Source organism: Lampetra fluviatilis, chromosome 57, assembly GCF_964198595.1.
Source record: "Lampetra fluviatilis chromosome 57, kcLamFluv1.1, whole genome shotgun sequence".
NCBI lineage: Eukaryota > Metazoa > Chordata > Hyperoartia > Petromyzontiformes > Petromyzontidae > Lampetra > Lampetra fluviatilis.
The window spans coordinates 2,059,771-2,131,859 of NC_136331.1; the positions used below are offsets into that span (position 1 = coordinate 2,059,771).

The 72,089-nt window shown below is 49.0% G+C and overlaps 1 protein-coding gene across 1 annotated transcript; it reads right to left on the minus strand.

The window, feature by feature from the left end:
- Positions 1-19,840: 19,840 nt before the first annotated feature.
- SCMH1 (Scm polycomb group protein homolog 1) lies at positions 19,841-46,402 on the minus strand. The gene is made up of 16 exons (XM_078880315.1): positions 46,300-46,402; positions 40,924-40,978; positions 40,504-40,581; positions 38,953-39,023; positions 38,272-38,506; positions 37,659-37,747; positions 35,134-35,377; positions 32,137-32,708; positions 30,899-31,076; positions 29,072-29,272; positions 28,104-28,259; positions 26,727-26,837; positions 24,851-25,204; positions 23,467-23,580; positions 22,804-22,940; positions 19,841-22,082 (listed from the first exon to the last, which is right to left on the minus strand). Exons 2-16 carry the CDS (start codon positions 40,943-40,945, stop codon positions 21,957-21,959), a joined length of 2,688 nt encoding a protein of 895 aa, XP_078736441.1. The 5' UTR covers positions 40,946-40,978; positions 46,300-46,402; the 3' UTR covers positions 19,841-21,956.
- Between the last annotated feature and the right edge of the window lie 25,687 nt (positions 46,403-72,089).

Genomic DNA, 72,089 nt, shown 5'->3' on the forward strand with positions numbered 1-72,089 from the left:
TTTCCGCAAGCTTAACAATGTGTCTGTTGCGGATGCATACCCCTTGCCTCGTATGGACGATTCATTGGAAGCTCTGGCGGGTGCGCAGTTCTTTTCCACCCTTGACCTTTTGTCAGGCTTTTGGCAGTTGCCGCTTGACGAGGCCTCAAGGCCCAAGACAGCTTTTCGAACACCACAGGGGTTGTTCAAGCTTAACTGGCTTCCGATGGGGCTCCATTCCGTGCCGGCCACCTTTCAGCGTTTGATGGAATTGGTTTTGGCGGGCCTCTAGTGGGATTTGTGCCTAATCTACTTTTAAGATGCGTTCAGCCGACCTGAAATTCAAGCCCCAAAAATGCGACCTCCTTCAAAAATCTGTTCGATACTTGGGCCATATAGTCAGCGAATCGGGAATCACGACAGACCCGGAGAAAATTGCTTGCGTTCAGACGTGGCCGACCCCTACCTCGGCCAGCGAGGTGCACAGTTATCGCCTTTGACTCTTATTATCGCTGATTTGTCACGGGGTTCGCATCTATAGCTAAACCTCTCCACACCTTGACAGCTAAGGACCTACAAATTCATTAAGGGGAGGAGGAAGCTGCATTCCACTCTATTCGTGATTGGCTGGTTAACGCCCCTCCCCTGCGTTATCCCGACTTTTCGTTGCCGTTCATTTTGGACACGGACGCCAGTAATATCGGCATTGGTGTGGTGTTATCCCAAGTCGTAAATGGCGTGGAGCACGTGGTCACGTATGGCAGCAGGGTGCTGTCTCTGGCCGAGCAGCAGGACTGCATAACGCGCCGGGAGCTATTGGCCATTGTGGTTTTTGTGCAACAATATCGGCCGTACTTGTATGGGCAACACTTCGAGGTGCGCTCCGATCATGTGGCGCTCCAGTACGCGTTGCGTGTGGATCAACCCTCCGGTCGATTGTCATGCTGGCTCGAAATCCTGCAGGATTTTTCATTCAATATCACGTATCGTAAGGGTTCTCGCCATACGAACGCCGATGCCCTATCGCGATTGCCAACGGGTGGGGAGTGTGCTTGTTTTTCGGCTTCGGGTCATTGTAGACCGGCCGGCTCGACCTCTGCCTCCCCTTTCGTTGCATCCGCCGCGGACACGATAGCAGGGACGGGTGATGTCTCTGCTGCGCGGGATGCGATTTTGGGGTTGGACTACGAGGTGTGGGGACGCCGGCAGGTGGAGGACGCGTCCCTCCTTAAGTTGCGCCGGCGTGTCAGGGAGACCGCCGATGGCACGGCTCCGCGGGGTGTCGTCTCGTTCGTCCTGCGGGGCGGCTTACTGATGTATTGGGACCGAGGATCACGACGTTATGATATTCTTGTCCCTACCACCCTGCGTGGCGAGGTTGTTTGGGCTGTGCATAAACGGTTGTTGCACCTCGGAGTGCAAAAGACGCTGGCCGCTCTTACATTGGATTTTTATTGGCCGGCCATGGCCTCTGACGTCGAGGATCTGCTTAAGGGGTGCGTACAATGTGCCCGGCGGAAGCCGCCAGCGAGATCTTGTTGCCCTCCGCTTCAATCCATCCAGGTGTCGCGTGTAAATTAAATTGTTGCCATCGATATTCTCGGGCCGTTTCCTGTTTCCGTGCGTGGAAATAGGTACTTGCTTGTGGGCGTTGAGTATTTATCACGCTGGCCTATGGCCTGGCCGCTCCCGAATCAATCGGCGGTGACTATTCCCGAGGCGTTCCTCAATGGCTATGTTCTGGATAAGGGTGCCCCCGAGCACCTCTTGACGGATCAAGGCAAAAAATGTTCGTCCAAGCTGCTGCGTGAGGTGTGCGGTTTTCTGGGGACGAAAAAGGTACGCACGTTGCCGTACAACCTGCAAACGGATGGCATGGTCGAACACCTACACCAGACTCTGACCTCCATGTTGAGTCGCTTGGTCAGCGAGTCACAGGTCGATTTGAATTAGCCTATTCCTGCGGTTCTCGCTGCTTATAGGATGACCCCTCAAGCGTCCACCGGCTACTCTCCCTTCTTTTTGATGTATGGGAGTATGATCCTCCCATCGATGTGCAGTTACAAGCCGTGCCCACCCCGAAGGTGTCCAAAATTTCTGATTCAATTCGGTTCACGTTCGCCAAACTTTCCGAGGGACAGGGAGCTGCCAATGTTAACTCTCGGGCCAAACAGTTGGCCAACGAGAGGCTCAAAGGCACCCGTGTTTCCCTGTGCGATTTGTCGCCGGGGGACAGGGCCTGGTTGCATTGTCCGCAGGTGTCAGTGGGCACATATCCCAAATTTCTGCAACCATGGAGGAGGCCGGTTGATGTGGTTCGAGTAATGTGCCACAGTGTCCAGATTCGGTTTGGTAAGCGGAGCTGGTTTGTACACGCCTCTCGTCTTAAGCCCTTTATCGCGCCGTGTGAGTTTGTTTCATCTCCAAATGGCAGGGGCAGTGTGTCGAGTGTGCCCGACGAGCTGGGACCCGCGTCTGCTGACGCGGGTCCTCAGGAGTGTTTCTGTTCCGCCCCCACAAACCGCACGATTGATGCCTTGCACGAGGCCGCTCGTGTCGGACCCGACGACCCGGCCTACTGCTCTTCGTGAGGAGCTGGCTTCGTCGGGTCGATTGCAGGTTCCTCCCGGCCCTTCCACGGCGGTCGAGCCCAACCCGCCTAGAGGACCGGCATCATGGACTCGTTCAAAGACTCGATTCGCGTGATCTCCGCGCATTGCACACTCCCACACCGTCATGCGTTGTCGCACTCGCATGAGTCGTAGCGAGTATTTGGCTGATCCTGCTCGCCATCGAGCTCACGGACGTTGTTACACGTTGTGCGTGGGAGATGTTGTGGGGATCTTGTGCGATGCGATTGTTGGGTTGTTCATTTTTTTTCTCTCTGTGTATATATTGTACAGTTGGGTTTGGGTAATTTATTGCGTGCTTCTGTTATTGTTGGAACACACGTGTTGTTGTTCTGTATAATTGTATGTCGGTTACTTATACTCTTAGGTTTTTTCGATGAAGTCACGTAGGTAAAAAATAAATTAATAAAAGTAATAATAGAAATAAAATAAAATAATAAATCACGATGTTTCGGAGGCAACACAAGTCTCCGTCATCAGGTGGGACCGTCACAGCTAGATTTACTGTATCAAGTGAGGCAAAACATTTCAAGATACAAGTTCATAAATACAAGTTAAGGGGGGGAGGAGGGGGGGAGGGGCTTATCTGAGTGTGGTAGCCAATGAATGGAACGTATTAAGGGGGGGCGGGGCTAAAAGTGAACAACAGGTCACATGTTAAAGGTGCACATGATTCTAGAAGAGAACGACAATGCACGGCAATGCACAGTCGGTTACTTACTTGTGGGGGAGTTGGCAGCCGGGACAGCTGGAAGCTACGGAGGGGGGGGGGGGGTGATGTAGTGACTGTGATTGTCATTGTGATGCCGGGCTTACTAAGCCACAGCGGATAATGTGTTGGCATTAAGTTTAGCCCGCTTACTGGGCATTGTACCAGCCCTAGCAGGGCTTGGGTGAGCGCTGGTCAGCACGCAGGCACCACGTACAGTGTGCGGTGCGGGCTTCCGGTGAGAGAGCGAGAGGGAGTGTCAGCCAGCCAGGGTTACGTTGGGGCATGATACGCTGGTTGACCTGCCGACACGTGACCGGATGATATTGGAGGGGGGCCACCGGTAGACGGGGGCCGCTGGGCGGTCACGTGGTCTAAAAGAGCTCTCGGGGAACCTTCGGGAAAGAGCTCGAGAGATCTAGAAGGTGGGCGGGGCGAGGGGCGGAGCCAGCCCCAGCCCAGGCCGATATCAGGGGGGCTTCGTGAGGGGCTTGGGGCTCTTCGTGTTGCTGGTGATTAAGATCTACGTCGGGTAAAAGAAGCCTCTAGCCACGGGGTCCGGGACCCAGCTTGTGGTCCAGGCCGGGATAGCGAACCGTGTCTAGTTCTGCCGTAGCGTGGTTAGATGGGCGTTCAACACCCAAGTGTAGGTTGTGTTGTGTTGATTTATTGAATAAATAATGTTGCTCCCAAGACAACGTCTGCGACTCAGTTGGACTCACTACAATTGTAAATGCAGTGGGTTTACTCTCCAACATAACACCGGTTAGTGCTGTACTAGTATACTACACTATACACTACACTATACTTGTAAATGTAGTGGGTTTACTCTCCAACACAAAACCGGTTAGTGCTGAACTATTAACGGATTGGCACGTTTTATTTCTGTGACACATCCTACTAATTGGCAGTGTCACGTGATGGGTTTAACGACATTTATACTTACGCGATAACAGGACCCTGCGGGGGTGGGCTGGTAGGAACGAATAACCAAAGAATATAAACATAATGTATTATTACACTTGTTTAGCCAGGAAAGCCCCACTGAGTCTAAATGTTTTTGTAGGGTCCTGCCAAGTGTTTGCAGTAGGGGGCGATGTTGCTACACCGAATCGGACGATACGTAGGAAGAGTGTGAGGCCTAGTTCTAGGCTTTAGGCCTAGCTGTAGGCGTTAGGCCGCTGTGAGTTAATTTGTAATTTAAATGTTTTAATTGTTTATGTAAAAGCTCTAAATGTAAATGTTTCTATTTAAAAACATCAGGGAATGTAACATTGTAAAACATTAACTCCCTTTCACACACGCGGGGGTACGATACGAAGGGAGAAGTTGAGGCCTAGTTCTAGGCTTTAGGCCTAGCTGTAGGCTTTAGGCCGCCGTGAGTTAATTTTAAAATTAAATGTTTTTATTATTTATGTAAAAGCTTTAAATTTAAATGTTTATATTTAAAAGCATCAGGGAATGTAACATTGTTAAACATTAACTCCCATGCACACACGCGGGGGTACGATACGAAGGGCGAGTGATAGGCGTAGTTCGAGGCTTTAGGCCTAGCTGTAGGATTTAGGGCGCTGTGAGTAAAATTTGAATTAAAAAGTTTTAATCATAAAATTTTTATTTTAAAGTTTTAATTAAAAGCTATCTCAGGCAATTATAAGGGAATGTTACACTTGTTTAGCCAGGAAAGCCTCATTAATTTAAATGTTTTAATTAAAAGCTATCTGAGGGAATTATAAGGGAATGTTACACTTGTTTAGCCAGGAAAGCGTCACTGAGGCTAACGGTTTTTGTAGGGTCATGCCAAGTGTTTGCAGTAGGGGGCGATATTGCTACACGGTCGGACGGACGGTCGGACGGACGATATAATCTATTGTAGGCTGGTCCACTTCGTTCCTACCAGTATAACCCAAAAACCTCTTATGTCTGTGTATGTCAGTCATAAGTGCTTGCTAACAGCACTTGTCCCAACATGTTAAGGCTCTTGCCCCAAGAGTCTGTCAAGGCTATTGGGGGGATCTTTGCATCAAACAGAGCGGTAGTGCAGTGGTTAATCGCGCCGCGCTCCGAACCTGGTGATGCGAGTTAAATTCCCTGTCACGACCAACACCAGTGACAATTTTCTGAACCGGTCATTGGCCTCCCCTAGGTCGGCTCAGACTAAAATGAGTACATGGTGTGGTGTAAACATCGCCACTGGGGAGAAAGATGGTCGGGCGTGGTGCCATCCACCAACCCCCTCGTGTACCGAGCCGGCCTTCATAGGTGCTCGCGAAAAGCACTTGCTCCAACAGTCTGTTGAGGCTATACCAGGGGGCTCATTGTACTTATGTAGAGACAGTGCGCCGACGAGCAGCCAGAAGTGGTAATTGCAGGTGTGAGAACAGTGTGGGCAGAAAGAAAGACAAATACACGGGAGTGACCACACGGGGGCAATATCTAGGGCAAGGGTCAGAAAGGGGATCCATCTGGGAGTTCCCAGAACCCACTAGAGAGTTTGAGAAAGGGGGCGTGGCCAGGGCAGAGCTATGGCCACGCTGGGAGGATATAAAGGAGTGAGGAACAGGGTTCTGGGCTGTCGTGGGGGGTCAGAGTCCTGGTCGTCATCGATTTGTTATCGTCGCTACATAGTCAGCCACCTATCTAGTCTAGTCGGTGCCATCGTAGTTAAACTGTCAGCGTTATATTCCATGCTACCGGGTCGTAGTCATGTGTGAGGAAATAAAGAAGCCTCTACAGTTTATGTCTCCAGAGTCGTTACACTACATTTGGTGTCAGAAGTGATTGGGAAAACTAAGTCTAAAAGTCAGAAAAAAAAGAACCTACCTGTCGCGACCTCCGACGATAGGGAGGATGATGAGGAGACTCTCGAGGCAGCCCCGGGATCCAGAATCCCATTTAAGGATCCCGTGGGCGAGAGAGAAACAGCAGCGTAGTCGGCGAGTAGGGCAGCTGGTTCCCCGCAGCCACACGCCGAGGAGGGATGGCGGGAGGTGGTGAACCATCTCGACCTCCTCTTGGCATCCGCCGCGCAGCTCGTCGTTGGAGGAGACGGGGTGGTTGCCAGCTGCCGATGTTTCCGCTGGGGAGACCACGCGGTCGTTGGCCGCCATTTCGTCCGCTGAGGAGGCGGCGGCGTGCCCGATGGCTGCCATTTCGCGTAAAGCGTTGGAAACAGCGAAAGGTGCGGCTGCTCCGGTAGCGCACGAGGGAGCGGCGGGCCGATCCAGATGGTTATCTCCCATCAGGGAATTCGAGGCGGCGGGAAGTGATTGGACCGCCTTTACCTGCCGGTTCGAGGTAGCATACAAGTCTGTAGGATGGACGGAGGATGAAGCTCTGCGGGCCTTGCCGACGGCCCTCGACGATGACGCTCTGGCAGCGTTCCACCATCCACAAAGCCTACACTGAAATGGTGGCCATCTTCGATCCACCATCCAACATGCAGAGGGAATTCCTGCAGAGGAGATGCCCCTCGCTTTCCACAGCGCACTGATGGCACTTGGGCAGGCGGCGTACTCGTGCATGGATCGGGTGGCACTCAACTCCATGACTATGGAAAGGTTGTTGGTGTTGGCGCTGTAGATGAGGGTCGTGCTGCCCATCGTGGAGGAGGCACAGACGTCACTATGGGTGGCCAGGTGCTTACAAGCACATGAAAATATGAGTCGGTGGTCTCAGGTGGTGCATGGTCGGGGGTGCCTGGGTGGGCGAAGGCCCACCCGTCCGATTGACGGGAGGCGTCATGGGGCTGGCTGAGGAGGGTCCGGAGCCTGAGAGGGCAGCGGCGGTGCGAGGCTGGGGTCGGCACAGGGAGGAGACATCACGACGGCCCCGAGATTGGAGGCAAAGAGAAGGGGCGACCCCGCCGCCGCAAGAACCCAGCATCGCCTGATTCCGATGTGGGCAGCTGGGCCACATTGTGCGAGGGTGCCGGAGCGACGGTCGGACGACAATGCCGCCAACATCCTCCGTCTCGCTGACAACCGCTTCCCAAGCCCAAAAGGCAAGTCGCGACAACGGTGAGTTCAGTCCAGCACGCAGTGGAAGAGATTAGCATGCTGAGTAATAGCAGCCACGGCAGGTTCGTCGGCAGTAGCTGGTTCCATCCAGGGGGTAGAGGTACGGGTCTTGGTTGACACGGGTGCTTCGGCTACTCTGATCTCAGACGTGATTTACAATGTTACCATTGAGGAACCGTTGTTAGGGCGGTTGTGAATGTGTGTTGCGGCTAATGGAGGGAAGCATGGGAATTGTGGGGCAGATAGAGGCATGTATCAGAATCGGTGTAATCGAAATGTCGGGGGCTGTTTTGATTTCAAAAACGCTTGCGGTGCCTTGCTTCTTATGTGCGGATTTCTTGAGCAGGATGCCCCTAAAAATTTTAACCGACCAAGGATGTGTCAAGATGCCATCAGGGCAGCGGTTGTCCGTTTTTGGATTCTTCGTGCAGGAAGACGGTCGTGAACGTTACTGTTCAGGCCTCGGCGAAATAATCGATAGAGATTCTGCCTGGTATGCAAATGCTGGTCCCGTTGCAATACCGCAAGCAGGAGTCCTCTTAGCGACCCATGGGCTTACACTGGTGGGTGCGCAAACAATCCTCCAGAATGGATCAAGAGCCATTTTTACAAGTCTGAAACGTAGGATTGGAAGCAGCTGTTGTCCAGGCAGGTACAGTTATGGCTCATGCGACGGCTGGGTGTTGCGAGGCTATCGACTTCGATGAAGGGGAGGTCGTAGGCGCGGTGGAGCAGGGAGGTGAATCGGATGGGACATGGGCGGAATAATTGTGCGCAGAAAATTAAAATTTGTCCTGAGAGCAACGGATCGAGTTGCGGGCGTTGCTGCGGGAATTTGCTGACATCTGTAGCCAACGTAAATTTGATATTGGCCGTACCTCATTGCTGCAACACTGCATTCACACGGGAGATGCAGCTCCTATTAGGCAGAACTCATATCGCATGAGCCCAAGGGAAAAAAAACCATGTACAGCAGGCGGTGGAGGAGATGTTGGCCGCTGACGTTATTTCTCCCTCAAAAGCCCCTGGGGTGCCCCCATAATGCGAGTTAAAAAACAAGATGGAAGCCTGCGGTTTTGTGTCGATTTTCAGAAGTTGAATAATGTTTCAGTGGCAGACGCATATCCACTTCCACGAATGGATGATTCGCTGGACGCGTTAATAGGTGCACGTTTTTTTTCATCACTCGATTTGTTATCGGGGATTTGGCAGTTACCCCTGGACAAGGCTTCCAAACCAAAGACTGCATTTCGAACACCATTTTAACTGTCTTCCCATGGGATTGCACTCGGCGCCAGCCACGTTCTCGAGACTGATGGAATTGGTCCTGGCGGGCCTGCAATGGAACTCGTGTCTCGATTACCTAGACGACATCATTCTGTTTGGCCGCACTTTTGAGCATTTGCAGCGGTTGCGTTCGGTCTTCTTCAGGGTCGGGTCAGCTAATCTCAAATTGAAACCTGCTAAGTACCATTTTCTACAAACCTCGGAACGATATTTAGGTCACATCGTGAGCGCTTTCGGAATAGTCACAGACCTGGACAAAACGGCGTGCATACGCAATTGGCCAACCCCGAAGTCTGTGGGTGAAGTGCCCAGTTTTGTCGGGTTTGCGTCCTATTATCAACAGTTCGTTGCACAGTTCGCGACGATTGTAAAAACCGCTCCATGCTTTGACTGCTAAGAACCAAAAGTTTAGATGGGGGGAGGAAGAAGTTGTGTTTGTTGCGCTGCGCGATTGCCTTCCCAACGCACCTCCCCTTGACTATCCGGATTTCTCCCTGCCATTCATATTGGACACAGATGCCAGTGACACAGGCATAGAGGCTGTCCTATCCCAGGTAAAGAATGGGGTGGAAAGAGTGGTTGCGTACGGGAGTCAGATCCTGTCCACTGTGGAGCAGCGATACGGTGTAACCCGCAGGGAACTTTTGGCCATGGTGTATTTTATACAATATAGGCCTTATCTTTATGGCAGGGACTTCGTAGTCCAGTACTCTCTGAAAGTTGACCAGCCTTCTGGCCAACTTTCACGCTGGCTGGAGATACCCCAAAATTACTCGTTCCGTGTAATTTACAGCAAGGGTCTGCGGCACTGAAATGCAGGCGCATTGTCCCATTTGCCGCTGAGTAAACCTTGTGCGTGTTCATTGGGTGCGGGCCGATGAAGACCACCATTGTGGCTGCGTCACCAAGGGTTGTGGCGGCGTTAATTGACGCAGAACCGGCCAAGGTGGCCACACCTGGGAACACCACGTTGGGCCTCACGCAGGCCGAGTGGGGGCGGCGGCATGTAGAGGATGTGTCATTGCTGAGCTTGCGGCGCCGCGCCGAGTTAAATCGAAAAAACCCTGCTCCTACGGGTGTTTCGCAAGTAGTCCTTCAAGAAGGACTTTTGAGGTGGGATGAGGGGATGCAGGGTCACTGCATGGTGGTTCCCACTACCCTGCGGGGTAGGTTGACGCAGGTGGTACATGAAAATAAATTGTTACACCTCGGGGTTCGAAAAACGTTAACTCTGCAGCGAGATTTCTATTGGCCAGGAATGTCGAATTATGTATACCTCTTCTGGGGAAGGGCTGCACTGATTGTGTGCCTAAAACCACTGTTAAGAAAAGCCCAGCCTCCATTGAAGTCCATCAGTGTCCCGAATTAACGAATTGGTTGCGCTTGACATTCTGGAAACTTTTCCGGCTACGCAAAAGGGAAATAAATTTCTCCTGGACGGGGTGTAATATTTTTCCCAGTGGCCAAAGACTTGGCCATTGCCCGAACAATCTGTGGCATCCATTGCCGATGCATTTTTGCACGGCTCGGTAATGGACAAGGGAGTCCCCGAGCAGCTTCTCACAGATCAGGGTCGAAATTTTTGTCAAAATTGCTGCGCGAAGTGTGCGATGCACTAGGCACTAAAAAAAATAAAACATCACTATACCACCCTCAAACAGATGTTCTGGTGGAACGCCTGCACAGGACTTTTACATCGATGCTGTCAGGTGGTGAATGAGGCACAAACTGATTGGGATTTGCACGTGTCCCCGTTTTTTCCATATGTACGGGCGGGAAAAAGTGCATCTGCAGGTTACGCAGGGACGCATATCGGAAGCATGCGAAGCAGCTAAGGAACACACTGCCAAGGTGCAAGCTGCTAACGAAAAGAACGCGGGCGGTGTTAGCACGTGCTTCCATGGGAAATCGGGGACAGGGCATGGCTACACTGCCCACAGGTACCACTGGGGATGTCCCCCAAGTTGCATCGGCCAAGGCGAGGTCCTGTTGAGGTGGTAGAAATCAAACGGCCACAGTGTATATGGATACAGGCAGGGCGTCGCTGTTGGTTTGTTTACCCCTCGCGTCTGAAGCCAAATGTTCATCCCCAGAGTGACAACTTATCCCCAAGTCCTGTAGGGCCGGTGTCTGGTGTGTCCGACGAGCCAGGGCAGTCGGCCACAAAAGTTGTGCCTCAGAGAAAATGTGTTGTGCCACCCACAGGATTCAAGCCCCTGAAGTTCGGGGAATCAGCAGAATCCGCCATGTGCGAAAGACCGCAGGCTGGAGCCGGGTCAAATGCTTTCAAAGAGTCCAGGGATGAGCCTACCCTTTCAAGGCTTTTGTGCAAGCCCCCAGTGTCTGAAGAGGTGCAAGATGCCGCCCAAGGCGATGGACCGGCGTCAAGAACCCGGTCCAAATGCGCAAAATTCTGATAACGGAGTCCCCATGTTGTGCAATTAATGTCAGGGTCATGTGTGGGAGAAATGTGCGTCGGGCTAAGCCTTCCGCATTGTATTGTAAATTGTTTGTCGGGTCGGGCCACTTATATTGAATTGTTGTGCTATTATCGGGTGGGAAGATCTGTCCCGCTCATCCATCTTGGAAGCGCGTCGAGATCATGATCGTCAGACGTCGGGTTATTTTAGTTTTTTTCCCTCTCCTCTCATTTGCCCTAACCACATTGTTGTCCTCGTCTCGCAGGTTGTTGTTCTGCCCTAATCACATAGTTGATTTCGATTTAAAGCTTTCGTGACTGCAGGGATTCATCTCCTTGGTTCTTTCGGTAAAGTCACGTAGAAGGGAAGTAATAAAATAATACAAATAAAACATAATAAAATAAAATAATTCTCACGTTTCGGCTACAACGCAAGCAGCCGTCTTCAGGTGAAGAATGAGACACTGCCAAGCTAGGAGCTTATATATAAGCTGAGTTGGAGGTGGCAGAAGAAGAGAGCCTTAACAAAAGAATGTGCATATCAAGAGGAATTTAGCATATTCATGGGAAATGCGTAGGAGGTGGGCGGGGGGGTTTCAAAGTCATATTATGCCCATGCATTATGCAGGATCAGCAGCACCAAGGGAGGGTGCAGGGAGTAGCATTAACAAAGGAAAGGAATGTTAATAGTATGTAGCTGCAGTTACTAAACAACCACGTAGAAAACTAAAGTATAAACTACATAAAAAACTAAAGTATAAACTACATAGCACCATCAGTATATTTACTATACTCTACAATAAGCTGAGTTACTAACAGCAAGTAATACATTACAATTCTACGTCGTAAAAATTATATAATATGCTTCCATCTAAACTTTATTCTCTTACATCACACGAGCATACACCGTACTGCCATAGATAAACCCAACATTAAATTATATACTGTCTTGATATAAACCACCCGATACCTTATACATTTTAATATAACACTATGTATTATTCTACCCACCCTAATGTGTATCACACTGCTATATGTTTACTATACAATTACGATAATATATATTACTTTGTACATTGTATTAAGCATATAAATGTTATACTATTTGTTATTATACACTATACCATTGACCGTCGTGTCAATGGGTGAGTCGTGGGGGGAAAAAACTTGCAGCGGAGAAAAGAATCCATTCCCTGCGGAGAATACAATGCCAGTGAGTGGAACGCGGTCTGAAAGTCACCGTAAACGTGAACACAATCAGTTAAGATCCGAAATGGTTTATTACATCCTTCCAATGATTGCTAAGCCAGAATCCATCTTCTCGGTTGAAATTGTCTCTGTGTTTGTATATGTGGATCGCCTCATGAACGAATCTCTCATGATAGCCAGATGGCTTGCAGAGAACCTCTGTCTTGGAGAAGTCAATATCATGTGAGCCCACTGAGTTGTAACAGTGATCTGCCACTGCAGAGGTGTTTGTCCTACCGTGTTTCAGGTCTGCTTTATGTTCACTGATGCGGTCCGAGACATGTCGTTTGGTTTCCCCAATGTAACTGCTACCACAGAGGCAACTTAGTTTGTAGACGCCAGGGTACTGTATGTCTGGAACCACATCTTTTACAGACGGGACCAGATCACAGATTTTATGTACTGTGTTGAATCGGACCTGGATCTTGTGTTTAATCAGGATTTTGGAGATCCTTTTTTGTGACCCCAGCAATGTAGGGTAAGGTGATGGTCTTGAAAGGCTCAACAGGATCCTTCTTGATGGTTGGAGTGATGGCTTTGCGGATTGTGTAGTCGGAGTAACCATTAGCCTTAAGAACTTGGCGTACGTGCTTGAGTTCACTGGCAATGTGTTCCTGGTCGGAGATGCATTGGGCTCTATGGTATAGAGTCTTGATGAGGGAATTCTTCTGGGATGGATGGTGGTGGGAATCCGGTTTTAGGTAAGCATCCGTATGGGTGGCTTTCCTGTAGACAGAGTGGCTCATTGAACCATCAGGTCTCCTTTTAATTAGGACATCCAAAAAGGGTAGCTTGCCATCTTTTTCGACTTCCATGGTGAATCTGATGGCTGGGTGTATGGAATTGATGTGGTCGAGAAATTGGTCTAGAGCAGGCCGGCCATGTGGCCAGATGACAAAAGTGTCGTCTACGTACCTCTTCCATAAGGTCGGGCGTAGAGTGGCAGTCTGGATGGCGTCAGTCTCAAATTTCTCCATTAAGATGTTGGCTACAACCGGAGATAGGGGGGAGCCCATTGGGGTGCCCTCAGTTTGCTTGTATAAAGTTCCATTCCAGGTGAAGTATGTATTGGTTAAGCAGTGTCTCACCAGGGGGGGTACCCCAGCATTCAGTCCTTGATGAACCAAGTCTTCAATGATTGCGATGGTGTCAGGTACAGGAACCTTGGTGAATAAGGAAACCACATCAAAACTGACAAGCAGGTCGTCTGGGGACAGGGCAATCCCCTTGATTGTCGATACCAGGTCAGTAGAGTTTAGTACCGCAGAGGTGGTTTCTCCAGTGAAAGGCCGTAGGATTTCAGAAAAAAAACGAGCCAATTTATAGGTGGGGGAGTTGATAGTAGAGACAATGGGACGAAGAAGTGTATCTTCTTTATGTATCTTTGGCAAGCCGTATAATCTTGGTGGCCTGGCTGCAGAAGGTTTCAACGAGAACTGTTTGGTCTTATCAATTAATGCGGTTGAATCAGAAATGATTTGCTTGGTTTTTGAGACGAGGCTGTTGGTGGGGTCTCTTTTTATTTTTGCATAGCTGCCATCGTTGAGTAGTTCTTGGATTTTGTTGTTGTATTCTGTTTTGTCCATGATGACAGTGGCATTGCCTTTGTCGGCTGAGAGGATGACAATGTCATCCCTCTTTTTTAATTGAGCTAATTCAAAACGCTCATCTTTGCTGATGTTGTTAGCTGGCATCTTAGCGTTTTTGAGGGTTGCAGAGATTTCAGATCTTGCTACGTCTGCAGCGATGTGACTCAGGCCCTTGAGAGCTACATCTACTCGAGCAATTATATCATTAACTGGTATGTGTCTAGGTGTGACTGCAAAGTTTAGTCCTTTAGCTAAAACGGATTTCAGACCTTCAGAAATAGACTGTTACTGCGATTAATTACGACTTTGTTAACATCTAGCTTTTCAATGTGTGGGTCCGGTTTCTTGTTTGAGAGGCGGTTGAATTTGGAAATCAAGTTGTCCTTACATTTAGTCGACATAGCGTCAGCTGAAGAGGCAGTGGTTCATAGCAAGACAGTATATAATTTAATGTTGGGTTTATCTATGGCAGTACGGTGTATGCTCGTGTGATGTAAGAGAATAAAGTTTAGATGGAAGCATATATAATTTTTACGACGTAGAATTGTAATGTATTACTTGCTGTTAGTAACTCAGCTTATTGTAGAGTATAGTAAATATACTGATGGTGCTATGCAGTTTATACTTTAGTTTTTTATGTAGTTTATACTTTAGTTTTCTACGTGGTTGTTTAGTAACTGCAGCTACATACTATTAACATTCCTTTCCTTTGTTAATGCTACTCCCTGCACCCTCCCTTGGTGCTGCTGATCCTGCATAATGCATGGGCATAATATGACTTTGAAACCCCCCCGCCCACCTCCTACGCATTTCCCATGAATATGCTAAATTCCTCTTGATATGCACATTCTTTTGTTAAGGCTCTCTTCTTCTTCCACCTCCAACTCGGCTTATATATAAGCTCCTAGCTTGGCAGTGTCTCATTCTTCACCTGAAGACGGCTGCTTGCGTTGTAGCCGAAACGTCGTGAGAATTATTTTATTATGTTTAATTTTTATTATTTTATTACTTCCCTTCTACGTGACTTTACCGAAAGAACCAAGAACACATAGTTGATTTTTAGTATTAGCTGGGATGGTTATCTTTTTAAGAAAGGGGGGGGGGGGGGGGTATGTGATGTAGAGACAGTGCGCCGACTAGCGGGCAGAAGTGGTAATTGCGGGTGTGACAACAATATGGGTTGAAAGAAAGACAGATACAGGGGAGCGACCACGAGGGGGCATATCTAGATCAACGGTCAGGGAGGGGATCCATCTGGGAGTTCTCAGAACCAGCGAGAGAGTTCGAGAAAGGGGGCGTGGCCAGGGCGGAAGTACGGCCACGCTGGGAGGATAAAAGGGAGCCAGGAACGGGGTTCTGGGCTGTCGTGGGGGTCGGAGTCCTGGCCGTCATCGCTGTCGTCTTTGTCATCGCTACGTCATCGTCGTCGCTAGTCAGCCAGCTATCGAGTCAAGTTGGCGTCGTCGTACCTACTGTCAGCATTATATTCCGTGCTACCGGGTCGTAGTCGTGTGTGAGGAAATAAAGAAGTGTCTACAGTTGATGTCTCCAGTCGTTTACACTACACTTATGTAAAACACGGGTTAGCGGTGGCGCAGTGGTTAACGCGCTGCACTAAACTAATTTTTTTACTATTTATTTTATCAGGTAAGGCCCCACTTGAGCTACGTAGTTCTTTTTCAGAAGCGACATGGCCACAAATGATAGCTCAACGCAGTGGCCTATCACGTGGTCATTTATAGCAGCCAAATACTATAAACGCGTGTTTTTAAAGCAAAGGACCCGGAGAAAAATCTCCACGACCAGGGGCAGATGGACACGCAAACTCCAAATTTAAAGCAGGCGTCATGGTCGGTATCGAGCCCACAACCTTCTGTATACCAGGCAAGGTATTTATCATCTCCTAGCCACCGTGATGACGATAATGAGATAGATACATGCAAACCCCCGAATATACAGCAGCAGGCGTCAGGGTCGGGATCCAATCCACAACCTCCTATATACCAGGCGAGGTAGTTAACATCTCCTAGCCACCGTGATGATGACGATGAGAGAGAGGCGTAAACTCCAAATTAACAGCAGCAGACGGGAGCCCAAACACGCGTTGGTGGTGTCAACACATTCAGCACTCTCGACATTTCGTTTTTGTATTTATTGTTTACTCATCTGCTCTGCTTAATCTAACCTCGTCCACCTAACCACCACCCCCCCAGCCCCCTCGACTCTCACAACAGTGGAGGGGGGGGGGGGCCCTCTCTCCCCCGCCATCACCACGGCGGTGACACTAGAATAATACTGAAAAACGAAACGGAACTTCTTTTTAAATATAAAAAAACGACACACACGCTTCGAACTTACAAAACATAACCCCCCCCCCCCGCCTCAACACAAATTATCCACATTTACAGAACATAACGGACCGAGCTTAATGCATAATTGTGTTTCGGCGACCGTCCGGTTATAGCAAAACTTAACCTAGATTAAAAAAAACCCAACAAACACAAACTTAACGCATGTGGGTCATTAAAAAAAAGAAACTAACGAAGATAAAACATCGAGAAACGCACGCAGATAGTGAAACGTTTGTGTGTGTGTCACAATCTAAGTGTGTCACAATCTAAGTGTGTCACAATCTAAGTGTGTCACGGTGTCGGTGAAGGAACAGCAGCAGCAGCAGCCCGGCAGTCCACGTGTGATTGCTGTGTACAAAGACAAAGATGTCCCCCCCCCCAGCATAGCCTGTAACAGACTGTCGGGGCAAGTGCTGTTAGCGAGCGCCTACGAAGGCCGGCACGGCACACGAGGGGGGTGGGTGGCCAACACCACCTTTATCTCCCCAGTGGCGAAGTTTACACATCGCACCGGGTGCTCGTTTGAGGCCGAGTAGACCTGTTGTGAACACAGACATGTGGTGGTGGTGGTCACGACTTTGCGTCTCCCCCCCAGCTCCGCCAGCTACGTACGGTGCGAAAGAAGTTCAACACACGGCACGTACACACACCGTCTGTCTCTCGATCTCTCTCGTGACGCAAGGGCAAATAAACAGACAATCAAATGGTATAAAACGACTACATTCGACTAAGGAACCGTCAACACGCCCTCTTGCTACTTGCCGCGTGGCACGGCGGCTTTGTTCGACCCCCGCTCCGGGTTCTGTAGTGTCCACTTCAGCCGCAACATGAACGTCGCGGGGTTTCCATTGTGTTTGTGTTGCTGCTGCTGCTACTGCAATAGCAGCAACAGCAACTTGATCGCCAGCTCCGTTGACCAAACGGAGCCAAGGCGGGTTGGTGGTGATCGTGTCGGACACGATCACGTCACGATCCTCATCTCGCTCCACTCGCCTGCCTCTCCCCCTCTCATCTCACTCCCCTACCTCTCCTCACTCCACTCTCCTACCTGTCCCCTCTCATCTCACTCCCCTCCAATCGCTTTCCGAGTTGAGCCAATCGGTGAACTCGGTAAACCTGCGTAGACACAAGACAAAGATCCCCCGTATAGCCTTCACAGCGATTTGGGGCAAGTGCTGTTGGCGCGCATCTGTTAAGGCCGGCACGACATTCGAGGGGACTGGGTGGCCAGCACCACGCCCGGCCGCCTTTGTCTCCCCGTGGTGATATTTACACACCGCACCAGGGACTCATTCTTGTCGGCTGAGTCGACCTGGGAGGGGAGGGGAATTCCGGAAACCGGTTCGGATAATCGTCAATGGCCTTGGTGGCGGCCGTGAGCGGGAATCGAACTCGGGTCTCCGGACTCCCCCACTAGTTACACACGGACACACACACACACACAGGCCACAATCAATGCGTGTGCGTTGTCCTTCGTCGCTGCACTGGAGGTGTCCCCCCCCAAAACGTCGCGCACAAAGTTGCTACGAAACCAGTCGAGTGCGAAGTTGCTACGAAACCGGTCGCGTGCGAAGTTGCTACGAAACCGGTTGCTCACAAACTTTCTACGAAACCAGTCGCGTGCGAAGTTGCTATGAAACCGGTCACGATCAAAGTTGCTGCGATAACAAGTCGCGCACGCAAGTTGCTACGAGTTGCACGCGACCACCCACGTTTTTGCGTGGCGCCCCATCGCTGAGGGTGGGGGGGGGGTCACGGAGCCCCTTGGCTTTAGGAACCTCTTCCAGCGAACGACTCTGGGCTCGCGAAGTCGTCACGCGGGACGGCGCGGCACGCACCGTGGTCGGTGATGCAGGAAACACGTTTGCCAAGACGCTTCGTGAAGTTGGGGAAGGGGGCAGTCAGCGCAGGAGCCTTTTTTTCTTTTTCGATGTCGGTAGAGAAAAGAAAAAACCCCACAAACAGCAGCAGCGTCTCGATATTTCGAGAGCCGCAATGCTGCACCGTGGGGGGGAGGGACACGGAGACGCAGGTTTTCCGCGAGCCCCCGCCGCCCCCTCTCCGGTTGGGCGTCGGCACGCGTGTCGCGATACGGCCAAAGGCGTCGTGTCGTGTTGCCCTCCGCCACCCGACACGGCCGAAACGCACGAAGCGGCGCGTGTGGCGACGGGCGGTTTCACCGGTGCGGGGCCGCCGCCACCTCCGACCGTCTCGGACTCGCACGGTGGAGCTGAAGGTCGCGGGCCTCTTGCGGCCGACATTCGGCGAAGTTGCAAACCCACCAATTGGATACAGCCCCCTTTTTCCCCGTTGCGATTTCGTACGTACACTCACGTACGTACACTCACGTACGTACACTCACGTACGTACACTCACGTACGTACACTCACGTACGATCCCATGTCGCACGTACACTCGTGTACGTACACTCACGTACGTACACAAGTGTACGACCTGCAGAGGGCAGCCCTCTGGCAACCTGCCGCAGTAACGACGTCGGCCACGACGACAACGTGGAGGTGCTCGGTACGCGCACACAGGCAGCGGCGGCGGTGGGAGAGTGGTGGCGATGGGGGTGATGATGGTGGCGGTGATGGTGGCGATGGTGGGAGAGTGGGGCGATGGGGGTGATGATGATGGTGGCGGTGATGGTGGCAATGGTGGGAGAGTGGGGCGATGGCGGTGTCGGTGATGGTAGCGATGGTGGCGGTGATGGTGGCGGTGATGGTGGTGATGGTGGCGGTGGTGGTACTAACAGCCGTAAACACGCAACAGCGACAACAACGCCGTCACGGCCGCCCACTTCAACTGTAAACAACGCAATGGGTGGGGAACGCAGCAGCAGGAACAACAGCAATGAGTGGCAAACGCGGCTCCTAACACTGCACTGCTGCATGTGGCGCCCGCAAACTAACCGCGCGGTTCACAATGGCCGTGACAACCGAACCAGCACCGCTGAGATGTTCGGTTGAAGTACCTCGGTCTCGCGGTGTCAACTGAGCGCAGCGAATCGGGAGGTGCGCGCATCATTCGAATGCATCTCAGAGGTAGTAGCTCTGTGAGATCCTCTTCCCGCGAGCCGTCGTGTCTGGACCAGAGTGCCATTTAGAAGAAGGCACATCAGATGTGGCTCTGTGATATCCGCTTCCCGCGAATCTGATCTCTAACAATTACATCGTCCGAGTGCACTACTTTTGATAACGCAAGGTTTTTGTAACTTTTAAAGCTCTTTAGAACCATCTTCTAATGTATTATACATAAAAAAAAAAATCCAACTGACCCGTTGGAAACTCCACATTACCCTGGCGGAAGCCCCCGTTTTACATGAACCTCCCCCGGGAAATAAACCGGTGCTCGTTTCAACCACCCGCTGCCAATCCCCGATGGGAGATTCGGACCCGGCACACGTCGGAGCCGCGATGAGTACGCAACAGCTCACCCACTGTCGGACTTTACACGGTCCAATGGCCGAGTCCAAGTAACGTTCTAAAATTAAGAAGACAACAGCAATAAAAAAAACACATCCACCGCTGTGATTACCATCGGTGTGCAAGGCCACGGCCCCCCCCCCCCTCCCATCCCCCGCTCCCCCCCAAACTCCACTGCTGGATGACGGCCTCCCCATGCACAGCGCCTGTGCCATGGTGCCATGTGTTGGCTGCGATGACCGGTAGATGGACACCAGCTGTACCCCCTACTGTGCCAACTTGCTGCATTTTAGCCGCCCGGCACTCTGCTCATTGTTGTGAGCGTCGCTCCTCTGCCCTCCGTTGTTGCTGGAGGGCGACTGCCTCGAATTGCCCAGTGGCGTCCTTCATGAGCCTCCTCCATAGAGGCCGATCCTGACACCGCTGGTACCAGTCTCTGGCAAGTCCACTCAGCTCCACATCCTCCTGTACTACAGCAGTCCATCGCTTCTCCAGCCCATGTCGTGCCCATTTAGCCCCCTCTATGCGGCCAAACAGAAGCTGCTTTGGCATGCGGTGGCTACATGACCCAGCCAATGCAGCCTCGCCTGCATGAGGAGCTCACTGATGGGACTGTGTCCAGATCTTTCAAGGATGTGTGCTTCTTACACAATCAAGCTTGGTTAAACCCAGGATGGATCGTAGGCAGGTTAACCTGGATGTTTTAAACTGAATCCGATGTTCCTCCATTAGAGGGGTCCACATCTCGCAAGCAGAGAGCGGCGAAGGCATTACTGTGGCGGAGAAGACCCGAAGCTTCATGTGGAGCAACAGACCTGGTAGGTTCCACATAGCGTTACGCAGCCAATGAAAAGATAATGCTGCCCGATCTCTGCTGTCAAACCGGAGCTGGTCATAAGCACACTGCCCCAGGTATGGGAGGGAATCTGTCCACAACTGCTCCATCATGCCCTCCTCCACCACCACCACCACCATGGCCACCACCTCCACCACCACCACCACGACCTCCACCACCACCATCACGGCCAAGGCCACCATCACGCTACCAAAGCTATCTCCAAACACCCTCGTCGCACCAATTGCTCTTAGACTCGCACGGACACTCGGACTTACAGACTCATAGACCTGCACGGAGACACACAGAGATCCGCAGACATACACAGAGATCAGCAGAGACCGACAGACTCTCACAGACTCATGTGGAGACGCACGAGTCTGCCCTGACGGTATCCCGCCATTGTGTGCTCTCAGGCCTTCACAAGCCCCCCTTCCCCCCTCTGGATTCTCGCCGGACTCGTGAAGTCCACTGCTGCAACGCCACTCTAGAAAGCATCGCAATGTCACTGCTGCTGCTGCTGCCGTTACAGGGGGGGGGGGGGGGGCGGGGTTCACGATGGCCAGCTTCGTCCAAGACGTGCCGTCTCCCGAGTGCCGACGGCACGGAAACGTGAGAACCGTACAAAAATAAAAACAATAAAAGGCGAGCGCGGGCGGGCGGAGAGAGCGAGAGTCTGTTTTTGTTTGCAGCTTTTTGTTTGTTGCAGGCGCCGTTGACCTTTGAACCCCTTCCGGGAAAGGGGGGGAGCAGGTGGGGGAGGTGTGGGGGCTGGGAATGGGGGCCGTGATGCGTGGATGGAGCGAGCGTCTGTGTTTGTGCCGCGTGGCTACGGTGAAGTTCCCAAACGTCACCGCAGGAGGAGCAGGAGGTGGTGGGGGGCAGCCGTTCCAACGCCGTTCCAACGCCATTCCAACGCCGTTCCAACGCCGTTCCAACGCCGTTCCAACGCCGTTCCAACGCCGTTCCAACGCCGTTCCCACGCCAGTCCAACACCGTTCCAACGCCGTTAAAACGCCGTTCCAACGCCGTTCCCACGCCGTTCCAACGCCGTTCCAACGCCGTTCCAACGCCGTTCCAACGCCGTTCCAACGCCGACTTCCGCAGCCGGTGATGCCGCCGCCCTTCAGCGACCACTTCCGCACGGACGGCACGGACGGGCGATGTCACGGACGATGTGATCCACCTCACCCTCCACCTCATCTCCACCTGCACCTCACCCCCCCACCTCACCTCAACCTCCACTTCACCCCTAACCACCACCTCCCCCCAGCCACAGATCCCAGCCACCGCACGGTAAACGTCTTTAAGTAAACGACCGCCGTGAAGTAGTAACGATAGTAGAACGGAAATAACGACGGCTAATTCGTTCGTCGAGACGAGGAGAGAGAGAGAGTGGAGAGAGGAGAGAGGAGAGACATAGCAGAGCAGGGAGAAAGGCGAGGTTGAGCGGTTGTGTGGTTCAGCGCTTGCCCTGCCGCAAGCGGTCGATGTGGTAGGCCAGCTTGAGCGCCGGGCCCAACTTGAGGCCCATGTACTTCATCATCATCTCGCTCTTGAGCAGCAGCAGAGCCCGGCCATCAATCTCCTGTCGTGGGGTCACGTGGTCAGGGGGTCGTCACAGAGGTCAGACGTTGTCCGAGGTGTTCTTGGGGGTCGGCGTGGTGGAGGAGCAATGAGATGAGACGGAAACTACGGCAGTTGTCGAGGCACGATGATGACGATGACGACAATGATGACAATGATGACAATGATGATGATCATAACGATGACGTCGATGACGATGACGACAAAGTCAACAATGACGACAATGACGACGACAATGACGACGATGACGACGATGACAACGATGATGATAACGACAATGAGGACGACGTCGACGACTACAATGGCGACGACGTCGATGACGACGACGCAGATCATGACGACAATGACCATGACGATGATGACAACAATGACGATGGTAATGACGATGATGACGACGATGACGACGTTGACGACAATGACGACAATGACGACGACGTTGACGATGATAATATCGATGATGACGACAATGATGATAATACAACGATGATAACGATGATGACGACGACAATGACGACGACAACGACAATCATGACAATGACGATGATGACATTGATGACGATAATGATGACGAGAACAATGACGACGACAAACGCATGAGTGAGCATGGTGGGATGTGAGCGAGTGCGAGCGAGTGTGAGCGAGTGTGAGCGAGCGAGTGTGAGCGAGTGCGAGCGAGTGTGAGCGAGCGAGTGTGAGCGAGTGTGAGCGAGCGAGCAACTCACGTGCTTGCGGAAGAGCTCCGCGTGGGGGGCGAGCGCCGTGGGGTCGGCAGTGCGGATGAAGCTCATGACGTCGTCCACGCTCCACCCCGACGGGTCGCGGCTCGTCCCCTCCGCGTCGGCGCCGGCCGCCACCAGCACTGAGTACGGCAAGCAGACAAAGGTCCCCCCCCGCATAGCCTCAACGGACTTTTGGGGCAAGTGCTGTTAGTAGCGACTTATGAAGGTTGTGAGCGAGTGAAAGGGCAAGCGTGAATGTGAGCGAGTGTAAGTGAGGGTGAGTGTGAGAGTCTGCCGGTGCCACAGTGTGCGTATGAGAGTGCGAGGGAGCGAGTGAGAGGGTGAGCCAGTGTGAATGAGTAAGTGCAACAGCTAGGGAGTGAGTATGAGTGACTGTGACTGAGTGAGTGAGTGCGAGTGAGTGAATGTGAATGAGTGTGAGTGACACACGTGGGTCTGCGTGTGTCGCTGTGTGTGTATGACAGTGTGAGAAGGCGAGAGTGAGCGAGTGAGCGTGAGTGAGCGAATGTGAGGGTGTGAGTAAGCGAGAGTGAGTGAGGGAGTCTGTGGGTGCCGCTGTGTGTGTATGAGAGTGTGAGATGAGCGAGAGTGTGAGTAAGTGTGAGTGAGCGAGAGTGAGTGAGCGAGCGAGAGTGAGTGACGCACGTGAGAGTCTGCGGGTGCCGCTGGTGCTCGAGGAGGAGGATGAGCGTCGCCCCGCTGCATTCTGGGAGGGCGAGCACGGGCTGCCACGGCCGCCTTCAAACTGTCCTCCCGAGCCTGCAACACGACAACACAACAACACTGGGTGACACAACGCAGGGTGACGTAACACACGGTGAAGTAACACAGGATGACACAATGTGCCCCAATATACGATGACACAAAGTGACACGGCACAGGGTGACACAAAGTGACGTAACATGACACAACACGCCACACGGTGACACATCACGGGGTGAATGAGCGTGTGGGTGAGTGAGTGACTGGGTGGGTTAGCAAGTAAGTGACTGTGTAGGTGAGTGAATGGGCGAGTGAGCGTGTGGGGGGGTTGGTGACTGTGTAGGTTAGTGAGTGGGTGAGTGGGTGGGTGAGTGAGTGGGTGAGAGAGTAGGTGAGTGGGTGAGTGAGGAGGTGAGTGAGTGGGTGAGTGAGTAGGTGAGTGAGTAGGTGAGTGAGTAGGTGAGTGGGTGAGTGAGTGGGTGGGTTGGTGACTGTGAAGGTGAGTGAATGGGCGAGTGAGCGTGTGAGTGACTGACTGGGTGGGTTGTTGGCTGTGTAGGTGAGTGAATGGGCGAGTGAGCGAGTGACTGACTGGGTGGGTTGGTGACGGTGTAGGTTAGTGAATGAGCGAGTGAGCGTGTGGGTGAGTGAGTGAGTGAGTGACTGGGTGGGTTAGCAAGTGAGTGACTGTGTAGCTGAGTGAATGGGCGAGTGAGTGACTGGGTGCGTTGGTGACTGTGTAGGTTAGTGAATGGGCAAGTGAGTGACTGAGTGGGTTGTTGACTGTGTAGGTGAGTGAATGGGTGAGTGAGTGTATGGGTGAGTGAGTGACTGGGTGGGTTGTTGACTGTGTAGGTGAGTGAATGGGTGAGTGAGCGTGTGGTTGAGTGAGTGAGTGGGTTGTTGACTGTGTAGGTTAGTGAATGGGAGAGTGAGCGTGCGGGTGAACGTGTGGGTGAGTGACTGACTGGGTGGGTTGTTGACTGTGTAGGTGAGTGAGTGAGCGTGTGGGGTCAGCGAGCGAGTGACCGGATGGTTTAGCGATTAAGCCGGACTACGGCCGCCTTCCTTCAATGACGATCGCCCTGCGCTGCAAGAACCGCCCTCAACAACAACAACCACCACCAACAAAACAATTCAGTTCTTATTTATTTTCTGTATATTTTTGTATGTTTATGTAATGTTTTTGAAAAATGTATAATTTTTATTATTTTATTATTTCCCTTCTACGTGACTTTACCGAAAGAACCAAGAAGACGAATTCCCTGCAGTCACGAAAGCTTGAAATCGAAATTTAATTCAGTTATTGCTAAATCTCATCGGTCACCTGATCCGGACGAGGCTTGCCGGTTCAGCTTGCCTCCATCCCGCAGGAGGAACCCCTCCTCTCGCCTCCGCGTCGCCAGGTGCAGCTGCTGCCGGTGCTGTTGATGGTGCTGATGACGGTGCTGCTGCTGCTGCTGCTGCTGACGGTGGAGCTGCTGCTGCAGGTGGTGGTGGTGGTGGTGCCGTGGAGGGAACTGCCTCTGCAGGAGGCGAGGGACGTCGAGGGAGGAGGGAGGGGCGGGGCGCCGCCGCGGGGCCTGCAGCACGGCGAGCGCGTTGAGGGCCGAGTCTTGCGTCTCCAGCGAGGGCCTCTGCAGGCTGTCGCCCGTGAGGCCCTCGGCCACGCGAGGCTCTCCTGGGGGTGGGGGATGGGGGGGAATAGCGACACGGGGCAAGATGTTAACTACCTCGCCTGGTATACAGGAGGTTCGTGGCAGAGGTCGCAACCGGGTACCCGATACCCGTACCCTACCCGATACCCGGCTACCCGTACCCGGCCGGGTACGGGTAGGCCGTGAGTCACTGGTGAGTAACCGTTTATCACTCATTTCCCAACGTCTTGTTTCTTCTCACAATTCAAGTTCCTAGAATCAACCCACCCGTGCCTGCAACATGGCTTCATCCCAGAGGTCGAAATCAGGTACCCGATACCCGTACCCGTACCCTACCCGTACCCTACCCGTACCCAGCTGGGTACGGGTAGGGTACGGGTACGGATGGGTACGGGTACCCGTTTGCGACCCTGGTACGGCCGGGTACGGGTAAGGAATCAAAACCCGTTCGCGACCTCTGGTTCATGGGTTCGATCCCCATCCTGACGCCTGCCGTATATTTGGAGCGTGTGTTTCTCTATCTCCCTGTGGTCACAACTAAGAATCACACTCTTTGGTTCATCATCAGCTGATGACGGACGCTTGTGTTGTGCCCGAAACGTCGCGATTTATTTTAATTAAATTTTTTTTCTACCCACGTGACTTTACCGAAAGAACTAACGAGTATGGATCCCTGCAGTCACGAAAGCTTCAAATCAAGATCTTAGAATCATTCGCTTAGAGGAGTATTTGGCTGCTATACATTTTCCACGCCTATGGTTAGGTGTGGCCACTCTTGAAGAAGAGCTACAGAGCTCAGGTGGGGCCTTAGCTAGACAAATAAACACAGTAACAAAAAATTAATTCCTGCCACTCCTTGTCCGGTGTACAGAAGGTCGTGGGTTCGATCCCGACCTTCAAGTGGGACTTCGTCTTAGGGTCTTGTAGATTTTCTCCCCAAGTTTAAAATCAACGTCACACGTTCAGAGCATTTTGCCTGCTATCAATTTTCCACAACAGCCACTTCGGTGAGCTATTGTTTGTGGCTTTCCATTATCAGAAGGAAGAGCGCTCGTTGTAGTGAGCGTCGCATGTCTGCCTACACATACACGCATGCACATTCTTACACACGCACACGACAAAAATCCCCACATAGCCTTAACACAAACACACGTGCCTACACTCACACACGCACATGACTACACGCACACACGTGCATTCCTAAACGCACACACGCATGTGACAAATGCCCACTGGCAGGAGGTCACGGGACAGACCCAGCAGGTGTCATGGGTCGGCTGACTGAGATGAATGGCTGATGCACCACCTGTGACCTCCACTGTGCCAACTGTCTGCGCTTTAGCCACCCGACGTTCCGCTCGTTGTTGTGAACGTCGCTCCTCTGCCCTCCGTTGTTGTTGGAGGGCGACTGCCTCTAGCTGCCCAGGAGCAGCGTCCTTCACGAGCCTCCTCCAACAGAGGCCGATCTTGACACCGCTGGTACCGTCATGCCTACACACACACTCGCACATGTACGAACCCACGCGCGCACACGCACGCACGCACCTTCGGAAGGCAGGTGTTGGAGTGGCCGAGGCCGCTTTGGGGAGAGCGGGGAGCTGAACGGCTCCTGTGACGGACGCTTGATCCCCCGGGCCAGGTCAACGTCGTCACGACCTACAAATACAAAGATCACCCGTATAGCGTCGACAAGCCTGCTGGGGCAAGTGCCGCTAGCGAGAACCTACGAAGGGGGGGGGTGGGGGTGTACTCATTTGAGGCCGAGTTGACTTAGGGGAAGCCCGGGACAGCTTCAGATATTCGCCATCGGTGAGTGGAAATCGAACTCGGGTCGACTGGTTCGAAGCGTAGCGTGGCGCTAACCACTGAGCTACTGCTCCCCATGACAACAGCAACAACTACAGCCGCCATTCGCCATGAAGTGGCAGTGACGTCACCACGGTGACTGTGCCAGGCCAGGTGCACTTTGAGGCCCACACAAACGCACGCTAACAACTAGCGCATCCAATAACCAAACCCTACTTCGACTCAACCATGCCAAAAACCTTTCACTCATCCTAACCCTACCCTAACCCAACCCTAACCATAAACCCACTTCCACAGAACCCTAACCCAAGCCTAACCCCATCTCAACCCTAACCCTATCCTCAGCTTATCAAAACCTTACCGTAACCTCACCGTAGAAGCATGCGTCTGGAGCATTTGGCTGCTATAAATTTCCACACGACGATGATGATAAGCCCACCTCGTTGAGCAAGCATTTGCGATAGTCAGGGTCGCTTCCGAAAAAAAGAGAACGACATAGCAGCTCAGGGGGGACCTTACCCGGTAAAATAAAAACAGTTGAGTAACTTGACTGTAACCTCACCATAACTCAACTCAAACCACGTAGAAGGGAAACAATAAAATAATAAAAAAATAAAACAATTAAATTCTCACGACGTTTCGATTGCAACACAAGCAATCATCATCAGGTGTGAAAACCACAGCAAGAAAATTAGAAAAAAGTGGCGTTTTTTTCTTAACGTTAGTACCACGGACAAGTCGCTGTCAGCAAAGCAGCTTATCATCACGTGGAAATTTGCCGGTGATGCTGACGATGCCGGTGATGCCGACGATGATGATGATGCCGGTGATGATGCCGGTGATGATGCCGGCGATGATGCCGGCGATGATGATAACGATGCCGGTGATGATGATGATGGTAATGCCGATGATGATGACGACGGTGATGATGATGCCGACGATGATGACGGTGATGCCGATGATGATGATGATGACGGTGATGCCGGTGATGATGATGATGCCGGTGATGATGCCGGTGATGCCGACAATGATGATGATGCCGGTGATGATGATTATGCCGATGCCGATGACGATGCCGACGATGCCGGTGATGCCGATGCTGCCCGCCGGCGGTACCTGGCAGTGCGTTGCTGCTGGCGAGGCATGCCGGCTGGCTGCTCAGGAGGTTGTCGCACTCCAGCGAGTGGCAGAGCTTCTCCAGGAAGCGCAGCACGAAGGAGGCGCTGCGCACCGACGGCAGCCGCAGCGAGCGCACCTCGCCGTCGTATCGGGCTGCCAGCGCACCACGCAAAGACAAAGATCCCCCGTGTAGCCTTAACGGACTGTTGGGGCAAGTGCTGTTGGCGAGCAGCGCCTATGAAGGCCGACACGGCACACGAGGGGGTGGGGGTTGGTCAGCACCACGCCCGGCCGCCTTTGTCTCCCCAATGGTGATGGTTAATACACACCGCACCGGCCAACACAAGTGACGATTACCTGAACTGGTGCTGGGCTACCCCTAGGTCGACTCAGCCTCAAATGAGTACCTGGTGCGGTGTGTAAACATCGCCACTAGGGGAGAAAGGCGGCCGGGCGTGGTATTGGCAACCCAACCCGCTCGTGTACCGTGCCGGCCTTCATAGGTGCTCGATAACAGCACTTTCCACAACAGTCTGTTAAGGCCACACAGGGGATGTTTGTCTTTGTGTGCGTACGTGTGTGTATGTGTGTGTACGCGCGTGTGTACGTGCGTGTGTGTACGTGTGTGTACGTGTGTGTACGTGCATGTGTGTACGTGTGTGTACGTGCGTGCGTGTACGTGCGTGTGTGTACGTGTGTGTACGTGCGTGTACGTGCGTGTACGTGCGTGTGTGTATGTGCGTGTACGTGCGTGCGTGTACGTGCGTGTGTGTACGTGCGTGTGCGTGCACGTGCGTGTACGTGCGTGCATGTGTGTACGTGCGTGTACGTGCGTGTGTACGTGCGTGTGTGTACGTGTACGTGCGTGTGTGTACGTGCGTGTACGTGTGTGTGTGTGCGTACGCGTGCGTGTGTGTACGTGTGTGTACGTGTGTATACGTGTGTACGTGCGTGTACGTGCGTACCGGTGACGATGGTGTCGCCGTCCCCGTTGGGTAGCCTGGCCAGCACGTGTGGCGGGTGGCGAGCGCAGTCCACGCAGGCCTGCACCGCCAGCTGCAGCACGGCCGGCGCCGCCCCCGGCCCAAAGTGCTCGGGCAGCAGCTGCACCTTGCGCCGGTCGAGGAAGGGGCCCGCGCCGGCGCGCTTGTTCACGTACACGCAGACTGCGCAGCGGCAGCGCACACGCACACACAGAGACAAAGATCCACCCGGGTAGCCTCAACAGATTGTCGGGGCGAGTGCTGTTAGCGATCGGCACCTGGGAAGGCCGGCACGGTGGCACGCGAGGGGGTGGGTGGCCAGCAACCACACACGCACGCACACACACACCGCACTCGAGCACACACGCACAAAGACAAAAATTCCCCGTGTAGCCTCAACAGACTCATCTTCTTGGTTATTTCGATAGAGTCACGTAGAAGGGAAATAATAAATAATAAAAATAAATAATAAAATACAATTCTCACGATGTTTCGGCCACAACGCAAGCAGCCGTCCCCTCAAGTGAAGAACAGGTCTGTCGGAAAGACAGCGTCTGAATGAACACCACCAGGCTTGGCAGCGTATATTTAAGCTGGGTTAGAGGAGGAAGGGCTCCTTGACAAAGAAATTTGCATATCAACAGATGAATTTAGCATATTTATGTTGTGGCCGAAACGTCGTGAGAATTGTATTTTATTATGTTCTTCTACGTGACTTTACCAAAAGAACCAAGATGAATCCCTGCAGTCACGAAAGCTTTAAATCGAAACCTCAACAGACTGTCGGGGCGAGAGTGCTGTTAGCGAGCGGCACCTGTGAAGGCCGGCACGGTGCCACACGAGGGGGTGGGTGGCCAGCAACTACACACACACACACAAAGACCCCCCGTATAGCCTCAACAGACTGTCGGGACAAGTGCTGTTAGCGAGTAGCACCTATAAAGGCTGGAACGGCACACGAGGGGGTCGGTGGGTGGCCAGCACCACACCCGGCCGCATTGGTCTCCCCAGTGACGATGTTTACACACCTCACCAGCTACTCATTTGAGGTTGAATCAACCTAGGGGAGACCCAGGACCGGCAACACTTGCCCCAATAGTCTCACAGGCAATACAGGGAATATTTGACTCTGAGTGCGAGTAACTGTGAGTGAGTGTGAGTGAGTGCAAATGAGTGTGAGGAGGAGTGAGTTTGTGTATGTGAGTCAGTGACCACGAACGAGCGAGTGATTGTGTGCGAGTGAGTGTGTGCGAGTGTGTGCGAGTGAGTGTGAGCGAGCGAGTATGTGCGAGTGTGAGCGAGCGAGCGAATGTGTGCGAGTGTGATGAGTGAGTGTGTGCGAGTGTGAGCGAGTGTGAGCGAGCGAGCGTGTGCCAGTGTGATGAGTGAGTGTGTGCGAGTGTGAGCGAGCGAGTGTGTGCAAGTGTGAGCGAGCGAGTGTGAGCGAGCATGAGCGAGCGTGAGTGTGATGAGCGAGTGTGCGCGAGTGTGCGCGAGTGTGCGCGAGTGTGAGCGAGCAAGTGTGTGCGAGTGTGAGTGAGTGTGTGCGAGTGTGAGCAGTGTGTGCGAGTGAGTGTGTGCGAGTGTGTGCGAGCAAGTGTGTGCGAGTGTGCGCGAGTGTGAGCGAGTGTGAGCGAGCAAGTGTGTGCGAGCGTGTGCGAGCGAGTGTGAGCGAGTGTGAGTGAGCGAGTGTGATGAGTGAGTGTGAGCGAGCGAGTGTGTGCGAGTGTGAGCGAGCGAGTGTGTGTGAGTGCGAGGGAGTGTGAGCGAGCGTGAGCGAGTGTGTGCGAGCGAGCGCGGAGGCCTCACCCGTGGAGAGGCCGGTCTGCATGGCGGAGGGGGCAGGCGTCCGGGCCGGGAGGCCCCTCACAAGGGAGGGGCCCAAGGGGTCGGGCACCGAGGGTCCGGGGCCCCCTCCGCCGATGGCCAGCGGCCCACACTGGGGGCCCGACAGGCTCATGGCCGGCTGAGGAGTCCCACGTCTTCTCTGCACCCACCACGGACACGCAGACACGCCGGCAGACGCCTGCTGCTGTATATATGGAGTTTGCGTCTCTCATCATCATCATCATCACGGTGGCTAGGAGACGTTAACTACCTCGCCTGGTATACAGGAGGCCGTGGGTTCGATCCTGACTCTGACGCCTGTTGTATATTTGGAGTTTGCGTCTCTCATCATCATCATCACGGTGGCTAGGAGATGTTAACTACCTCGCCTGGTGTACAGCAGGTCGTGGGTTCGATCCCGACCCTGATGCCTGCTGCTGTATATTTGGAGTTTGTGTGTCTCGGTCTCCCCCTGTGTGGTCACGTTCTTTCCCCTCCACGATTAGAATCACGCGTTTGGAGTATTTGGCTCCTGCTATACATTTCCACGTGATGATGATAAGCCACTTCTTGAAGCTAGAATTTCTGATAGCAAGGTCGCTTCTGAAAAAGAGCTGCATAGCCCAGTGGCCCTTTCTTGGTGAAATAAACATTGTTCAGTTTAGTTTTTGAAGGCCGGCACAGCACACGAGGGGGGGGGGGGGGGGCTGCCACCACCACCACGCCCGGCCACCTTTGTCTTCCCAGTGCTGACGTTTACACACCGCACCAAGTACTCATTTGAGGCCGAGTCGACCTCGGGTTAGGCTTGGTGACCGATTCGAATATTCGCCACGGTCGGTCGTTGGCCGGCAATCGAACTGGGGTCGCCGGGTTCGTAGCGTGGTGTCCTAACCGGTACGCCGCCGCTCGCCTTCGGTACATTAATGCCCCCAACTCTCCCGGCCCTCCCCATGGACCCCCCCCCCCACTCCCTTCGCCAAATCACATCTCAACCTCCACTCCCCACCGCGCCTCCCCTGCGGATCTCCCTCCCGCGCCTGCAGTCCACGGGGGGACCCATCATCAACCCCCATCATCCCCCTATGCAGGCCCCCTACACCACCACCGCCACTGCCACCACCATCGCCACGGCCACCACCATCACCACCACCGTCACTGCTGCCTCCACCATCACCGCCGCCACCATTACCATCACCACCCCCGTCACCGCGGCGTACCCGTGTCCCAGGCTTGGGCCCGCGCTTCTTGTTGTTGCTGCTGTGCAGCCCGCCACGTACGGTGGCCCACAGCATCCCAGCACCACCTACGCCACCACCACCACCGCCGCCGCCGCCGCCGTGCGACGGTCGCTCCAGCGGCTTCGCCTTGTTGCGCGAGCCGGGGGGGCGGCCTGGTTTCCGGCGCTCCTTCACCGTCTTACTCCCCGGTAGCGCTGCGCCGCCGGAGTTGCCGGTGGCCGTGGCGGTGCCGCCGCCGCCGCCCGCCGTCATCGTTGCCGCGGCGCCGCCACCGCCGACGCCGCTGTTGATGATGGCGGAGGAGTTGCTACCTCTGCCCTGGACAGCCGCCGCCGCCGCCGAGTGCGACGCCGACGATGCCGACGACGCCGCCGCCGCCATTGCCGCCGTTGCGGTCGACGCCGCCGACGCCGCTGCCACCGCCGACGCCGAGGTCGTGAGCGTGGTTGCCGGGAGAGCCGAGTCGCGGTTGTTGGCCGATGGGGGGGTGGCCGGGACGGTTTCTGTGCGTACGGAGCGGATCACCGGAGCCGGCTTCGGGGTGGGGGCCACTGTGGGGGGGGAATGGAGGGGAGGGGTGCGTCAGGTACAATGCGTGCGCGTGCGCTGCACTTCTTTCGCGCCGTACGTAGCCAACCGTGCCGATCGGAGGTGCAGGGGAAGGACGACAACACTAAACGCAACGCAGCGATATCCCGAGAAGCACCGTTTTTCCAAACCACGATTTCGAGTATCCCCGCATGGCACTGCGCACGCCAACCACAGCTTCGCGTAGCCACCGTTTATCCGCTCACCGACATTTCACATCTCCAGCCGTGCTCAAGCGTCGGCGCCACCGGGGGCGCATCAAGCGCGTCTCACGGCTCATCGGATTCCTCCAGTAGAAATAATTACTCTTTTCGATTTAAAGCTTTCGTGACTTGCAGGGATTCATCTTCTTGGTTCTTTTGGTAAAGTCACGTAGAAGGGAAATAATAAAGCAATAAAAATAAACATAATAAAAAACAATTCTCACGACGTTTCAGCCACAACGCAAGCAGCCGTCCTCAGGTGAAGAACAGGTCTGTCGGAAAGACAGCGCCTGAATGATTTATTATTTTATTATTTCCCTTCTACGTGACTTTACCGAAAGAACCAAGATAATTACTCTTGATCCTTCCGATTCCGATCGGCGTACCCACGCTTGCCTGCGCACAGCGCTCGTCCGTGTCGTTCAGTTGCCGTGCGGCGCGGCGCTGCAATTCAAATCTCGTGAAAGTGTGCCATGATTATGGTACAGCACCAAAAATTGTGTGTCCTTAATCGAGGCCCCTAAGCGCCGAGCTGGTGGTGGTGGCAGTGAGCGCACCGTGGTGAGGGCAAGGAAAGGGTTTTGTCAAGTTGAGAGAGACGAGTTGAGGCGCTCCATCGTCTTGCGGCGTCGGGGGGACGGCATCCGGGTGCGAGCGAGTCCAACCCCAACCTCCCCTAACATCACCGTGATAGTCGTCATCGTCCTCGTTGTTGTCGTCGTCTTCATGGTCATCGTAGTCATCATCATCATCATTGTAGTTGTCATTGTAGTCATCGTCATCATCGTCGTCGTCATCGTCGTCGTCATCATCATCGTCGTCATTGTAGTCGTCATCATCGACGACGACGATGATGACGACATCATCATAATCATTGTCGTCGTCTTCATCGTCGCCTCCATCATCATCAACGTCGTCATCATCATAATTGTGGTACACGAGGGGAGGGGGGGGGGCGTGTTGCTAGCACCACGCACGGCCGTCTTTATTTAATCAGTGGCGATGTTTACACACCGCACCAGGTACTCATTTGAGGCCGAGTCGACCTAGGGGAGGCCCAGGACCGGTTCAGATAATCGTCACCGGTGTTGGCCGTGAGCGGGAATCCAAACAGTGTCGTCGGGTTCATAGCACAGCGCGCTAACTGCTGCACTACACACACAACAACCGCAATTCGTCACTATAGCAGCGGTGATGTCACCACGGCGTTTTTGCCAGGCTGTGTGCACTTTAAGGCCATCTCAAGACTGGCAAAAACAACCCCCTACCTCCTCGATTGTGCCGGTGACACTGTGGTGGATGTGAGCATTGCCATGAGGGGGAAGGCCGATTCAATCGGCCGATCCCTTCATGGTGCTTGTAGCCACCATAGCGGCTAACGGGGGCTCTGGACGGGTGTAAGGGGCTGGTAACCCCTCCACCTTCAATTTAATTACCGTGAAATCACATGCAAAATATCTAACGCACACACACACACACACGTACACAAACAAAAATCCCCGTAAATCTTGACTTAAAGCTTTCGTGGCTGCACGAATTCATATTCTTTGGGTCTTTCGGTAAAGTCACAGAGATAGAACAATAAAACAGCCTGCCTCAGCAGTTTATCCCCTTATCTTTTCACCTGATGACAATTGCTTGTGTTGCGATCGAAACGTCGTGATATTTGTATTATTTTTTAATCACTTTATTTTCATTTTTATTTTTTATTATTTTGTTCTATCTACGTGACTTTACCGAAAGACCCAAAGAAAAGATCCCCTTAATAGCCTGAGCAGACTGCTGGGGCAAATTCTGTTAGCGAGCACCTATTAAGGCCGGAATGGCACACGAGGGGGTGGGTGGCCAGCACCATGCCCGGCTGACAACAACAACCGCCATTCGCCACGAAGTGGCGGTGACGTCACCACGACGCTTAGTCCGGCAAAACCACCCCCTATCTGCTCGCGGTGCCGGACGGGCAACACTGTCGTGGACAGTGCTGTGGGGGGAGGGCCAATGCCCATTGGCCTCTCCCCTCATGGCGTCTGTGACCACCACAGTGGCTAAACGGGGGCTCTGGACGGGTGCGAGGGGCTGGTAACCCCTCCACTCTCAATTTATTACCACGAAACTACGAATTAAACACACGTACACACACGAACAGACAAAGGTGCCTTAACGTAGCCACACGCGGCACGTGCACCTTTGTGCCCTGGCGGTTGCAGGTTGTCTCCGGACGCCTGGCACCACCCGGCGGGGAAGATGTCCCTGCTGTCGTGCCGGCACCAGTAGTCGAAGGCGCCCCTCCAGCCGTCGAACGTCACGAAGATCTCATCGCCGCGCACCTCGCCCACCGTCGCCGGGCAGATGAGGTGCGGGTTCTTGCGATCGACCGCCTCCAGCTTCATGCCCACGCGGAACCCGTTCTGAGTCGGGCTCGGAGGCTCCTGGGGCAGTAGACGGAGAGAGAGGAGGAGGGTTGGAGGAGAGGAGAGAGAGGAGAGGAGAAAGGGGAGAAAGGGGAGAAAGAGGAGAAAGGGGAGAAAGGGGAGCGGGGAGAGCGGAGGGAGCGGGGGGAGAGGGGGGAGAGGGGGGAGAGAGAGAGGGGAGAGAGATGAGAGGAGGATGATCTAGCACAGTGTCATCATCATCATGGGAATAAGTCATCACGGTCATAAACTAAACTATTTTTTATTTTACCAGGTAAGGCCCACTGAGCTATGTAGCTCTTTTTCAGAAGCAATGTGGCTATCACAAACAATAGCTCAAAGAAGTGGCTTATCATCATCATCGTCATGGGGAAATGTATAGCACCCAAATTCTCTAAACGCGCGACGTTGATTCTAAACGTGGAGGGAAAAACCGGAGGACCCGGAGAAAAATCCACACGACCACGGGGAGAACATGCAAACTGCAAATATACGGACATCAGGGTTGGGATCGAACCCACGATCTCCTGTATACCAGGAGAGGTAGTTAACATCTCCTAGCCACCGTGATGATGATGATGATGAGAGACGCAAACTCCAAATATACAACAGGCGTCAGAGTCGGGTTCGAACCCACGACCTCCTGTATACCAGGAGAGGTAGTTAACATCTCCTAGCCACCGTGGCGCCACTGCTAAGATGGGTGCCGTGGTGGCGAGATGTTAACTACCTCGCCTGGACACATTTCCACGTGATAAGCAAACTTGGTTGAGCTATTGTTTGTGATAGCCAGGTCGCTTCTGAAAAATAGCCATACAGCTCATTGGGCCTTACCTGGTGAAATGAAAATATGATAAAAATGATTAAAAATTGCATCTTATTTTATATTTATGGAGCCCCTTAGCTCAAGGCGCTTTACGTAGTTAAAAAGCGGTGACATTAAAAGAGTGGTTGAGCTGGCAAGGGAAGTGAAAAGGGCCGAGGAATGAGTGACCGTAACAGAGGGCACGTGGCGGTCACGGAAGGGCAGCAGGGGAGGGACGGGACGGAGTGGAGGGGATGAGGAAGGGTAGGGACGATGGAGAAGAGGTGAGGCTTTGAGAGAGGGATGGAAAGAGGTTAAGGAGGTGGATTGCAAAATTTACAGGGGCATTTCGGAGTCCATAGGTAGTGTTGAGCATATGGGCAGTGTTGAGTCTACGGGCAGTGTTGAGTCTAAGGGCAGTGTTGAGTCTATAGGTGGCAGTGTTGAGCCTACGGGCAGTGTTGAGCTTAGGGGCAGTGTTGAGTCTATGGGTAGTGTTGAGTCTACGGGCAGTGTTGAGCCTACGGACAGTGTCGAGTCTACGGGCAGTTTTGAGCCTATGGGCAGTGTTGAGTCTATGGGCAGTGTTGAGTGTATAGGTGGCAATGCTGAGTCTATAGTTGGCAGTGCTGAGTCTATAGGTGGCAATGCTGAGTCGAAAGGTGGCAGTGTTGAGCCTAGGGGCAGTGTTGAGCCTACGGGCAGTGTTGAGCCTAGGGGCAGTGTTGAGTCTATAGGTGGCAGTGTTGAGTCGATGGGCAGTGTTGAGTCTATGGGGCAGTGTTGAGACTATGGGGCAGTGTTGAGTCTACGGGCAGTCTTGAGTCTATGGGGCAGTGTTGAGTCTACGGGCAGTTGAGTCCACAGGCAGTGTTGAGTCTGTGGGGCGGTGTTGAGTCTATTGGCAGTGTTGCAAGGACTGAACACGGGGACTGAGCACGGGGAGACAGAGACAGGGTGACGGAGACGGAGAAGCTTGGGGACAAAGGGGACGTGAAAGCAGATGAAGAGAGGTGAGATGACGAGGTGGGGGCGGCAAGAAGGCCACGGATAGAATTCACGACTGGCGTCAGCAATTTGAAAGGCGAGCCGTGTATCAGAGTCGTATGAAACCTAGGGACTGAGTCGTCTTGGTGTGGGGCCTGGGACTCCGTTTGCCGTTGTTTTACTGCTTTGCCCCAAGGCCTGGAAATTCATATCCCTACGCAATCTCTCAACTTATTTACTTGGTAATTTCGTGATTTTCTTACCAAACTTTCTCCTACACTTTCCACTCTTATCAGTGTTTTGTTGCATTGTTTGTTGTCGCAACTTGTTGACCCCAGTGCCCCCTTATTGGACATCTGTGAAAATGAGAGAAAAAAAAAGACCCTAGCAGATCGTCGGATCCCTCCCGGCTACATAAAGAAGATCGTGATGATGCGAGGCTGTCATCGCGGTGGGGAGAGTTGGACTCCGGGACAGGGGGTTGGGGGGGGGTGGCGGGAGTCTCACCGGGTGGAATATCCGCCCAGGAGCCATCTCAGCGCCGTTCAGCGTCCTCAGCAGGAACATCGGCCACGAGGAGGCGTTCATGCGGAATCCTGAACGCGGAGAGAGCACGGACAAGCGTACAGCACGCGTAGAGTACAGCACGCGTCGAGTACAGCACGCGTCGAGTACAGCACGCAGAGCGTACAGCACGGAGCATATAGCACGCAGAGGGTACAGCACGCGTAGAGTACAGCAGGCAGAGCGTACAGCACGGAGCGTACAACACGGAGCGTACAGCACGGAGCGTACAGCACGGAGCGTACAACACGGAGCGTACAGCACGCAGAGCGTACAGCACGGAGCGTACAGCACGGAGCGTACAGCACGGAGCGTACAGCACGGAGCGTACAGCACGCAAAGCGTACAGCACACAGAGGGTGCAGCATGCAGAAGGTAGCAGAACGCAGAGGGTGCACAGCACGCATACAGCATGGGTACAGCACGGAGCGTACATCACGCATCCAGCACCTCTTCACTATTGCACCTCGCGGGTCAGAGAGGAGGGGAGAAGGGGGGGGGGGGGTCGCCTTAACGCCCCACCCACCATCGTCATCACCCCCCCCCCGGTACGTACCTAGGGGGGGCTGCAGCATGCCCCCCGCGCGCTCGCACGCCCCGACTGGCCGCAGCTCGGCCGAGTCGACGAGCCTCCAGAAGTCGTTGGCGTTGTCGGAGCCGTCGAGGCGCAGGCGCAGGCGCGAGCCGGTCACCGACACCACGCTCGCCACGCACACCGAGTTGGGGTTCCGAGGGTCCCGCGCCTCCAACTTCATGCCGCCCGCAAACTCGTTCCGCGGCGGGGAAGGGCGCTGCCGTGGAGGGGGGCGGTGGAGTTGCGAGCGAGGGTCACTATCGCTATAGTAACCCCCCCCGTCGTCGTAACAACCGTCATCACCGTTATCATCGTAAAAGTCATCACATTCATCGTCACTGTTGTCGTCGTCACTGTCGTCGTCACCGTGAACGTCACCACGGGCATCACCATCGTCGTCGTCACAGTCATCACCGTCGTCGTCACCGTGGGCATCACCATCGTCGTCACCGTTGTCGTCACCATCATCACCTGTGCTCCCTACTGTGCCAACGTACTATGTTTTATCCGCCCCGGCGCTCCGCTCATTGTTGTTGTGAGCGTCGCTCCTCTGTCACTCCACTTTTGTTGAAACAAGTTCAACGTACACACACACGCATGTGTGTGTGTGTGTGCGTGCGTGCGTACGTACACACGCGTGTGTGTGTGTCACGAGGGACCAACCTGCTTAAAGCAAGAAGGAGGAGCAGAAATCCCCCCGGTCTCCTTGAGGTAGTCATCCCAGCTGAACCGATCTGCAAAGACAGAGACACAGATTATATTTAAAACTATAAAACTAAACTATTTTTATTTCAAGAGGTAAGGGCCCCACTGACCTGCCAAGTAGTTCTCTTTCAGAAGCAACCGGGCAATCACAAATGATAATGAAGTGGGCTTATCAGCAGCAGTCAAATACTCTGAACGCGTGATGTTGATTCTAAATGGAGGGAAAAACCGGTGGACCAGGACAAAAATCCACGCGACCACGGGGAGAGACACAAAAATGCCAAATATACAGCAGCAGGTGTCAGAGTCGGGATCGAACCCACGACCTCCTGTATACCAGCTGAGGTAGTTAACATCTCCTAGCCACCATGGTGATGATGATGAGAGACACGCAAACTCCAAATATACAGCAGGCGTCATGGGTCGGGATCAAACCCACGATCTCCTGCATACCGGGCGAGGTAGTTAACATCTCCTAGCCACCGTGGTGATGATGATGAGAGACACGCAGACTCCAAATATAAAGCAGGCGTCATGGGTCCGGATCAAACCCACGATCTTCTGCATACCAGCCGAGGTAGTTAACATCTCCTAGCCACCGTGATGATGATGAGAGACACGCAGACTCCAAATATACAGCAGCAGGCGTCATGGGTCGGGATCAAACCCACGATCTCCTGTATACCAGGCGAGGCAGTTAACGTCTCCCAGCCACTGTGGCGCCCCTGCCAGCAACTTATTTTAGCTGCCGAGTTAACGTCCAGCTCTCCGATGCAGTCTTACAGACGGCACACGGACGTCATCTTCGTCGTAATCGTTGCCAGTCAAGATCTGTCGAGGCTGGTGACAATGATGATGATGAATGGAGTGCTCCCCGAGCCGCTCCTGCACACGAGCTGATTTCGTCGCTCCATATGAATGCAGTGTTTGAGTGTCATATTGTGTGTGGTATTGTGATTAAATGTTGCGTGCGCTGCTGTGTGTTTCGGTGACGCTGCATGTGTGTGACACTGTGCGGCGTGGGCGACGCTGTGCGGCGTGGGCGACGCTGTGCGCGTGGGTGACACTTTGGGTGTGGGTGACACTGTGCATGTGTGGGTAACTGTGGGTGACACTGTGGGTGTGTGGGTGACGTCACCGCCACTTAGTGGCGAATGGCGGTTGTTGTTGTTGAGTGTCTGTGTGTGGGTGACGGAGGGCGAAGGAGCGACGCTCACAACAACGAGCGGCGCGCCGGGTGGCAAAAGCACAGCAAGTTGGCACAGTAGGGGGCACAGGTGGTGCATCAGCCAGTCGTCTCAGTCAGTCGTCTCAGTCAGTCGACCTGTGGCATCTGGGTCTGCCCCGTGACCTTCCTGCCAGCGGGCGTTCGACACTTCACGTGGCCTCAAGGTGCACATAGCCTGGCACAAGCGTCGTGGTGACGTCACCGCCACTTAGTGGTGAATGGTGGTTGTTGTTTGTTGTTGTGTGGGTGACTGTGTGAGCGTGATTGCAGTGTGGACTCACGGCTGGGCGAGTTCTGTGATTTTGGGTGTCTTCCTCGTCGCTTGTGAGATTTCTCTCTCTTTATCTCCGGTCCCTCCCCTGGAAAGACATCACCATCACCTCATTCACCACCGCCGCCGCCAGTATCGCCACCATCACCACCAACAACATCACCACAACCATCACGACTGCTATCATTACAACCACCACGACCACCACCAGCAGCACCACTCAACTATGACAATAAACACCATCATAACCATTATCACCACCACCACTACCACCACCATCATAAACACCACCACCAACAGCACGACCGTCAGTGTTTTTGCCCTTTCCCCCCACTACCTCCGATCAGCACGGTTGGCTGTGTACGGTGCGAAAGAAGTTCAACACAAGGGCGTACACACAGAATGCGAAATCCGTAAACGAGTAACGAACCTTTACTCGGTGTTCTCTTCATGTTTTGAGCTCTCGTGGCGAACACCTCTAGCGACTGCGATGAGGAGACACACCAAGACACACACAGAGAGACAGAGACGGGCACACAGAGACGGGCACACAGAGAGAGAGAGAGAGAGTCATACAAAAAGACACACAAGCAGACAGACACAAAGACACACACATACAGTCAGAAACAGAGAGACATACAGAGATGGGCACACAGAGACGGGCACACAGAGACGGGCACACAGAGAGAGACATACAGAAAATCACACACACGCAAAGACACACAGAGACACACAGAGAGACACACAGAGAGGCACACAGAGAGACAGAGAGACATAAAGAGAGACAGAGAGACACACACACAGAGAGACAGACACAGAGAGAGAGACACACACACATGCAGAGAGACACACAGACACACAAACGGAAAGAGACACAGAGAGACACACACAGGCACAAAGACACACAAAGGCAAAGACACACACACACACACAGACAGACACACACAATCAGAATCTTTATTTAGACTGGAGGAAGAATCCGACGAGCTGTAAAGCTCTTCTTTGACAGACGTCCAGGGGTCAGCAAGCGACAACGCTACAAACTGAAGCGGTAGCCGTGTACAACAGAGAGAAGGAAAACGACGTTAGTGAGCAAAGACAAATCACGCCTTTTGGCGTCATCTGATCCAACACCAATGGAGACTAGGCTCTAAGAAAAGCTGTCTCGGGTGTGGACCAATCAACTTCAAGGACAGTGCATATCATTATCATTACACCGGTCAACAAAAAAAAACCTATTTTTCTGGCCTGGACTTTTGCAGCTGTTTTAGACTAATTTCAGGGTGCTGATTCCAAATTTGATCTCAGATTTGCTCACATCTCATTTTATGCTATCGGCATACCCCATTTTCATTGATTTTAACCGAAATTAACTCTGTCACTTATGATTGCAAGTTGTTGCGAGTCAGTGACTGCTTTAGTGTTAAAATATGGTGCTGTATTTTTAGGATAGTGTGTTTATAATATCATTTTATGTAGATATCCACATTTATTTAATATTTTTCTTCTGCAGCTGTTATTGAAAATGCAATATTTGATATCTCAAAAACCTGATGTGATAAGACAAAAACTCATACCAGATTTGGAATCAGCACCCCAAAATGACCTTAAAACTGTTGGAATACCTTATGCCAGAAAAAGTGTGTTGACCAGTGTTATCAGAGTTGTTTCTTTTTGTTTGCATTTTGACTGCTTGTGTTGTGGTTATTGCAAACATGATGCCTTGTATAAAGGTATCAGTTTTTGTACCAGTTGAAAGGGTAAAAACCTATTACTATACTACTACAAATCAAGTCGAGTAACACCGGCGCTTCACGCGTTCCCGAAAAGGTTGCGACGACGAACATTGAAACGACGTGAATCAAAGCAGTTTCACAATCAAGAGTATGAATTTATAGCGGAGAAATCCGAAGAGCTATTAAGCTCTTTTTACACAGGCGTCCATCAGTAGGGGCACAGGGTACGAACGTACAAATACAAAACACACGATCGGAGTGCAGCAAAGTATAGGAAAGGTAAACAAATCACTTTAAAATATAGAAAAACAGATACAAACTAAACAATTTTTTATCTTACCAGCTAAAGCCCAATGATTTACAGGGTAGGTGGAGGCAAGGGCCATGGTGCCTAGGATATGTGAACTACCTCGCCTGATATACAGGAGGTCTTGGGTTCGATCCTGACCCTAATGCCTACTGCTGTATATTTGGAGTTTGCGTTTCTCTCTCTCATCATCACCACGGTGGCTAGGAGATGTTAACTACCTCGCCCGGTATACAGGAGGTCGTGGGTTCGATCCCGACCCTGACGCTTGCTGCTGTATATAGTTGGAGTCTGCGTCTCTCTCTCATCATCACGGTGGCTAGGAGATGTTAACTACCTCGCCTGGTATACAGGAAGCTGTGGGTTCGATCCCAACCCTGACGCCTGCTGCTGTATATTTGGAGTGTTTTTGACAAATGCGTTTAAAGAGTCTTTACCATGTTCGTGCGTGCCACCGACTCCTCTGTCTACAAACTAAAACCCATTGAAACATTTATTACTTAATGTCACCAGGTGTAAGAGCCTCACTGAGCTACGTATATCTATTATCAGAAGCGACCTGGCCATCACAAATGATAGCTCAACGAAGTGGGTTCATCATCATCATCGCGTGGCATTCGTAGCGGCAGCCAAATACTCTCTAAACGCGTGACGACGATAATTATAAATGTGAAGGGAAAAACCGGAGAAAAAATCCACGCGGCCACGGGGAGAGAGACACGCAAACTCCAAATTGACAGCAGCAGGCGTCAGGATCGGTATCGAGCCCATGACTTCCTCCATACCAGGCGAGGTAGTTAACATTTCATAGCCACCGTGGTGATGATGATGATGAGCGAGACACGCAAAGTGGCACCATCGGTTGTGCGTTGGGAGAGTAAACCCACATTGACAATTTGATTACAGTGGCGTGTCCGCTGGCTACAACTGTTACTTAAGTTGTAAAAGGTAGTGGATTTTACTCTCAAACACACCAGAGTCCTGAAAGCAGTCACTAAAATTGGCACGCTTTTATTTACGTGACAAAAACCTCACCAATTGGTTGCTGGTCGGGTGGTGGCGGGTTACACGACGCATCCAACCCAAAAAAAACTAACTTTATTGTGAAGGTAAGAAGATACGGGCTACGGTTTTCGGGAAATTGTTTTTTCCGTTGTCGCGAAGATAACGGAGACCCACGGATTGGCGTGAAGACAAAGAGTCGCATTGAGACTCAGCAACTTACAAAGATATCATTCACAGGCGAGCAGAGACCAGGAGACCCGCGTCAAGAACCACAGACTAGAACGACGCGTAAACTTGCATAGAGACCCAGAGAGACAACTATACCCAGACAGAGACCTAACAGACTCATATGGAAGAACGTAGATGTCTATGGACTCGCACAGAGACCCATACTCTCAGGCAGACCCACATGATTGCGCAAAGACCCATAGACTCACACACAGGAGACCAATAGACTCACACATAGGACCCAAACATAGACTCACACGTAGAACCAGACTCGAACATGGACCAAAACCCTCACAGAGACTCAAACACATTGCGAAACAGACTCACACAGAGAACCCAGCCACTCACACAGAGAACCCAGAGACTCACACAGAGAACCCAGAGACTCACACAGAGAACCCAGAGACTCACACAGAGAACCCAGAGACTCACACAGAGAACCCAGAGACTCACACAGAGAACCCAGAGACTCACTCAGAGAACCCAGAGACTCACACAGATAACCCAGCCACTCACACAGAGAACCCAGAGACTCACACAGAGAACCCAGAGACTCACTCAGAGAACCCAGAGACTCACTCAGAGAACCCAGAGACTCACACAGAGAACCCAGAGACTCACACAGAGAACCCAGAGACTCACACAGATAACCCAGCCACTCACACAGAGAACCCAGAGACTCACACAGAGAACCCAGAGACTCACTCAGAGAACCCAGAGACTCACTCAGAGAACCCAGAGACTCATATAGAGAACCCAGAGACTCACACAGAGCACCCAGAGACTCACACAGAGAACCCAGAGACTCACACAGAGACCCCAGAGACTCACTCAGAGAATCCAGAGACTCACACAGAGAACCCAGAGACTCACACAGAGAACCCAGAGACTCACACAGAGAACCCAGAGACTCACACAGAGAACCCAGAGACTCACACAGAGAACCCAGAGACTCACACAGAGAACCCAGAGACTCACACAGAGAACCCAGAGACTCACACAGAGAACCCAGAGACTCACACAGAGAACCCAGAGACTCACTCAGAGAACCCAGAGACTCACTCAGAGAACTCAGAGACTCACACAGAGAACCCAGAGACTCATATAGAGAACCCAGAGACTCACACAGAGCACCCAGAGACTCACACAGAGAACCCAGAGACTCACACAGAGACCCCAGAGACTCACTCAGAGAATCCAGAGACTCCAGAAACTCACAGAGAACCCAGAGACTCACACAAAGAACCCAGAGACTCACACAGAGAACCCAGAGACTCACTCAGAGAACCCAGAGACTCACACAGAGAACCCAGAGACTCACACAGAGAACCTAGAGACTCACTCAGAGAACCTAGACTCACTCAGAGAACCTAGAGACTCACTCAGAGAACCTAGAGACTCACTCAGAGAACCTAGAGACTCACTCAGAGGACCCAGAGACTCACACAGAGGACCCAGAGACTCACACAGAGGACCCAGAGACTCACACAGAGAACACAGAGACTCACACAGAGAACCCAGAGACTCACACACAGAACCCAGAGACTCACACACAGAACCCAGAGACTCACACACAGAACCTAGAGACTCACACAGAGAACCCAGAGACTCACACAGAGAACCCAGAGACTCACACAGAGAACCCAGAGACTCACACAGAGAACCCAGAGACTCACACAGAGAACCCAGAGACTCACACAGAGAACCCAGAGACTCACACAGAGAACCCAGAGACTCACACAGAGAACCCAGAGACTCACACAGAGAGACCCACAGACTCACACAGACAACCACAGACTCACACAGACACCCACAGACTCACACAGACACCCACAGACACCCACAGACTCACACAGACACCCACAGACTCACACAGACTCACACAGCCACTCACACAGAGAACCCAGAGACTCACAGACACCCAGACTCACGCAGACACCCACATACTCACACAGACACCCACAGACTCACACAGACTCACACAGCCACTCACACAGAGAACCCAGAGACTCACAGACACCCAGACTCACGCAGACACCCACATACTCACACAGACACCCACAGACTCACAGAGACTCACACAGACACCCACAGACTCACACAGACACCCAGACTCACACAGAGAACCTAGAGACTCACTCAGACACCCACAGACTCATACAGAGAACCCAGCCACTCACACAGCGAGACCCACACAAGTCACCACCACCACGATGAAGGGAGGCGAGGGAGGCCTGTTCTAGTCGACGTCGCGCACTCGGCCCCAGCGCTCAACTCGCCCTCCGTGGGCGGCCGAGTTGGCCGCGCAAAAGCCCCGAACTGAGGCGGCGGCCGTGGCCTAGCGACCCGGGGGGGGGGGCTCCGTGCATCCGAAGCCCACGGGATGAGAGAGCCCCCCTCGGTGAGGGTGCGTGTGGTGGGTGAGCGTGGGGGGTGAGTGTGGCTTTAGGGGGGGGTTGGTGGTGCGTCGGGTGAGCGTACAACCCGGCCGCGTTCGCACATTGCCAGCGAGCGAGGCGGCCGCGCTCACCTCCTGCTGCTGCTGCTCAGCCTCCTCCTCCTCCTGCTGCTGCTCAACCTCCTGCTGCTGCTGCTGTTCCTCAGCCTCAGCCGCCTCCTCCTGCTGCTGCTGCCTCTGCTGAGGCTCAGCGAGGGGAGGGGAGCGCGGGGTGGGGGGAGGGGTAGTCTTTGTGTTCGCGTGGTGCCCCCGCCCCCCTTACCCTCCCCCCACTCCCCTTACCCCGCCCCCCTTACCCTTCCCCCCGCCCCCTCCCCCCCAGCCATACACCCGCGCGCGCGCACCCTCCGCCAACCCCCCTTAGTGCCCTCCCCCCACAACCCTCTCCCCCCTTACCACCCCCACCCAACCACCCTCGCACCCCCCCCCCGCCCTCACCCATCCACCCTCGCGACTCCTCCCCCTTTACCCCCCTACCCCTCCCCTCACCCAAACACCCCCCCCCCTCGCGCGCACCCCCCGCCCCTTACCCGTCCCCCCAGCACAATCGCGCGCGCGCGCGCCCCCGTCCGGGTAGCAACGCGAGGGAGCCCCCACCCACCCCTCCACCACCCCAACATGGGGCCTGTGTTTTGGTTCCGGAGGTCTTGTGTGTGTGTGTCCGCGTGTACACGCACGCGCTGACCGGTATTCATTGGTTCCACGAAAATTATCGTGAATTGAGATGATCGAATATTAGGCAATGCATGTTTAAAGGGGCTAAAATTTTCTCCAAGTTGATCGGAAGTTAACACTTTTCACGCTAAAAACATAGTTTATAACATTTAAACACGCGATTTTAATAAATGCACGATATAAGAACATATTAAAGCATTGATTTTAATATATAATGAATAAACATAGCATAAAAAGGTGCACAAATAGAGCATGACACAAATATTCTTACCTTAGGCTAAGAATATGGGTGGCTTAAGGGGTTAATTTTCACACTAATTGTTTTCCACACTTCCCTGTCTTTCTTCACATTCATTTTAGGGGCCATTGCCATTGACCTTATTTAATTGTTAAGTAAAACAAACCACGCACTAAGTATTCAAGAGAGCTGTTTCCATAAACTGTCGGGGACTGTTGAATCACTTCTTTATTTTTCGATTTAAAGCTTTCGTGACTGCAGGGATTCATCTTCTTGGTTCTTTCGGTAAAGTCACGTAGAAGGGAAATAATAAAATAAAAAAAATTAAACATAATAAAATACAATTCTCACGACGTGTCGGCCACAACGCAAGCAGCCGTCCTCAGGTGAAGAACAGGGCTGTCGGAAAGACAGCGTCCGACAGACCTGTTCTTCACCTGAGGACGGCTGCTTGCGTTGTGGCCGAAACGTCGTGAGAATTATTTTATTATGTTTTATTTTTATTATTTTATTATTTCCTTTCTACGTGACTTTACCGAAATAACCAAGAAGATGACTTCTTTATTGTTCAAACCACAGCCACACTTATTCCTCAAACCAACCCGAGCACCCGTTTCGCAGCCCCCTTTAAATCCTCTTTCTCCGCCCCACTTCCTTTAACCCTTGACCCCCGCCTAGTGTATTCCCGTGCGTTTAACCTTTGACTTGCGACCAACATCATAGGGACCCTTACTGAACACGTCTGCAAAGTCACACAACAAAGTCCTGAGCTCCCCCAATTCCTTTGCCGACAGATCGGTGTTATTCATGACAAATCCTCTGCGACGACCGATGGACCGTCCAAATGTACATTGTTGACGGTCTGCACCTCGGGGTCCGAATGCATGGGACTGACATTTGCAAACAAGGTCCCTTCCTGAACTGTAATGGGTGTGTCAGTCGTGTCAAGGACCTGCAGGAACAGTGGATGATTCCTGTGCACGAGCATGTCAGCTGCTGCTTGGCAATGGCTACCAACCACCGACGGCACCATGGAAATGATGAGCGGCGCATCCGACCAGGAAGTGACGAGTGGGGTGTGATATTGAAGCGGCACCAGGCGGGATCGAGACCGTAGTCCCTACCAGCACCTGACCTCGTGGAAGCTGCTTCCGATCCCCGTCTGGACGCAAGAAATACAAGCGACCCCCCGACGGGGTTTCGACGCAGTCTTCGTCCGTCAGAATGCGAAGGGGCATGTGACTCAACAGGTCTGTGCCCAGCAAGCAGGGAACCGTGAGCACATTGGAGACCAGTACTGGTGCCCGTACCTCCAGCTCCCTGATGCGGACCGGCACTACCACCTGGCCTATGATCCCCATACTTCTCCCATTTGCTGCTATGTACTTTGCCTGAACCGGCGCGAGATGACGCTGTCCCTCCTGTAACAAGTCAAAGACGCACAGGGATATGATGCTGGCTTGAACCTGACACACCCGTGTCAACCAACATGCGGACGCTAACCCCTGCCACCGAGCCTACCAACACGGACGTCCCAGCCGTGGCCTCCACCGCCTTCTGACCAAACTACGCCATTTAGTAACTGTTTCTGGCCACGTCCCCGGACGGGCAGCGGGAATCCTCAGCGCCGCCACCGAGGAATGAGATGCGTGATGGGGTGAACATAGAATGGATGGTTCTGGCCGGGTGTCTGAGGTGTCAGCACTCACCTGAGTCGGAACGGCCGCGGACCGAGGCTGACGATCCCGGCTGGTCATCCCTGGTGCACTTGTCCTGCTGCGGCATCCGCAGGCGATGTGTCCCTTGCGACCGCAGCGATGGCGGATGACTTCTCTCGTGACCAGAGGATGCTCTCCTGCCTTGCGAGGTGCCCAGCGCCGTGGTCGGCACTCCGCTTCTCGCGGGATCCTCGGATACCGCTGCAGGGCCGCCACCATCTCTCCCTTGTCCTCCTCTGCCGGCGGCGTGTGTCTGGTTGGGGGCCGTGGCAGCCCATTGACGTCGCCGAGATTCCCTGCAACGTGTGCCACACTTCACATGCACAGAGCTGATAATTGGTTTTTTACCCTTCTATCTGGCAACAAAATTGACACTTTTTTTTTTTACAAGGAGTTATGTTTGCATAGACCACAATACCTGCAGCCATAATGCAAACAAAAAACACAACTCTGATAATATATGCACTGTCCTTGAAGTTGATTGGTCCACACCCGAGACAGCTTTCCTTAGAGCCTAGTCTCACATGGGTTGGACCAGATGACGCCAAATGAGGTTCCAATGATGCACAGAGCTGTCGTGCGACCCATAGCGAAGTGCAGGCTTCCTCCTCCACCACCGGCAGCATCACTCCCGCCTTCTGTGCCATGGCAAAGAGCTGCTCCACCGCCAGCGAGTCCAGGCCCGGCTCGTTGAGCCGCGGGAATGTGGCTTCTGCCAGCATCAACAATTCTGTCCGGTAGACCAGGAGCGATTCGGACGCTTCCCGCTGGCGGTTTTTACACTTTTGGCGTGCCCAGGACGGAGAGTTGGACACCTCCGTCATCTCCTTGTAGACCCCCTGCAGGGATCCTCTTTTTGGAGGCAAAATCCAGACGAACACCGCCAGCGTGGGGTCGTCCAACACAGTGGGTAGTATTGTCAGGGCATGTTCCTCCGTCCACTTCAGTGCCCGGGTGCCGTCTCGAACCGGCAAATGAAAGCACGCCATTCTCTCAATCTGGACGCGAACCTCTGTATCGTGCCCAGCTGGCGGCTCCATCCTGGTCCTCCCTCCACGGGCTGCCTCGGCCGAGTTTCAGGCCGAGTTTCGGGCTGAATCTCGCTCCCGCCCTGTGCCATTGCCACTTGCCTGGTAAGCTGCTCTCCACTATGGTCCGGTCGTTTACGTCCGCCGGTTGCTGCTGCTGTCAGCGGATATTGGGTCCCGCGCGGGACGCATGGTCGGCGGCATCGCTGGTGCTGCTCGTTGCCCTGATAGCTGCTGCAGAGTGATGGGTCTGGAAGGCTGACCGTGGCTCCTGTCCCCTCCCTAGGGAAGCGACACGGCTGAAGTTCCCCCCGCTCGTTCGACCTCAGGACTCAGCCGGCGAAGCACCGCAGTTACTGCCTCCAGCAGCTGATCCATCCTGCGATCCCTGGAGGATGGATCTGCGGCGGCGGCGCTGGGTCTGCACCACCGGGTTGGTGGAGGAAGGTGCCCACCCGGGGCGAGCAGCTGCCTCGGTTTCCGCCGATGAGCCAGGGGACGAATCCTGACTTGGCGGTTCCGTTTCCGAGCAATTCTCATCCCGGGCGCCTAGAGAGCGTTTTCTGGCTGAGCCAAAATAAAGGTGATGTGCTTTCTTAACCATTGTGGTTATACTGCACTTTTGTGATGCAAAAGTCACTTCACCACAAACATGGCAGAAGTTATCTGCTTTGTTCACACAAACACGATGCATCTCTGTTCACTTTGGTGAAACAGAAATGTGTCCCTTTGCAAAATCAAACACTTACAAATAAGAGCACGACACTGTATGATTTCTAGAGCTGATATAGGGCAATTTGTTCAGTAGAGGGATGTAAGCCGAGTTATGGTTGCATCATCCATGACTTTTAGGAATAACATGATGCAATTCATATCATGTATGATGCAATACCAGGTTCAGATTGCATCATTCATTGTTCTGCTCAAAAAGCAAGTACTGTCCAAACCTAGTCATAGATTTATTCATAGCTCCAGTCAATTATGTATTTTAGTCATTTATGGTTTAAATAGAGATCCCTTCCCTTTATAACTGACTTATCCTCCGCCATTCCCAAGTCAAGGGTTGTATATACTGACCCAGTAGCATATCTTGAAAACTAGAGCTAATAAACAATTTAAGCAGACATGATTCCTTGTAAAATGTGTTTTTCTTTGTTGCCAGAAAAAAGTGGAAAAAACCTATTCTCATATTTCGGTACTGGCAAAGGAGGTCCCATGATGTAGATGCACTACATTAATTTTACTCCAAATATACACATACCTTTGCGACATCATACCGAAACCCTTCAACGTATTCCTCCAGGTTAATTCCCGAATCCGTGCGTACAACCAACACGAGACACTCCGGTAACCTTCACCCTCCCCACCGCCGCACCACGCAAAGAGGCAATTCTCTATCAAATACGGAGGGACCGTGCTCTGGAATTAGGGGCCGTCCATAAATGACTTCACGCGATTTTTGACGATTTTTGACCCCCCCCTCGTCACACGACGTCACAAATGTCTGACCTCCCCCCCCCCAGGTGCGTGACGTAATTTATGGACGGCCCCTTACTATCTTCACATTGCCCAAATATCATCATCATCATCCCTCAATAACTTCAAGCATACCCTACGAGTCCGCCTGATGGGTAGCAAAACTACCCAGTAGTCTCCTCCATGTAGCTTAACTCTCACAAAGACAAAGATCCCCCGTATAACCTTAACAGACTGTGCTGTTAGCGAACACCTATGAAGGCCAGAACGGCACACGAGGGGGTGGGTGGCCAGCACCACACCCGTCAGCTTTTGTTTTCCTAATGGCGATGTTTACACACTGCACCAGGTACTCATTTGAGGCTGAGTCGACCTAGGGGAGGCCCAGGACCGGTTCAGATAATCGTCACTGTTGTTGGCCGTGAGCGGGAATCTAACCCGGTGTAACAGGCCGTAGTATACCCGGGGTTAAAACGGCCTAGGCTAGATTATACCCGGGTATATATTATGGCCTAGGCCAGGGGTCGGCAACCAAAATAACAAGAAGAGCCATTTCTTTCCAATTCGGTACAAAATTCAGTATTTCAAGAGCCGCAATGCATCTGAGTACATACTGTACATACGTACATATCGTCAAGAAGCAAGCCCGTAAAGAGCCGCATGCGGCTCCGGAGTCGTAGGTTGCCGACCCCTGGCCTAGGCCAATTTATACTCTGGGGTATATTATGGCCTAGGCCAAATTATGCCCCTCTAGGCCAAATCATACCCCCATGATAGTAATAGTGTTGAGCGATATACACATGAATTACTACATTTTTCCAACATTTTATTTAAAACTGTAAACACATTGACTTTGATTGCTTCAACCAGAAAAACTTTAATAATAACCCTAACCCTAAAAATGCTTCAATTGATCAAATTGAGATTCTTACTTTCATTTATAAGCATTTTAGATATCGATTGAAGTTTGTTGTCGGCTGTTCTCTGTATGGATAATTGCCTTTGAACTTTCACATGGGGCATATTCTTGCCTGGAGGGGTATGGTCTGGCCCAGTCTAGTTTAAACCCCCGGGTATAGTTTAGCCTAGTACACTTTATCCCCCCAGGTATACTCTGGCCTGGGCCAAACTATACCCGGGTTTAATCGGGGCAGGAGTTGTTTTAGCCTGTTACACCGGGTCGCCAGGTTCGTAGCGCAGCGCGCTAACCAACTCTCTCACACACTCACACACACACGAGCACATGCGCACACAGAAACAAATGAGTTACTTTTTTTTAACACCGAGTTAAACATGTTTAAGTGTAATTAGTATGCTTCGTTTAATTGATTGAGCAATCTTTTTTTTAATATACATTGTTCTTTTTTTGGTGTCGGCTTTTATACAAGCCCTCTTGGGTTTCCAACCTCACCTGCACACCTTTTTTAATGGGTGTGTAGTGACATAGAATGGGTCACTATGGAGCACAGCGCGGGTTGATGGCAGGGAAAGGGATCTGCGATTGCAGCAGCCCTGTCTGTCAGCAGGTCACGTGATAAGCAGAGGGGGGGGTAGGGCAAAGGTGATAGAGGGGGTACGTGAGGTAAGCCCAGGAACGAACGAGTAGGTTCCAGAAGGGGGGCGTGGCCGGGGGCGGAGCGAGGCCACGCCGGGAGGATAAAAGGGGACCCCGAGCGAATGTTCGGGGCTGTTGTTTGTGGTGGGATCCCGTTGGGCTGCTGGAGTCTTCGTCACCGTCTTCACCTTCTCGGCGTCGTCAGTCAGGCATCTGTCAGCTGTCCTGACTGAAGTGTCGTTACCCCTTGTACCCTGTGAAGGCTCTTAATAAATAGAGTGCCTCCTACTCCTCGTGTCTCTGAGTGTATCACTGTAGGTGCATAGATTGATGATGTTAATGATGATGATGGGTAGAAAAATTTATGACATTGATTATTATGGTGTATAGATTGATGGTATTGATTATGGGTGTATAGATTGATGACATTGATTATGGGTGTATAAATTGATGGTATTGATTAAGGGTGTATGGATTGTTGTTGATGATGTTAATGATGATGATGGGTGTAAAGATTAATGATATTGATTAAGTATGCAATGATGATGATGTTAAAAATTATGGGTGTATAAATTGATTATATTGATTACGGGTGTATGGATTGATGATAATGTTGATGGGGGTATGAATTGTTGTTGATGGTGATGGATATTTGAATAGATGATGTTCACGAGGATGTTCACGATGATGTTCATGATAATGTTAATATAATGCGGGCGTAAACGACCTCCCGGAAGTGACGTCATGGGGGGAGGAGTTACGTCACGTGGGGGAGAGGGTAAGGGTCTATAAGGGGGGTAACCGGAAGCAGTCGGGAGTGATTGGGGACTGGGAAAAGTGAGAGGCCACGCAGGGCGAAGGGTGAGAGAGAGGGGCGAGGTCGCCACACACCCAAGCCACGAGGATCGGCACCGTCGGCCAACGGTGACCGACCCCGGGGCAGGAGGAGCAGCGAGGAGGCTGCAGAGAGCAGCGGGTCTGCAAGGGAGGAGTCGGCAGCAGGGGTCTGCACGACGTGACAGCGGCGGGGCTGCTAGGAGGGAGTTTGGTCTACGTGAGCGACAGCAGCCTGGGACTGCAGAGTAGAGAGTATATAGGGGAGTACCGTGAGGGAAAAGAGATCGAACCCAAATAAAGGACACAGGACAGAGAGAAGCGTCCGAGTCTTTTATTACATTAATAATGATATGTGTACAAATGAATGATGATGAAGATGGTTGTACGGATTCATTTTGGAGATTGAAAACGAATTTCTTTACAACTGCTTGTTGTTGTGTTTATATTCGTGGTTCTTTCGGCAAAGTCACGTAGAAGGGAAATAATAAAATAATAAAAATAAAACATAGTCAAAATTATCACGACGTTTCCGGCCACAACGCAAGCAGCCGTCCTCAGGTGAAGAACAAAGCTGTCGGAAAGACAGCGTCCGAGTGAACACTACTCGTGTTCATTAGGACGCTGTCTTTCCGGCTGCTTGCATTGTGGCCGAAACGTCGTGGTAATTTTTATGTTTTATTTTTTTCCCTTCTACGTGACTTTACCGAAAGAACCAAAAATATGAATCCCTGCTGTCACAAAAGCTTTAAATCGAAATTTGTTGTTGTTTAGTTTGTTGTCCTTCCCCCCCCCCACACCTCCGATTAGCACGGTTGGCTACGACAGTGCGAAAGAAGTTGAGCATCCCTACATAGAGATCAATGATCATCTCAAATCAAAATCCGAATAAACATAACGAGATAATTAACATGACGACCAACTCAAATCTCATCTCTCCCCGCATCTCTCTTCTCTCCGTCTCTTGTCTGCATATCTTCTATATAATCTCATCTCAAGGGTTAAGGGGCCAGCTGGCATAGACTACGACGGGCGCCACGGTGGCTAGGAGATGTTAACTACCTCGCTTAGTATGAAGAAGGTCGTGGGTTCGATACCGACTCTGACGCCTGCTGCTGTATATTTGGAGTTTGCGTGACTCTCTCATCATCATCACGGTGGCTAGGAGATGTTAACCACCTCGCCTGCTATACAGGAGGTCATAGGTTTGATCCAAAACCTGATGCCTGCTGCTGTATATTTGGAGTGTGCGTGTCTCTCTCCCCGTGGTTGCGTAGATTTGTTTTCCGGGTCCTCCGGCTTTTTCTCTCCACGTTTAGAATCAACATCACGCGTTTAGAGTATTCGGCTGCTGCTATGCATTTCCACGTGATGATGATGATACACCCACTTCGTTAAGCTATCATTTGTGAGAGCCAGGTCGCTTCTGAAAAAGATCTACATAGCTCAGTGGAGCCTTACCTGGTAAAATAAAACTTTTTCGTAAATGATGAATGTCTTAAATAATAACAGCAGGTGGCGCTATAACATCAGCCAATCTTCATGTAGAACGAGGTGGTGATAATATTATTGAAGGACATACCATTCAACACATACGTTACACCCGTATTCTTGTACAGGGAAATTTAGTTTTCAGGTGCATACGGCGTACAGCCGTTTCAATACGGGCATACCAAAATGTATAATTTGTCTCTTTGTGTTTCACCCTTGTGATGGGACTTTGTAGGATGAACGTTGAGATTTATAGGGGGGACGGGGTGACCAATGAGGTCTTAATTTGTTCTGCAATACGGCAGGGCACCGACGAGGGGTTGACAGGTATGTTAACGCATTCCCACAAATGCCGACGTAGCAGGGAGCGAATGCCATCAGCGAAGCAACCCATCGAAGGGCCCGCGGGCAGCACGGTCCACGGAATCATGGGGGTGGCCTTGTCCGCCCTCTTCATCGCACCCCGCGCGCCCGTCCGCCTCTTGTGCTTTGTTTTTGTTGTTTGCCCTCCAGCGGCGATGTGAACGCGCAACCCGATGGCCTTAATCTAAGTTGTCTTGTGGTTGTTGTTGTTTGACTTGCATCCCACTGGGATATTTGCACAGGGTGTTGGTGTACGGTGATTTTTTTCTGCAATATTTTGCTGTCTTTTCTTGGATTTTCTGTTTGCACATAGTTACTTTAAGATGTTTTCTTGTTCATGTTTTTGTTTTTTGTTTGTTGCGGTTGCACCCGATTCAAGAGCCGAATGGCTCACAGGGCTATACCTAATAAAGAAACTTTGAACTTTGAACCCCCACACCCGACCATTTTACACTTTCAGGCTGAGTGGACCTAAAGGGGGAGATGACGCGACAACAATAACAACAAAAACAACAGCAGCAGCAAGAACTCCCGAAAAAGTAAAGTCGGTTCAGATATTCGTGGTTGATGTTGGGTTCGGTGGGTCGGTCGGTCGCGAGCGAGCAGGAATGGAACTCGAGGTCGGCCGCGGTTCGTGGCGGTGGCGCGCTAAGCGCTGCGCCACCGCTCCTACACTCACAATCAATGGCCCGTCAAAAAAGACGCGTTACAAAACTCGCGTCGCAAGCGCGATAATGAACAGGCACCCCCTACTGCTGGACGAAAAAAAATAAACACCTCAATGGTTCCCCCCCCCCGTGAGTTATCGGCTGGGCCGGATGGACCCAAATGTCAATAAGGTCCTTAGGCCGCTCGCAATATAAACTATACAACTTTCTTATTTATTTGTTAGAAGGTAAGGGTCCAATGGGCTGCGACGTAGCTCTCGTTTTCAGAAGCGACCTGGCCATCGCAAATGACAGCTCAACGAAGTTGTTGCCCTTTCATCATCATCATCATTACCTCCACTTGGAAATTCGTAGCAGCAGCCAAAGACTCTAAACACGCGTGACGTCGATTTGAAATGTGGAGGGAAAAACCGGAGGACCCGGAGAAAAATCCATGGAACCACGAGGAGAGAGACACGCTAACTCCAAATATACAGTAGCAGGCGTCAGGGTCGGGATCGAACCCACGACCTCCAGCATACCAGGCGAGGTAGTTAACATCTCCTAGCCACCGTGGTGATGATGAGAGAGACACGCAAACTCCAAATATACAGCAGCAGGCGTCAGGGTCGGGATCGAACCCACGACCTCCTATAGACCAGGCGAGGTAGTTAACATCTTTCGCTGCGTGCGCTTTTCAACGTCTCACGTTGCACGATGTGGTTTGGGGGAGGGTTTGTGTGGGGGGGGGGGTTGTGTGGGTTCATGTTGGTGGGGGTTGTCGCCAAACGTGAACCGGTTTTTGTGAGTTCCCTGCCCGAGTGGTGCTCTGACGAGAAGTGCCGCATTCCTGCAACACGCCGCGTCTCTCTCTCGCTCTCTCTTGCGGGAACGCGTCTCGCGTGGCGAGTTCGTGCGGCATGGCCCTGGCGGATCGAGAGAGAGAGTCGCTTGCCCCCTGGGTGACAATGTCCACCCCCCTACCCCCCTCCGCCATCAAAACGGGCTAGCGTGTTCAGAGCGATGTTTTGCGTACGTTTCGGAGCAGGTTGTGCAAGGGATTTGAGCTCTGCCACACCCGTTCGCTCCTCCTTCATTGTTTAAACAAATTGCATGGAGCGGTTGCGCAAAAGTATTGTTGAACACGCAGCAGGAGGCTATCGCGACCAGTATCATCAATAATAGAGGGTTTTTTTTATTTGGGTTAAATTGCGTAAATATATAAATGTGTCGTTAAACCTGCCACCACCCGACACAGCCAACTAGTAAGGGTTGTCACGTAAACAGAACATGCCAATTCGTAACTAGTACAGCACACCGGTGTGTTGGAGAGCAAATCCACAACATTTACAATCCGAGTACGACGTTTCGCCAGTAATTACAACCGGCATCATCAGGCGGACAGCAAGTAACGAATTGGTATGTTCTGTTGACGTGACGCACCTTGCTAATTAGCCGTGTCGAGTGGTGGCGGGTTTAACGACACATTTATATTTACAAGATCTAACAAAAAAAAAATCATGATAATTGTTTTTTTACCCTTCTATCTGGCAACAAAACTGACACCTTTTTACAAGGAGTCATGTTTGCATAGACCGCAATACCTGCAGTCATAATACAAACAAAAGACATAACTCTGATAATGTGCACTGTCCTTGAAGTTGATGTGCGCCTTTTGGCGTCATCTGGTCCAACACCATGTGAGACTAGGCTCTAAGGAAAGCTGTCTCGGGTGTGGACCAATCAACTTCAAGGACAGTGCACATTATCAGAGTTATGTCTTTTGTTTGTATTATGACTGCAGGTATTGCGGTCTATGCAAACATGACTCCTTGTAAAAAGGTGTCAGTTTTGTTGCCAGATAGAAGGGTAAAAAACCAATTATCATATTTATACTGGCAAATGAGGTTCCCATAGTGTAAAAAAAAATCCCCACATTATGCAAAAGTATTGTTTTATAATCTTTGCAGACAGAGCCGTGTAGGTGACTCTTGCACAATAGATGAACCACAGCAACACACCTCGCTGCCGATCTCGTCAAGGAGCATCGCAAACCACCATCACGTGACACTCCAGTCGTCATCCTTGCAGCAGCGGCAGCTTTTGGCTACACTATACACTACACACTGAATGCTACACTATACACTGAATGCTACGCTCTACACGAAATGCAACGCTCTACACCAGGGGTCTCAAACTCAAATTACCTGGGGGCCGCTGGAGGCAGTATTTGGGTGAGGCTGGGCCGCATCAGGTATTTCACAAAAAAAAACTTTGCTAAAAAAATCCAAACTTCTCAAATGTCATTACTAACAGTTATTTAACTTCAATGGGTTATTTTGAACATGAATAGAATATTGAAGAACATGAACGGTTCTTCTGAACATGGCTTTTCTTGCCTACTTCTTGCTGCCAGAGACCTGGCAGCGCTTCCTCTCACATAGCTGAGCCACATTTGGCTTGAGGGAGGAAGCAGTTGAGACCCTCAGTATGGCTTGAAGATGATCATCAGTAAGTCTGGACCTGTACTTGGACTTATTGAAGTTCAAGGTGGAGAAGAGCTTTTCACACAAATATGTGCTCCCAAAAAGGCACATGGTCCGCTTGAACATTCGGGAAAGCTCAGGGAAGCTGAGGTTCAATTCTCGCAAAAATTGCCCAAGCTTGTGTTCTTTTCCACTCACCTCCCTGAACTTGGCTTTGAGGTCAGAGTTGCACTGCAGGTCAATGAGCTCCATTTGAAGCACAGGAGGGGCATCTTGCACATCAAAGGAGAAGGGATCCGCAAAAATTTTAAAAGTGGCTCTGTGCGTCTTGAAGTCTGCAAATCTGTGATCAAATTCCTCCTGTAGCCTCAAAATGGCATCAACATACTTCTCACCACTGAATGGTGTGCCTGCATTCAGGATTGCCTTGCATGCTGGGAAATGGCAAAGGTTTGTCTGAGAGAGCTGGGCTTTCCATAACACAAGTTTTGTGGAGAATGCTCTCACGTTGTCATAGGCAGCACTGACGAGCTGCCCCTGGCCTTGTAACTTCTTGTTCAGTACATTCAGCTCATGCGTGATGTCAACAAGAAAAGCTAAGTCCATGAGCCATTTGGGATCACTTAGCACAGGAACAGCCACCCCATCCTTCTCCATGAAGGCTTTCACTTCTGCTCTCAACTCAAAAAATATCTTCAAGACGTTTTCCCTGCTGAGCCAATGTTCCTCGGTGAAGTAGAGCACATCCTCATATTCTGACTCCATTTTCTCTAAAAAAGTATGGAACATCCGGTGCTTTAAGCCCCTGGATCTGATTTGGTTGATGCATTTCACAACAACAGACATCACATTGTCAAACTTCAGGCATTTGCTGCAAAGGGCCTGCTGATGGATGATGCAGTGCAGAGCAATGGCCTCCTCCACACCCTCCTCTTCTAGTTTTCTTTGAACAAGTGCCACCAGTCCATTTTTCCTCCCTGTCATTGATGGCGCTTCGTCGGTTGTTATTCCAACAAACTTCTTCCATGGCAAACCGGCATTCACAATGGCATCACACAGCTGGCAAAATATCTCCTGAGCGGTGGTGTGGCCATGCATTGGAATTACTGTGAGGAACTCTTCCATCACTTCAAAATTGTCATCAACACCACGGACATATATTGTGAGCTGAATAGTGTCAGTGATGTCTGAACTCTCGTCAAGAGCGACTGAGTATGCATTGACAAATTTGGCTTTCTCACGCAGTTGATCATAAATGTCACTTGACAGGTCAGAATGCGCTCTGCCACGGTGTTAGCAGAAAGGCTGATGTTGCTAAACTGACCTTTCTTTTCCGGACAGACTATACTTGCAGCCTGTAAGATGCCCTTTTTGATAAACTCGCCTTCTGTGAATGGCTTTCCTGCCTTAGCAATCATCTCACTAACCACGTAGCTTACTTCGACTGCTGCATTATTCTCTTTGGTTGCTTTCTTGAAGACATTTTGTTGCCTAAGTAGACATGTTTTAAGATTGGCAACCCGGTTGGCTCTCTCATCTCCCTGGTATTTTGCATACTCCTCAGCATGTCTAGTTGAGTAATGACGTTTGAGGTTTTATTCCTTGTGCACTGCAACTTTTTCTGTACAAATAAGACACGTCGGGGTGCTCATGTGCTCAACAAAGAAAAAGGTGGGGGCCACAAAATATCGTCCCGAGGGCCGCAATTGGCCCGCGGGCCGCGAGTTTCTGACCCCTGCTCTACACTAAATGCTACACTCTACACTGAATGCTACGCTCTACACTAAATATTACACTCTACACTAAATGCTACACTCTACACTGAATGCTACGCTCTACACTAAATGTTACACTCTACACTAAATGCTACACTCTACACTATATGTTACACTCTACACTAAATGTTACACTCTACACTAAATGATACACTCTACACTATATGTTACACTCTACACTAAATGTTACACTCTACACTAAATGTTACACTCTACACTAAATGCTACGCTCTACACTGAATGCTACACTCTACACTGAATGTTACACTCTACACTAAATGTTACACTCTACACTAAATGCTACACTCTACACTAAATGCTACACTCTACACTGAATGCTACGCTCTACACTAAATGTTACACTCTACACTAAATGTTACACTCTACACTAAATATTACACTCTACACTAAATGCTACACTCTACACTGAATGCTACGCTCTACACTAAATGTTACACTCTACACTAAATGCTACACTCTACACTAAATGCTACACTCTACACTAAATGCTACACTCTACACTAAATGTTACACTCTACACTAAATGTTACACTCTACACTAAATATTACACTCTACACTAAATGCTACACTCTACACTAAATGTTACACTCTACACTAAATGTTACACTCTACACTAAATGATACACTCCACACTAAATGCTACACTCTACACTAAATGCTACACTCTACACTGAATGCTACACTCTACACTGAATGTTACACTCTACACTAAATGTTACACTCCACACTAAATGATACACTCCACACTAAATGCTACACTCTACACTAAATGATACACTCCACACTAAATGCTACACTCTACACTAAATGCTACACTCTACACTAAATGTTACACTCTACACTGAATGCTACACTCTACACTAAATGATACACTCTACACTAAATGTTACACTCTACACTAAATGTTACACTCTACACTAAATGTTACACTCTACACTGAATGCTACACTCTACACTAAATGATACACTCTACACTAAATGTTACACTCTACACTAAATGTTACACTCTACACTAAATGTTACACTCTACACTAAATGCACCACTCTACACTAAATGTTACACTCTACACTAAATGTTACACTCCACACTAAATGCTACACTCTACACTGAATGCTACGCTCTACACTAAATGTTAAACTCTACACTAAATGCTACACTCTACACTAAATGCTACACTCTACACTAAATGCTACACTCTACACTAAATGTTACACTCTACACTAAATGCTACACTCTACACTGAATGCTACGCTCTACACTAAATGTTACACTCTACACTGAATGCTACACTCTACACTAAATGTTACACTCTACACTAAATACTACACTCTACACTAAATACTACACTCTACACTAAATGATACACTCTACACTAAATGTTACACTCTACACTAAATACTACACTCTACACTAAATGCTACACTCTACACTGAATGCTACACTCTACACTAAATGTTACACTCTACACTAAATACTACACTCTACACTAAATACTACACTCTACACTGAATGTTACACTCTACACTAAATGTTACACTCTACACTAAATACTACACTCTACACTAAATGCTACACTCTACACTGAATGCTACACTCTACACTAAATGTTACACTCTACACTAAATACTACACTCTATACTAAATGCTACACTCTACACTAAATGTTACATTCTACACTAAATGTTACACTCTACACTAATTGCTACACTCTACACTAAATGTTACACTCTACACTAAATGCTACACTCTACACTAAATGCTACACTCTACACTGAATGCTACGCTCTACACTAAATGTTACACTCTACACTAAATGTTACACTCTACACTAAATATTACACTCTACACTAAATGCTACACTCTACACTGAATGCTACGCTCTACACTAAATGTTACACTCTACACTAAATGCTACACTCTACACTAAATGCTACACTCTACACTAAATGCTACACTCTACACTAAATGTTACACTCTACACTAAATGTTACACTCTACACTAAATATTACACTCTACACTAAATGCTACACTCTACACTAAATGTTACACTCTACACTAAATGTTACACTCTACACTAAATGATACACTCCACACTAAATGCTACACTCTACACTAAATGCTACACTCTACACTGAATGCTACACTCTACACTGAATGTTACACTCTACACTAAATGTTACACTCCACACTAAATGATACACTCCACACTAAATGCTACACTCTACACTAAATGATACACTCCACACTAAATGCTACACTCTACACTAAATGCTACACTCTACACTAAATGTTACACTCTACACTGAATGCTACACTCTACACTAAATGATACACTCTACACTAAATGTTACACTCTACACTAAATGTTACACTCTACACTAAATGTTACACTCTACACTGAATGCTACACTCTACACTAAATGATACACTCTACACTAAATGTTACACTCTACACTAAATGTTACACTCTACACTAAATGTTACACTCTACACTAAATGCACCACTCTACACTAAATGTTACACTCTACACTAAATGTTACACTCCACACTAAATGCTACACTCTACACTGAATGCTACGCTCTACACTAAATGTTAAACTCTACACTAAATGCTACACTCTACACTAAATGCTACACTCTACACTAAATGCTACACTCTACACTAAATGTTACACTCTACACTAAATGCTACACTCTACACTGAATGCTACGCTCTACACTAAATGTTACACTCTACACTGAATGCTACACTCTACACTAAATGTTACACTCTACACTAAATACTACACTCTACACTAAATACTACACTCTACACTAAATGATACACTCTACACTAAATGTTACACTCTACACTAAATACTACACTCTACACTAAATGCTACACTCTACACTGAATGCTACACTCTACACTAAATGTTACACTCTACACTAAATACTACACTCTACACTAAATACTACACTCTACACTGAATGTTACACTCTACACTAAATGTTACACTCTACACTAAATACTACACTCTACACTAAATGCTACACTCTACACTGAATGCTACACTCTACACTAAATGTTACACTCTACACTAAATACTACACTCTACACTAAATACTACACTCTACACTAAATGATACACTCTACACTAAATGTTACACTCTACACTAAATGTTACACTCTACACTAAATGTTACACTCTACACTGAATGCTACACTCTACACTAAATGCTACACTCTACACTAAATGCTACACTCTGCACTAAATGCTACACTCTACACTAAATGTTACACTCTACACTAAATGCTACACTCTACACTAAATGTTACACTCTACACTAAATGCTACACTCTGCACTAAATGCTACACTCTACACTAAATGCTACACTCTACACTGAATGCTACACTCTACACTGAATGCTACACTCTACACTAAATGTTACACTCTACACTGAATGCTACACTCTACACTGAATGTTACACTCTACACTAAATGTTACACTCTACACTAAATACTACACTCTACACTAAATGCTACACTCTACACTGAATGCTACACTCTACACTAAATGTTACACTCTACACTAAATACTACACTCAACACTAAATACTACACTCTACACTGAATGTTACACTCTACACTAAATGTTACACTCTACACTAAATGCTACACTCTACACTGAATGCTACACTCTACACTAAATGTTACACTCTACACTAAATACTACACTCTACACTAAATACTACACTCTACACTAAATGATACACTCTACACTAAATGTTACACTCTACACTAAATGTTACACTCTACACTAAATGTTACACTCTACACTGAATGCTACACTCTATATTAAATGCTACACTCTACACTAAATGTTACACTCTACACTAAATGCTACACTCTGCACTAAATGCTACACTCTACACTAAATGCTACACTCTACACTGAATGCTACACTCTACACTGAAGGCTACACTCTACACTAAATGTTACATTCTACACTAAATGTTACACTCTACACTGAATGTTACATTCTACACTAAATGTTACACTCTACACTGAATGTTACACTCTACACTGAATGTTACACTCTACACTAAATGTTACACTCTACACTAAATGTTACACTCTACACTGAATGTTACACTCTACACTAAATGTTACACTCTACACTAAATGTTACACTCTACACTGAATGCTACACTCTACACTGAATGTTACACTCTACACTAAATGTTACACTCTACACTAAATACTACACTCTACACTGAATGTTACACTCTACACTAAATGCTACACTCTACACTGAATGCTACACTCTACACTAAATGTTACACTCTACACTAAATACTACACTCTACACTAAATGCTACACTCTACACTAAATGCTACACTCTACACTGAATGCTACACTCTACACTAAATGTTACACTCTACACTAAATACTACACTCTACACTAAATACTACACTCTACACTGAATGTTACACTCTACACTAAATACTACACTCTACACTGAATGTTACACTCTACACTAAATGCTACACTCTACACTGAATGCTACACTCTACACTAAATGTTACACTCTACACTAAATACTACACTCTACACTAAATACTACACTCTATACTAAATGATACACTCTACACTAAATGTTACACTCTACACTGAATGCTACACTCTATATTAAATGCTACACTCTACACTAAATACTACACTCTACACTAAATGTTACATTCTACACTAAATGTTACACTCTACACTAAATACTACACTCTACACTAAATACTACACTCTACACTAAATGTTACACTCTACACTAAATACTACACTCTACACTAAATGTTACACTCTACACTAAATGATACACTCTACACTAAATACTACACTCTACACTAAATACTACACTCTACACTAAATGTTACACTCTACACTAAATGTTACACTCTACACTGAATGCTACACTCTATATTAAATGCTACACTCTACACTAAATGTTACACTCTACACTAAATGCTACACTCTGCACTAAATGCTACACTCTACACTGAATGTTACACTCTACACTAAATGCTACACTCTACACTGAATGCTACACTCTATATTAAATGCTACACTCTACACTAAATGTTACACTCTACACTAAATGCTACACTCTGCACTAAATGCTACACTCTACACTAAATGTTACACTCTACACTAAATGCTACACTCTACACTAAATGCTACACTCTACACTGAATGCTACACTCTACACTGAAGGCTACACTCTACACTAAATGTTACATTCTACACTAAATGTTACACTCTACACTGAATGTTACACTCTACACTGAATGTTACACTCTACACTAAATGTTACACTCTACACTAAATGTTACACTCTACACTGAATGTTACACTCTACACTAAATGTTACATTCTACACTAAATGTTACACTCTACACTGAATGTTACACTCTACACTGAATGTTACACTCTACACTAAATGTTACATTCTACACTAAATGTTACACTCTACACTAAATGTTACACTCTACACTAAATGTTACACTCTACACTAAATGCTACACTCTACACTGAATGTTACATTCTACACTAAATGTTACACTCTACACTAAATGTTACACTCTACACTAAATGTTACACTCTACACTAAATGTTACACTCTACACTAAATGTTACATTCTACACTAAATGCTACACTCTACACTAAATGTTACACTCTACACTAAATGCTACACTCTACACTGAATGTTACATTCTACACTAAATGTTACATTCTACACTAAATGTTACATTCTACACTAAATGTTACACTCTACACTAAATGCTACACTCTACACTAAATGTTACACTCTACACTAAATGTTACACTCTACACTAAATGCTACACTCTACACTAAATGTTACACTCTACACTAAATGCTACACTCTACACTAAATGTTACACTCTACACTAAATGTTACACTCTACACTAAATGCTACGCTCTACACTAAATGTTACACTCTACACTAAATGTTACATTCTACACTAAATGCTACACTGTACACTGAATGCTACACTCTACACTAAATGTTACACTCTACACTAAATGTTACATTCTACACTAAATGTTACATTCTACACTAAATGTTACACTCTACACTAAATGTTACATTCTACACTAAATGTTACACTCTACACTAAATGCTACACTCTACACTAAATGTTACACTCTACACTAAATGTTACACTCTACACTAAATGCTACGCTCTACACTAAATGTTACACTCTACACTAAATGCTACACTCTACACTAAATGTTACACTCTACACTAAATGTTACACTCTACACTAAATGCTACACTCTACACTAAATGTTACACTCTACACTAAATGTTACACTCTACACTAAATGCTACGCTCTACACTAAATGTTACACTCTACACTAAATGTTACACTCTACACTAAATGCTACGCTCTACACTAAATGTTACACTCTACACTAAATGCTACACTCTACACTAAATGTTACATTCTACACTAAATGCTACACTGTACACTGAATGCTACACTCTACACTAAATGTTACACTCTACACTAAATGTTACATTCTACACTAAATGTTACACTCTACACTAAATGCTACACTCTACACTAAATGTTACACTCTACACTAAATGTTACACTCTACACTAAATGCTACACTCTACACTAAATGTTACACTCTACACTAAATGCTACTCTACACTAAATGTTACACTCTACACTAAATGTTACACTCTACACTAAATGCTACGCTCTACACTAAATGTTACACTCTACACTAAATGTTACATTCTACACTAAATGCTACACTGTACACTGAATGCTACACTCTACACTAAATGTTACACTCTACACTAAATGTTACATTCTACACTAAATGTTACATTCTACACTAAATGTTACACTCTACACTAAATGTTACACTCTACACTAAATGCTACACTCTACACTAAATGTTACACTCTACACTAATTGCTACATTCTACACTAATTGCTACATTCTACACTAAATGTTACACTCTACACTAAATGTTACACTCTACACTAAATGCTACACTCTACACTAAATGTTACACTCTACACTAAATGTTACATTCTACACTAAATGTTACACTCTACACTAAATGTTACACTCTACACTGAATGTTACACTCTACACTAAATGTTACACTCTACACTGAATGTTACACTCTACACTAAATGTTACATTCTACACTAAATGTTACACTCTACACTAAATGTTACACTCTACACGAAATGTTACACTCTACACTAAATGTTACACTCTACACTGAATGTTACACTCTACACTAAATGCTACACTCTACACTGAATGTTACATTCTACACTAAATGTTACACTCTACACTAAATGTTACACTCTACACTGAATGTTACACTCTACACTAAATGCTACACTCTACACTGAATGTTACATTCTACACTAAATGTTACACTCTACACTAAATGTTACACTCTACACTAAATGTTACACTCTACACTAAATGTTACACTCTACACTAAATGTTACACTCTACACTAAATGTTACACTCTACACTAAATGTTACATTCTACACTAAATGTTACACTCTACACTAAATGCTACACTCTACACTAAATGTTACACTCTACACTAAATGATACACTCTACACTAAATGTTACACTCTACACTAAATGTTACACTCTACACTAAATGCTACACTCTACACTAAATGATACACTCTACACTAAATGTTACACTCTACACTAAATGTTACACTCTACACTAAATGTTACACTCTACACTAAATGCTACACTCTACACTAAATGTTACACTCTACACTAAATGTTACACTCTACACTAAATGTTACACTCTACACTAAATGTTACATTCTACACTAAATGTTACACTCTACACTGAATGCTACACTCTACACTAAATGTTACACTCTACACTAAATGTTACACTCTACACTAAATGTTACACTCTACACTAAATGTTACACTCTACACTAAATGTTACACTCTACACTAAATGTTACATTCTACACTAAATGTTACACTCTACACTAAATGTTACATTCTACACTAAATGTTACACTCTACACTAAATGTTACACTCTACACTAAATGTTACATTCTACACTAAATGCTACACTCTACACTAAATGTTACATTCTACACTAAATGTTACACTCTACACTAAATGTTACATTCTACACTAAATGTTACACTCTACACTAAATGTTACACTCTACACTAAATGTTACATTCTACACTAAATGTTACACTCTACACTAAATGTTACATTCTACACTAAATGTTACACTCTACACTAAATGTTACATTCTACACTAAATGTTACATTCTACACTAAATGTTACATTCTACACTAAATGTTACACTCTACACTAAATGTTACATTCTACACTAAATGTTACACTCTACACTAAATGTTACATTCTACACTAAATGTTACACTCTACACTAAATGTTACATTCTACACTAAATGTTACATTCTACACTAAATGTTACACTCTACACTAAATGTTACATTCTACACTAAATGTTACATTCTACACTAAATGTTACACTCTACACTAAATGTTACACTCTACACTAAATGTTACATTCTACACTAAATGTTACACTCTACACTAAATGTTACATTCTACACTAAATGTTACATTCTACACTAAATGTTACACTCTACACTAAATGTTACACTCTACACTAAATGTTACATTCTACACTAAATGCTACACTCTACACTAAATGTTACATTCTACACTAAATGTTACACTCTACACTAAATGTTACATTCTACACTAAATGTTACATTCTACACTAAATGTTACACTCTACACTAAATGTTACATTCTACACTAAATGTTACACTCTACACTAAATGTTACATTCTACACTAAATGTTACATTCTACACTAAATGTTACATTCTACACTAAATGTTACACTCTACACTAAATGTTACATTCTACACTAAATGTTACACTCTACACTAAATGTTACATTCTACACTAAATGTTACACTCTACACTAAATGTTACACTCTACACTAAATGTTACACTCTACACTAAATGTTACATTCTACACTAAATGTTACACTCTACACTAAATGTTACATTCTACACTAAATGTTACACTCTACACTAAATGTTACATTCTACACTAAATGTTACATTCTACACTAAATGTTACATTCTACACTAAATGTTACACTCTACACTGAATGCTACACTCTACACTAAATGTTACACTCTACACTAAATGATACACTCCACACTAAATGCTACACTCTACACTAAATGTTACACTCTACACTAAATGTTACACTCTACACTAAATACTACACTCTACACTAAATGCTACACTCTACACTGAATGCTACGCTCTACACTAAATGATACACTCTACACAAAATGTTACACTCTACACTGAATGCTACACTCTACACTGAATGCTACACTCTACACTAAATGTTACATTCTACACTAAATGTTACACTCTACACTAAATGCTACACTCTACACTAAATGTTACACTCTACACTAAATGATACACTCTACACTAAATGTTACACTCTACACTAAATGTTACACTCTACACTAAATGCTACACTCTACACTAAATGATACACTCTACACTAAATGTTACACTCTACACTAAATGTTACACTCTACACTAAATGTTACACTCTACACTAAATGCTACACTCTACACTAAATGATACACTCTACACTAAATGTTACACTCTACACTAAATGCTACACTCTACACTAAATGATACACTCTACACTAAATGTTACACTCTACACTAAATGTTACACTCTACACTAAATGTTACACTCTACACTAAATGCTACACTCTACACTAAATGTTACACTCTACACTAAATGTTACACTCTACACTAAATGTTACACTCTACACTAAATGTTACATTCTACACTAAATGTTACACTCTACACTGAATGCTACACTCTACACTAAATGTTACACTCTACACTAAATGTTACACTCTACACTAAATGTTACACTCTACACTAAATGTTACACTCTACACTAAATGTTACACTCTACACTAAATGTTACATTCTACACTAAATGTTACACTCTACACTAAATGTTACATTCTACACTAAATGTTACACTCTACACTAAATGTTACACTCTACACTAAATGTTACATTCTACACTAAATGCTACACTCTACACTAAATGTTACATTCTACACTAAATGTTACACTCTACACTAAATGTTACATTCTACACTAAATGTTACACTCTACACTAAATGTTACACTCTACACTAAATGTTACACTCTACACTAAATGTTACACTCTACACTAAATGTTACACTCTACACTAAATGTTACACTCTACACTAAATGTTACATTCTACACTAAATGTTACACTCTACACTAAATGTTACATTCTACACTAAATGTTACACTCTACACTAAATGTTACATTCTACACTAAATGTTACATTCTACACTAAATGTTACATTCTACACTAAATGTTACATTCTACACTAAATGTTACACTCTACACTGAATGCTACACTCTACACTAAATGTTACACTCTACACTAAATGATACACTCCACACTAAATGCTACACTCTACACTAAATGTTACACTCTACACTAAATGTTACACTCTACACTAAATACTACACTCTACACTAAATGCTACACTCTACACTGAATGCTACGCTCTACACTAAATGATACACTCTACACTAAATGTTACACTCTACACTAAATGCTACACTCTACACTAAATGCTACACTCTACACTAAATGTTACATTCCACACTAAATGTTACACTCTACACTAATTGCTACACTCTACACTAAATGTTACACTCTACACTAAATGCTACACTCTACACTAAATGCTACACTCTACACTAAATGTTACATTCTACACTAAATGTTACACTCTACACTAATTGCTACACTCTACACTAAATGTTACATTCTACACTAAATGTTACATTCTACACTAAATGTTACATTCTACACTAAATGTTACATTCTACACTAAATGTTACACTCTACACTGAATGCTACACTCTACACTAAATGTTACACTCTACACTAAATGATACACTCCACACTAAATGCTACACTCTACACTAAATGTTACACTCTACACTAAATGTTACACTCTACACTAAATACTACACTCTACACTAAATGCTACACTCTACACTGAATGCTACGCTCTACACTAAATGATACACTACACTAAATGTTACACTCTACACTAAATGCTACACTCTACACTAAATGCTACACTCTACACTAAATGCTACACTCTACACTAAATGTTACATTCTACACTAAATGTTACACTCTACACTAATTGCTACACTCTACACTAAATGTTACATTCTACACTAAATGTTACACTCTACACTAATTGCTACACTCTACACTAAATGTTACACTCTACACTAAATGTTACACTCTACACTAAATGCTACACTCTACACTAAATGATACACTCTACAC

Excerpts from the sequence above, each read along its gene's own strand:
- SCMH1 (XM_078880315.1), bottom strand. The coding sequence starts at position 40,945 with ATGAAGAGAACACCGAGTAAAG. Across the intron at positions 25,205-26,726 it reads CCAACACCTGCCTTCCGAAG|GAGAGCCTCGCGTGGCCGAG; the intron begins GTGCGTGCGTGC and ends CCCCACCCCCAG. Across the intron at positions 22,083-22,803 it reads CGGAGCTCTTCCGCAAGCAC|GAGATTGATGGCCGGGCTCT; the intron begins GTGAGTTGCTCG and ends ACCCCACGACAG.